Source organism: Halichoerus grypus, chromosome 3 (genome assembly GCF_964656455.1).
Source record: "Halichoerus grypus chromosome 3, mHalGry1.hap1.1, whole genome shotgun sequence".
In the NCBI taxonomy this organism is placed as follows: Eukaryota; Metazoa; Chordata; class Mammalia; order Carnivora; family Phocidae; genus Halichoerus; species Halichoerus grypus.
The window spans coordinates 174176592-174236448 of record NC_135714.1 but is presented as its reverse complement, the minus strand read 5'-3'; the positions used below and the strand labels follow the sequence as shown (position 1 = coordinate 174236448).

General features: G+C 55.6%; 2 protein-coding genes and 1 long non-coding RNA gene across 3 annotated transcripts; 2 read left to right on the top strand and 1 right to left on the bottom strand.

The window, feature by feature from the left end:
* The first annotated feature begins 14879 nt into the window (after nt 1-14879).
* ADGRA2 (adhesion G protein-coupled receptor A2) lies at nt 14880-49453 on the top strand. Its single transcript, XM_036109879.2, has 19 exons — nt 14880-15577; nt 28046-28117; nt 37756-37827; nt 38104-38175; nt 38341-38412; nt 38693-38856; nt 39056-39269; nt 39833-39997; nt 40586-40784; nt 41295-41444; nt 41570-41731; nt 42469-42693; nt 42886-43102; nt 43686-43894; nt 44625-44752; nt 45064-45187; nt 45649-45794; nt 46290-46379; nt 46609-49453. The coding sequence occupies exons 1-19, from the start codon at nt 15315-15317 to the stop codon at nt 47861-47863; spliced, it is 3999 nt and encodes a 1332-aa protein (XP_035965772.2). The 5' UTR covers nt 14880-15314; the 3' UTR covers nt 47864-49453.
* Nucleotides 49454-49915: 462 nt separating this feature from the next.
* BRF2 (BRF2 general transcription factor IIIB subunit) lies at nt 49916-53305 on the bottom strand. The gene is made up of 4 exons (XM_036109930.2): nt 53152-53305; nt 52339-52398; nt 51570-51891; nt 49916-50735 (listed from the first exon to the last, which is right to left on the bottom strand). Exons 1-4 carry the CDS (start codon nt 53303-53305, stop codon nt 50006-50008), a joined length of 1266 nt encoding a protein of 421 aa, XP_035965823.2. The 3' UTR covers nt 49916-50005.
* Nucleotides 53306-53455: 150 nt separating this feature from the next.
* Nucleotides 53456-55492, top strand: LOC144381415 (uncharacterized). Its single transcript, XR_013446633.1, has 2 exons — nt 53456-53569; nt 55212-55492. It is a non-coding gene; the product is annotated as an uncharacterized LOC144381415 (long non-coding RNA).
* The last annotated feature ends 4365 nt before the right edge of the window (nt 55493-59857 follow it).

Here is a 59857-nt window from a genome sequence, read left to right as displayed (position 1 = left end):
GCAGCAGGTCCGAATCCTCCCAGATTTCCATCAGATCGGTGATAGCATCCACAGCAAGTTTCCTGAGTCACAACAGCATGCTGTTCTGGGACAGACCCACCGTGCGGCCTAGCATTCTCTCCCTGCCCCCAGCCCGGGCCCTTGTCTGCGTGGTGTCAGCCTCAGAAGGTTCTGATGCTCAAAGGCTCCCGGTAATCCAGCAAGGCTTTGTCCTTGCAAACTTCCTCAGAGATTCCAACCATTACATCTCTTAAGTACTCAAATTAACTCTCCCCCCTCCCTTTTTTAAATTACGGGCCCATAAAGCACTCTCCCCTATATTCTCTCATTTTGCCCTCACAAGAGCTGATGGGATAATTTCGGCGACATGGTGTCCCAGAGAGGATCCTGTTCTCCTTTTCTGAGGTCCCAGTGCGTTGGTGGCAGAACGAGAAATAAGCTCAAGGCTCTTCGTTCCTGGTCCAGAGGTTCACTACACCACACAGGTATCTTCTGTTGTCTCGGGCTTATAACAATCGGTAAGTGGCATATTCTTAGATTTATAGGTTTAAAGTTAAGAGAAGCATATTACCATAAAAGAAGTGTATGTTTTTAGTCTATTGTAATTGTTGAGAACTGACACATCTTTAATGCAGAACAAACTTTGAAACCGCAGGCCGTGGGGATGAGCAGGGAGGAGAGAATTAAGCCCAGCCTGAGTAGAATTAGCCTCCCCCTTCTGTCATCCTGTTTCCCTAACACACACATTCCTCCCCCGGATTCAAACTATCCCACAGGCTGTGAGGCCCCGATCATGCAGAGCTGTGCCCTTTTCCCCCCAGAGCCAGACTGACAGACGATTCTCTTCCCCACGGCTACAGGGGAGAAATGAGGTCAAATGGGACGTTCGTAAAACCCAAGACACCCCTGTCTTTCTGAAAGGAAGCGGCCCTGTGCTTTCCCCCAAAGCTCTGGACAGGAAGGACTCGCCCACCAATTTGAAGGGCTGCGCTAAGAGGGGTGTCGCCAGCCGTGCAATTGGAACCGATTTGCTCTGGGAACTGTGACCGTCTTTACCATGAAATCAGTTGAATGCTATTACATCAGCCTCATGACTAAGGGCAAAAGAATCCAAACTGTCCACCGAGAAGCTTTACTAATCTGCCCTCTCCCCTCAAGAAGCACATAGGTGAAGAAAACGGCTTCCAGGACGCCTGGGTGGCCCAGTCGTTAAGCGTCTGCCTTCGGCTCAAGTCATGATCCCAGGGTCCTGGGATCGAGCCCCGCATCGGGCTCCCCGCTCAGCGGGAAGCCTGCTTCTCCCTCTCCCACTCCCCCTGCTTGTGTTCCCTCTCTGGCTGTGTCTCTCTGTCAGATGAATAAATAAAATCTTTAAAAAAAGAGAAAGAAAACGGCTTCCTTTTCCACAGAGTCTGCATCACCGGGCATCCGCCATAGCTGTGTGGGGTTGGGTGGCTAGTCACAGCATAGGGGGCCCCTAACCTTCAGCTCCTCTCCTAAAACCCCTTCAAGGGCCCAAGGGACCTCAGAGCTAACACTCCTGTCCCCGTGAAGTCCAGCACAGATGAGCTGAAATGGAATATGCTAGGGACAAAGGGGAGGGGGCTTTGGGCACCTTTCTTGTATTTAAAAGACGTTTTCCGAGCTCACAAAGGAGCATAAGCCACCCCTTGGGGGCCTGCGTGTCTTCAATCTGGGGCTCCGGGGGCTCCCCACGCACTCCCTGCCACACCCGTGCCCCAGCCCAGCTCCCCGGCTCTCGGGCTCCAGAGCAAAGCCTGACCCAGCTGCCAATCTCCCAAATAAGATCAATGTGTGACCTTACTCACCAGCTGTACCGAAGAAACTAGCATAAACTAGGCCCAACTTTGAAGCCAAGAAGGGAAGATGAGAAGTTGGGAGAGAGAGAGAAAGAGGGGGGATAACTTGGCTGGACTTGAAAGGTGTCTTGTCTGTCTGTTCCCCATTAGGCGCAACTCTCTTGCAATCTGCAGCCTCGACATAATTCTCTTGACCAGAAACTCTCCAGAGAGATAGTGTCAGAAGGAAAAACAAACAGAATAGCATCTCTGACAGCAAAGTCACTTAAAACCCTATTTGGGGGAGGGAGGGGAGAAAAGAGATGTCAGCCCGGGCGGGGGGGGGGGGGGGGGGGAAGGCACTCCACAGTGGGCCACGTGTGGAGACGCACTTACCCTGGGACGGGACAAGGACAGGACAGGGAGCCCAGGCGAGGGCAGCCCAGGAAACAAAGCTCCCAAGTCCTCTGCCCCACGAGCCCCCCTCGCAGCTGAGGTACACTCTGTCTGGCTTTCTCACTGTGCACTCAACACCAAAACCCACAGTGCTGGGCTCTCTACTGAATCCCCCAAGAGGGATTCAGAAGGACTGTCTTAGGAAAAAAAAAAGGGTCCCCTGTCCTCACTTTCCCATTGCTGACCAGCCCCCAGCAGCAGCAGAAGGCCGAGGACCTAGCTCTCCCCGTAAGCTGGCAGCCAGGTCCCCAGGCAGCAAAGACCCTTCTCCCCAAGACCCTTTGAACTGCCTTTGAGCCAAGTCTCCTAGGGTTGGGGAAGGCAGCCCCTCATCCCCCGGGTCTGCAGGAGCCCAGAGGGTAAGGACCAGGGAGCGGGGGATACCGGGGACACAGGCCAGGAGAGGGCACAGTTCTGGGCTCAAGTTTCTGGGGCCGGCGTCCTGTTAGAGGAGAAAACTTTTTTTTAAGGGAAGAAAAACTAATCAGAAGAAAGAAGCAAGAGCTTTCCCCCGCCTTTCGGGCTTGTTTATGACTAGGATATCTGATTGCAGCAGAGGAAGCAGGCACCAAGAGCTAGGTTTTTATTGGCCATGAGCAAGAGGAATTCAGGGTTTGCCTCTGATTTGGCTTCCCCAGAACATGCAGCCCCGAAAGAAGAGTGCTCGCTGCTTTCAGGGAGTAGCTCGGTGCTCCGGGGCCCCCAGAACTCCCACTTTCTGCAGCTTCGACTAGAATTCCCTTTGGAGGATGAGGGCGGAGCAAGGGGCCCCCCGCGTGGAAGGTGGCCTCAGAAACGTTTCGGAGAGCAAAATAGGGGACAAAAGTTAAGAAGTTCAGAGACTGGCTCCAGGGGGGCGCCAGTGAGGCTGTGCTCACCGCCCACCCCCTTTCCGCGTGGGGACCCGGAGGAGGGCAGGCCTGGTTTGGATGAAAGAGCACTGTCTCTAGCTGACAGAGCCAGGCGGGCTGCAGTCGCAGGGCCCGGCCTGATGGTTTCAATGTGTGGGCAAGATAAAGCCACGATGTGCAGAGGCGGCCTCTGCCAGCAGCTTTCCTCAGCTGGGGAGGGGATTACCAGCTGGGCCTCAGGCTCGAGGAGCTGCTGCGGATCCCCCAGGGCTCCCCACGGACACCTCCCCGCACAGTCAGCCCAGCCTCCCTGCCCCCCGCTGGCTTCCAGAGAGGGACACGGAGAAAGGGCGAGGGTGTCCCTCCAACTGGGGGCCTCTGGGGGAGCACAGCCATCTCCCTCTCTTCCTTTTCCCCCCTCTCTCTATCCTCTTTCTATCCACCTTTCCCTCTGAGCCCTCTCACAAGCCTTCCCCCACAAATCACGGGGGACAGGAAGAACCTCGAAGCTGAGATCTCGAGGAGTCCCCCGCAGACTCTAGCCGCAAACGCGGATAAGGACTGTCCTGCTTGACCCACCAGGAGCAGGACCCTGCCGCTGAGGGTATGGGGACTTGGGGGTCTGCACGGGCCGGAGAGGGCAGCCCCTCTGCCCGGCTATGGCTCTCTTCCAGGTTTGAGAGCCACTTTCTTCCCCTGCCTGGGTGTGCGTCTCTGGGACGGGTCACGGGCCCTCTCCAGGGCTGAGTGTGCGCCCGGGCCGTGCTGTCGCCTGTTCCCAGTTGGCTCTGCTCACCTGTGGGGCCCAGGCCCACCTTGGCAGCCACCGTGCCACTGGGAGCTCTGAACTGGGGCCCAGAGCATGGGGGTGGGGGGCTGCGGGATGGATGAACAGGGCTCTCACTGTGTCGGCTTCAAGGGGCCCAGGCATCAAAAGGACTTTATGCAGTCAGTCTGGGAACATGCTCACAGGGAGAGGAGCGGCAGGAGTAGAAGCAGATGGCCACACTAGGGGTGAGGAGCTGCTGCCGCGGGCAGGCACGCACGCGCGCACACGCACACGCACCCGCACAGCCAAAATGCTTGCTCCGAGACTCTGGCGCCAGTCTGTCTGGGTTTGACTCCCCACATCTGTTCCTCACCAGTCAAATCACCCTGGGCCAAAGACTTAAGCTCCTTGGTGCCTCAGTTTCCTCATCGGTAAATAGGGGGTTATCAAGAGTGACTGCCTCCTGGTGTTGCAAAATTTAAATGTGACAAAGCGTGGGGCCCCCAGGCTGGCTCAGTCAGTAAGAGTCCGCAACTCTTGATCTCAGGGTCTCGAGTTCGAGCCCCACGTGATGTGTAGAGATGACTTAAACATTCAAAGTCAAGGACACATTTTCTTTTAATGGGACAAAGCAGGTAAAGCGCTGTGCACAGAAGTGGGCACATAATAGCAGCTCAGTAAACGTTGGTGCCTCTGCGCCGGACCCAGCCTGGTTGGGCTTTGCAGTCTGCTCTCCGTGGAGAAACCGGGTGGAGCTCTGATGGACCGAGCAGATAAGGACTGTCGGGAAAGCTGGGGCCTTCCTTCACAGATGAAACATGATCCTCTGAGGCCGAGGAACAAGGGTGACCGTCCGAGAGGCAGCTCTGAGTGCCCACGACAAGCTCTCCTCGCGGGCACCTCACTGGGCACATAACGAGGCTGGACGCAGAGAGGTGGGAAGGCCCCACGTCCCCTTAACGTGCTGCCCAAATGTGGACGCCCAGGCCTTCCCTTCCTGTCCCCACAGCTTTTAACTAAAGACCTCGCTGGGGACCGGGACATAAAAACAGCGAAATCAGCCCAGAGTGAAACCAAAACTAGACACTCTGGCTCACATACCCTGGACGCCAAGACTCTGGTGACACACCCAAACTCCCCGAGTGCAGTCCCCGGGAGGGAGGCCCAGGGAGGGGGCTCCTGTTTCTGCATTTCTCCCAACCTCCCCATCCATGACCACAGGCCTGCCAGGGCCCCAAGGCAGCCAGCCAGGTCTTAGGTAATAGAACCCAACCTCCTGCCCAGAAGTCTGACCTTGACCCTCCAGTGAGGTTGTCAGGGGAGGGGGGGTTAGGGTACACAAAGTGGACAGGAGAGGAAAGGAGAAAGAAAAGACAGAGAGAGGGAAAGAAGCTGAGGGAGATAAGGGAGACAAAGGCCAAAGGGCCAGCCCAGAAACGCCCCATGGCCAGCTAGGCGTCCAGAGGACAGTGGCTTCAGGGAATTGGGGTTCCACGCAAATTATAAATCCAACTTGCCAGGCTGCTGATCAGCCTCAGCTGTGTGTTAATGAGGCTCCCCGTGACCTGAGGGGCTTCTCAAACGCTCCAAGTGGGCCAGAGTGCCCTGTGGGGACAGGGAGAAGGTAACAGTGACCCAGAGAATCAGGCTTGAAAATCTATGGAGAGCCACTGCCCTGAAGGCCGCACCGGACTGGTGGGGAGCTGGAGGGGGCGCTTCTCAAATTTGGACCTGCAGAGCCGCCCTCAGACAGGGACGTCCTCTCGGTACTAAGGCCCCTTCAGCCGCTGCGTCCACAAATCCACAAAGTACAGAACTAAAAGCAGACCAGGTGAGAGCCGCCTCTGGAGAGCTGGTTCCGGAGGAGAAAGTTGCTTCCATGCTATTTCATTTCTAACCATGTATGTGTACTACTTTGATAAAAATAATATTTCTAAATAGTGGTGAGGGCTGGAAGCAGGCTTAACTCTAGACAAAGTTTGAGGTCGGCCTCGACCTGGGCCCCTTGCCATGTGCCTTGCAAAGGGAGAGCCCAGTCTTCAATCTCACCAGCCCCCAGCTGACCCCGTCTCCCTGCATCGGGGGGACCCCCAACACTCCAGGCTTGTCTGGACCTCTCCTCCTGCCCAGAATAACACGAAAAGCCACTAAGTAGCTTTTTGCTCCTCTTCTGTTTTCTTTAGTGCTGCCTCAGGCCTCCCCTGGGGTGAGAGGGGCCCAGATGTGTGAGGCTCAGCGCTGGGTAGTCAGGGAGACCAGAGATTCACCCTACCCACACTCGCCCCTCATGTGCCAGGTAGCAGGTGGAATGGGAGGGGTGTTGGGAAAGCTGGGGCCCTACCCAGCTGCTCCACTGAGTCACCCTGTCAGAGCACAGAGAGGAGTGAGGCCAAATGAGCCCTCTCCAGCCTCAACCCACATCTGCACACGCACACACACACGTACACATGCATGTCACTTAACCTGTCTGAGGTCCAATGTCCTCTCTGTGAGAGAGGATAGCAACCCAATATGGGGCACTGGTAAGGATTAAATGAAATACAGTTGACCCTTGAACAACATGGGGGGTTAGGGGCACCGAACCCCCTGCATAGTCAGAAATCTGAGTACAACTTTGGATCCCCCAAACCCTTAACCACTACTAGCCTGCTGCTGACCTTCTGGTCACTGATAACGTCAACAGTCACTGAGCATATACTGTGTGTTATATGTAGTATGTACTGTATTCTTACAATAAAGTATGCTAGAAGAGAGAAAAAGTTATTAAGAAAGTCATAAAAAAAAAGCGGGGGCACCTGGGTGGCTCAGTCATTAAGCGTCTGCCTTCGGCTCAGGTCATGGTCCCAGGGTCCTGGGGTCGAGCCTGCTTCTCCCTCTCCCTCTGCTGCTGCTTGTGCTCTTTCTCTCTCTCAAATAAACAAATTCTTAAAAAAAAAAAAAGGCATAAAAAAGAGAAAAGACATTTATCGTACTATAAAAAACCCACAGAGAAGCGGGCCTGCATAGTTCCAACCCGGGTGGTTCAAGGGTCAGCTGTAGGCACATGGCGCCCTCGGGGCCTCAACACCTCAGTTAATGTCACTCTTGTTTTCCTCCTCCCACTTCTTTCTCTACACGCTTGACGCCGCATGTCCACACACCTTCGTAAAACCGTGGCCCCCTGCCACATGCTCTCCCCTCCACGGCCACCTCGGCCCATCCCACCCCCATCCGCACACACTCGCACGCGCTCTTCCGGCCAGTGTTGCTTGTCCTCCTTCTGGGATAGTCCGACCCCAGCAGGGCTCAGGGAGAGAGGGGTGTCACCCTGTCACCGGCCTCATCCTCTCGACGGCCTCTGGGGGGAGAAGGCAATGGATGGAGCAGTTCCTCAGAGTGGGGGGCCTAGAAGAAACAGGTCACAGACCCCCAAGGAGCCACGAAGCCAGATGGGAAGCCAGGCCCTGATGGGCTGGGCTACCTCAGCTCACCAGAAAAGGCCTTCCTTCTGTGACCTGATAAGGCTGTGAATCGAGGGGCGCCTGGGTGGCTCAGTCATTAAGCATCTGCCTTCGTCTCAGGTCATGATCCCAGGGTCCTGGGATCGAGCCCCGCATCGGGCTCCCTGCTCCGCAGGAAGCCTGCTTCTCCCTCTCCCACTCCCCCTGCTTGTGTTCCCTCTCTCGCTGTGTCTCTCTCTCTCAAATAAATAAAATCTTTAAAAAAAAAAAAAAAAGGCTGTGAATTGAGAGGCTTCCTGAGTCCTGATGCATCTGTAGGATCCTGAGCAGGAGAGACACACTCTATCCCCTGAGCTCTGAGGGGCCTAGGAGCCTGCAGAGGTGCCTCAGGGCCCACCGGGGAGAGGAAGGGGGGAGGAGGGGAGCCCTCACCCCTCCGCCACCAGCCCCCTTCACTCCCTCACACAACACGGGTTCCCTCCTAAGGCACCAAGCTTTTCCCTGCCCAGGGTTAGGGAAGCTCCTGGCCTCCTCCTCGCTTGGCTGATGCCTATTTATCCTCCAGGTTAGCCTAGCCAATCTCCCTCCGAGAGGACTTTCTGGTCCCCAGTGGACATTTACAGGCTCTCTGTCCCCCCATTATTCTAACGGCCCCCTTCCCTTCACACACATCACCCATATCACAGTTGGTAATTATGGAATCATTTGTGCCCTTCTCTGTTCAATCACAGCCTCTCCTACTAGACTCTCAACTCCCTGAGGGCGGCAACCATAGCTTTTTTTTGTTTTTTTTTTTAACCATTGGATACCCAGCACCGAGGCCCCCAGTGATGGGCCAAACTCTTGATTTTCTCCCCCAATTTTATCCTTCTCCAGAGTCTTCTCCAGAATGGTGACTCCATTCTTCTCACAGCTGAAGCCAAACACCTAGGGGGCCAATCCTTTTGGGTTTCGGGTGTACAACACAGTGATTTGACAGTTTTATACATTACGTAGTACTAGGGGTCATTCTTGACAAGTGTTTCTCACACCCCACTTTCAGTGTGTCAGGGAATCCTGCTGGACTCGCTTTCTGCCCACACCCAGGATCCAACCTCTTTCCACCTCCTTCACCACCCCCTCTGTCCAAGGTGCCATGGCACCTCCACTGGACAGGCCTCCTAACTGGCCTCCTGCGCCCCACACCTGTCATCCTCCACGCGCCAGATAGACGGGAGATTTAAAAGTCTAATTCAGGTAACACCTTTTTTCAAACCCTCTAGGCTTCTCCTCACATTCAGAATAAAATTCAGCGTCCTGCCCAGGGTCTTCGGTACCGTGGGTGATGGGGACATGAGGTCAAAGGGCACTGTGACCACACCTCTCGCTCTGCTCCAACCGACTGGTCCCCAACTCTTCCTTGAGTGAGCACCGAGAGTGCTCTCCCACCTTGCTGCCGCTGCTGTCTGCGTGGAATGCCCTGTCCCCCCAGATCCATGGGATCTGCTTCCTTCCTAACTCCGCTCGAAGATCACCTTGTCAGAGGGGTCTTCCTCCTTACACTTTATTTCCTTAAGCAGCTTAATTTGGCTTCATTGATCTTATCCCCATCTACTAGATTATATGTATTTGTTTATTTACATATTATCTGTCTCCCTCTGCTATGAGGTTAGTGTCATGAAACCACAGACTTTCTTTTGGTTTATCGCTGCATCTTCAGTGCCAGAAACAGTATCTGGCGTATAGTAGATGCTCCACAAATGTTGCTTAAATGAATGACTAAGACTGCAGTAACACTTTGTTGAACAAATTAAATAAATGTGTCTTCTATTTGTTGGGCACTAGAACAGGCTGGAAATCATAGAAATAAAGAAGAGAATTCCCTCCTCGGGGACGTTATAGGCTAATGGAAGAATCAGATACGTAAACAGTGAACTCTAAGAGAGGACAGAACTGAAAAAAAAAATGAAATTCAACTGACTCCATTTGAGGATCTAATTGGCTTTACTCACTGATTCATGAGTCAGGCCGCATCCCATCTAGCAAGTAGAATGGGGCTCCTTGAAGCTGTACTAAACTGAAGGCTTTTATAGGCAGAAGGGGATGGGAAAAGGAAGTTTCTAGCAAAGAGTAGATTGGTTCAGGCAAGATCTCCTTCCTTTGGGAGAAGGCTTGGGTCTATCGGGCAGATTACCTCACTAGTGCTGACAAGGTAATTCCAGACTGACTGGTTAAAGGTCAGATTTCCAGGAGGGCTAAGACTAAAATTAGGCTAGGTATTAAGTCTTGGTTTGCTGATGTGGGGCTTAGCACAAGTGACTCCATTTTGCATCTGTTGTTTCTTTTTCAACAGTACCAATAAGAAAAACAGCAACAAGCCTAGGGGAGGAGCCTAGCTAACATTTACTGAGTACTTGTGTGTGCCAGGCTGGGGTGTTCTCTGACACCAATCAATCCTCCACTGAGTATCCTACAGTGCAGTTCCACTCAGAGATAGTGCAAACCCCACAGGTTAAGGGCTCAGTCCCCCCACTTCAGATGCGAGTTGGGAGTCTTGGGCCACCCACACTTCTGACTGACTGGCTGTCAATCCGAGCCTCCCACGATCCCTTCTTCGGTTTCGGTAACTTGATAGTATGGCTCACAGGACCCAGGAAAACACTTACTTACACTAGCGGGTTTATTTTTAAGGATTCAACTCAGGAACAGCCAAATGGAAGAGATGCCTAGGACAAGGTATGGGGAGAGGAGACGGAGCTCCCATGCTCTCTGCAGGTGTATGGCCCTCCGAGCACCTTGATGTGCTCACCAGGCAGGAAGCGCTCTGAATCTCACTGTTGGAGTTTTTATAGACCTCAATCTCCTGTGCCCCCATCCCTTTCCCAGAGGCAGAGGCCAGTGGCAACGAAAGTTCCAACCCCCACTAATCACTAGGTCTTTCTGGTGACCAGCCCCATCCTGAGGCTACCTAAGAGTCCCACCCTCAATCATTAGCATAAACTCAGGTGTGATCAAAGAAGCTCCTTATAATTAACAAAAGACACTCCAATCACTCAAGAAATGCCAAGGGTTTGAGGAGCTCCGGGTCAGGAACCAGGACGAACCACACAGGCATCATTTATATACAACTCACACATCAGTACAATTCTCAGAAGTAAATGTTATTTTTTATCCCCCATTTCACAGGTGAGAAAACTGAGACTTTGGTAAATTAAGTGATTTGCCCAAAGTCACACAATCCGTAAGCTAGAGAGCCAGGATTTGAATCCAGCTGCAGAGTCCATGCCCTTAGTCACTAAACTTAAAGTGCAGGAGGTAGTCCAACATCTGAGGGAATGTGAGTAGATTTCACTTTAAGGGTGAGTCCAATTTATTTATTTATTTTTTTAAAGATTTTATTTATTTATTTGAGAGAGAGAATGAGAGAGAGAGAGAGAGAGCATGAGAGGGAGGAGGGTGAGAGGGAGAAGCAGACTCCCTGCTGAGCAGGGAGCCCGACGCGGGACTCAATCCTGGGACTGCAGGATCATGACCTGAGCCGAAGGCAGTCGCTTAACCAACTGAGCCACCCAGGTGCCCAAGGTTGAGTCCAATTTAATAGACACAGAGATCATGACCACTTCCTGTGGGAGTGCCTAAATTATACCCAGGTACCTAACATGTGGTAAAATCTGATCACCAAAGGGAAGCCCTTGCAGGCCCAAATATTTATCTGGGTAGCTTCTCACAATTCTTTTTTTTTTTTTTTTTTAAGGATTTCATTTATCTGAGATATAGAGCAAGAGAGAGTGTGTGTACAAGCAAGGGGAGCGGCAGAGGGAGAGGGAGAAGCAGGATCCCTGCTGAGCAGGGAGCCCCATATGGGGCTCGATCCCAGGACCCTGGGATCATGACCTGAGCCGAAGGCAGACGCTTAACGACTGAGCCACCCAGGCGCCCCAGCTTCTCACAATTCTTCTTCATTCCTTCTGGTTGAGGCACGAGCATTTCTCCCTCATGAATACCCAGTGTGAAGGTTCCAACAGGACAGGCAGCTCAGCATTGACAGGACAGGGAAGAGGACAGAGAGGCTCCCAGGACTGCCCAGCACAGCCGTTCTGGGAGGCAGGTAGGTGAACGGGGCTGGGGCGTGGCGGTGGGTGTCACAAGCTCGGTGCCTCCACAGTGTCTGTCTAAGCTAATGGAGCCCTAGAGAAATGTCATATTTGCTTTACCAACCCAATTATGGGCCATTATCTCCTCTATTGTAGCCCTGGGTCTGTATTAGGATCCTACTTCTGAAAGGCCACAAGGGAGTTAGAAAACCTAAGAATTCATGGGGCGCCTGGGTGGCTCAGTCGATTAAGCATCTGCCTTCAGCTCAGGTCATGATCCCAGGGTCCTGGGATCGAGCCCCACATCGGGCTCCCTGCCCAGCAGGGAGTCTGTGTCTCCTTCTTCCGCTGCCTCTCCCCTTGCTCATGCTCTCTCTTGCTCACTCTCTATCTCTCAAATAAATAAATAAAATCTTAAAAAAAAAGAAAACCTAAGATTTCAAAGGTGAACATCCAGGATGGGGCCCCCTGACAGCTGGGGGGAGAGAGTAGCACGTGGGGCTGGGACTCCTGCCGGCTCAGAGTCTTTAGTCACCCCTTCCTTTCTTCTAGCTGAGCAGCAAGGCTACTTTGGAAAGTTCCTTCCGTCCTCGATTCTATTAGACTAGGGGAGGGGGGCCTGGCTCTGCTAGCAGCTATGGTTTGGGAGTGGACATCTCTAGAGGTTCTGCTCAGAAAGGGCTAGGGAATCAAAATGAGAAAACCTCAAGGAGAAGTAAACTTTGGGGGGAATTGTTGCGAGCCCCTTCTCCTCCCTACAAATTACAGAGCATGGTGGTTAAAAATTTGGACTCTGGAGCCCAGAGTGACTGGGTTCAAATCCTGGTTCTATTACTTACCAGCTTGTGTCCTTGGACTACTAAGGTGCCTCTTCAAGCCTCAGTTCCCAGTCTGCTAAAACAGTCATCCTCATCCTGTTGGGAGGACTCAATGAGCGAATTCTTATGAAATGTAGTCAACAAATGTCTGGCACATAATAAGCATTCAGTAGACGTTAGCTCTCGTGGTCTGCTCCGAGCTCGGAGGGAGGGGACACTGACCACTACCCCCACCTTCCACCCTCAGCCGCTCCTAGTGGAGGGGCTAGTCTACCAGGTGGTAAGAGGCCCCAGTTCCTCCTTGACAAGGAGGACTGGATCAGCATTGAAGCTGGGGACAGAGAGAGGTTGGCTAGCAGCTAGAACCCAGCAAAGGCAAATTTCTTTTGAGAGAGGCAGAGCGGACGTGAGCCCCAGATACTTAAGGGAATAATGATGGTTTAGTAGAGTCAGGTGGCTTACACTTCTGCCCTAAACTGGACTAAAACTTTTGGTAAGCTCCCTCTCTCTTGCTTCAATAGGATCAATTCAGCCTCCGCTCTATTATCATGGTACCTTATCCCTAGTCCGTTAAAAAGCTTATCACACTATCAGGGTGTATGTATTTAATTGGCCAAACTCCCTAGCCAGATTTCTTGAGATTGGGACTAAATTTGAGTTCTCCTTCCGACTCAAACAAACCTCAAAACAAAAAAGATGTTCATGTGGGCCACTCATCCATCCCACCCTGCTCCTCTGAGGACAGATAAGCCAGCTTCCTGTAGGAAAAGCTTTGAGGGGCTCAGAGGAAAGAGCACTTGAAAAGCAACCCGAGGGTGAATCCCCACCCCTGGCTCTTTACTGCTCATGATTCAGTTTCCTCATCCACACTTGTAAGATGGGAAAGTAACTTCTGCCCCATTCACCTCTCTGGGAGGGAGGGTAGAGAAGCCAAACATAATGACATACAGGACAGGACAGCGTTTTATTCGTTTTTTTTTTTTCTTTTTTAAGATTTTTACTTATTTGGCAAAAAGAATTGACAAATAAAAAACCTGTGTGACCTGGACCAGAGGCCTCTCCTCCTCCTCTCGAAGTTTCCCCTGCCCAGGAGCAGGAGAATCGACTGGCATCTCTAGAGGCTCCATCTCGACCCTGCCAAAGGAATGCAGTCTCGGCCTGCCCGCCGCGTGCAGGGCTCCTGCTGGGGAGTCCACTCCCCTTCTCTCTTACTCCATTTGCAATCACTATTTATTTATCTTTGGAAGTCGAAGGGACCAGAGCCTGCAGCCGGGAGAGACTGGTGGAGCCAGAGAGGGAAAGTGAAGAAGCCAGTGTCTGGGCCCAGGGTCTGCCTCTGAAGGGCCAGGGAGGGAAGGCGCTTCCCTGCAGAGGGGGTGGGAGACTGGACGGAAAGGCCACGGGGCTGGAAAAGGTGCCACACACACCAGCAGGGCCAAGACCACAGAAAGGAGGTGGCGGCGACCTTCTTTGGCGATACAGTGAAAAATGAGGAATAGGAGTTCTGACCAGGGATCCCCCAACCCAGGCAGCCTGCCCCTCAGCCGCGAAGGGTCTATTAAGTGTCAGAAAAGGCAGCGTTTGTGGGGAAACTGAGGGAGCAGACACACTAGGCCACACTTCCTTTTCCGTCTGTCCCCAGCCCCATTCCCAGCTTGCATCACAGTCCATCTAGGATCCTCAGGCAACTTTCACTCCCATCCCCCTTTGTCAAGGTCAGACACGACCCAAAGCCACCAGCCCTGTGCCTCTGGAAACTGAGTGCCCCCTCTCTTGCACTCGCTCATTCAAATGCCACAACTGACCTTCATCAACTAGGAGGCACGAAGAGCCCCATGCTGACCCCAGAGATTAGATACTCCAGGACGTTAGAGGCCATATCCAAAGTCACATAGAGCCATCTAGAATGAAGCTCTCCTGACTGGCTCACAGTGCTGTGCTCTTTCCACACCCCCGCCCAGATCCCTGCTTTTCTTCCCATTTCTCTCATTCCTACTGCCACCGGAACACACACACACACACACACACACACACACACACACACACACTGGGATATGGAAAAGGTAGGAGGCCAGATCTAGCCTGTTGCCTTGGCCTTTGACCCCTCCGTGGCCGAGTGACATGCACCCCCCGCTGGGTGAGGTCACTGGCAGCAGAGGAGGGTCTGAGCCTTCCTAAGTCTCCGGTTTGTATCCTGCAGTGGCTGGAGCAGGGCTGCGGGAGGGAGAGCCGGCTTCCAGACTGGCCCATCAGGGCAGGGGCCAAGGGAAGCCGACTGTCAGCAACGCCAGGGCGGTGAACAAAGTTCAATCTCAACCCCAGACAAGGAGCACCAGCCATCTTTGGCCAAACCCGCAGGTCAATGAAAGACCCAGAACAAGGGGGTGCGGGCTGGATGAGCAGGAGCGAGGGAGGGTTTTGTGGAAAGTGATGGTGGTTGGCTTTGAGGGCTGGGATGGGCTGTGGAGAGGAAGAGTCCTGGCCCCGGGGGGAGGGGGGCGGGAGGGAGAAGGAGTCTCGGCCCAGGGCGGTTCGGGGACACGCGCGGCCTCCAGCAGCCTGGCCTGCTCTCGCTCCGAGGAGGGCAGCGGCCGGGCTGCGTAGCGGGAGGCGCTAGGGCCTCGCGGACGGGCGAGCTGGCGAGGGGAGGGCGCCCTCTCGGGAGGGCGGGCGGGGGCTGGCGGCGGCGGGAGCGGCGCCGCGCCGAGCTGCCTCCATCCATGGCACGGAGCGGCGGCGGCGGCGGCGGCAGCAGGAGGAGCCCGGCGCGATCCGCTAGGTCCCAGCCCAGCGCGGAGCGAGCAGGCGACGCGGAGGGGCCCGGCCTCAGGCGGCCCGGGAGCACGGCGCAGAGACTCGGGCCGCGCCGCCGGGGGCCGCCCGCGCCGCGCTGACAGCCGCGCCCGCGTCCTCCCCGCCGGGGCGCTCGCCGGACATGCCCCCGGGGCGCGGCGGCGGGGACCCCGGGGCTTGCCTCCGCCCAGGGCCCCCCGCCCCGCCCTCGGACGCCCCGGGCCCGCGCTGAGCACGCCTCCCGCAAGCCCAGGTCCCTCTGGCCGGCGCGCAGACGGGCCCCAGCGCTGTGGGTCCCCGCGGGGCGATGGGCTGATGGGCGCCGCGGGACGCAGGATGCGGGGGGCGCCAGCGCGCCTGCTGCTGCCGCTGCTGCCGTGGCTACTGCTCCTGGCGCCCGAGACCCGGGGCGCGCCCGGCTGCCCCGTCCCCATTCGCAGCTGCAAATGCTCGGGGGAGCGGCCCAAGGGGCTGAGCGGCGGCGCCCCCAACCCGGCGCGCAGGAGAGTGGTGTGCGGCGGCGGGGACCTCCCGGAGCCTCCCGAGCCCGGCCTTCTGCCTAACGGCACCGTGACCCTGTGAGTACCCTAGTCGGCCCGGCCCGGCGCGAGCCCCGACGAGGGGACGAACGGAGACAGGACGGGAGGGGCGGGAGGAGGGGGACGGGGACGTTGCCGCCACTTCAGAGACTCTGGGACACGCCTGAGTCCGGGCGCCGAGCAGGGAGGCTTGGAGAAGTACGGGGAGGATTAGGGCTCCAGGGGTGTGGAGGGAGGAAGGGACTTGGGGGGGGGGGCGGCTGCGCCCGAGAGAGGGGCACCGCGGGCGCCCACTCACCTGCACAGGTGAAGGGAATGCGCGCTGGCGGGGCGCCCACGCCCCTTGACTTTCCAGCCTGGGCTGGTGTTGCAGACTTCGGGGACGTGAGGTGGGTGGGCTGGGGGAAGGCTCGGGAAAGATCGACGCCCGCCGCCTCAAAGGTGGCTGAGGTCGTTACCCCCGCGGACGCGTCCTTGGCCGGACTGGAGGAGTCTCCCAGGTTCACCCCGCGGGCCCGGCTCCTCCAGTGGGGGGCGCCCCATCCGCGCCCCCACCCCCCCAGCCTGCCAGCCCAGCTTCCAGCGCGTCTCCATAGGGCAGGCGGAGGGCGGAGGGTGTCGGAAAATCTGTACTTGGGATTGCGGCGCTTCTGGCCTGAAGGAGACCCCGGCGTCCGGGTTCGTCTCGGGCCCCTCTCCCTCCGCGCGCGTCTGCGAAGTGAGCCGTGCGCCGGGTCCTGCACCCCGCCCTCTTCTTTGCCTCCCCTGGGTATAACCCGAGCTTTGGCTGTTAATCGATTGACTCCTTCGCTCCAAGACTGCGAAGAAAGAAACCCGGCTGAGGGGGAGGCGGCTGCCTCCCAGCCTCCTTCCGTCCTCCCGTTTCCTTTCTCAGCCAGGGCCCTACCGAGCCCTCACTCTGCCGCCTGCGAGCGCGGCCCGTGGCGGCCGCGCCCCGACCCCAAGCCTCCTCGATGGAGGTCCGAAGCCCCCCCACCTCCGCAGGAGAATTCGCGACCCCAGCCCGCCGCGGCGGTTTCCTGCTCGGACCACGTGCTCCCAGCTCCACGCACGCCGTGGAGTGGAGGGTCCGGCCCGAGCGGCGGCCCGTGCCTTTCCTGTCCCGGACCCAACCTGCGAGCGCTTGCCCTTTCCTGTCTTCCTGACCTCGGTGGCAACCGTTTCCCCGCCGCCCCTTGCCCAGACTTGGGGCTGGCGCACAGTCTATCCTGATTGTGTCCAGAACAATACAGTAGTGCCTTTGGTCGGGTGAGTTCAGAGGCTGCCGGCTTCCTGACAGGACACGACTGGTCAGCCTCTGACGTTGGCCGCCCGGCCTGCATTTTCCCCAGCTGGGGTGTGTGTGCGTGTGTGTGTGTGTGTGTGTGTGTGTGTGTGCTCGAGTGTATGTGTGTGCATGGCGGGGGGAGGCTGGAAGCAGTGTGTCTGCTCTCTCCCACGTCTCAGCAGCAGCTCCGGGATCTGGCCGTGGCCTGGGAAGGCGGCTGGGGCTGCTCATTCCTGGCCTCTTTGTCCACTGGTGTTGAAGGGTCCAGACAGGCCCGGGCATTCCCCAGCCCACTCAGATCTGGAGGAGAAGTATGCTTGCTGTGTGGAATGGTTGGGCCGGTGTCTGGGGGAGCCCCCGCTGGGCAACGGTAACTCAGTTCAGGAGAGCAGGGGTGTGTGTGTGTGTGTGTGTGTGTGTGTGTGTGTGTGTGTCTATTCGATCTTGTGGCTGTACTCACACACATATGTGGGACACTGTCTCTCTGTGTGTCTGCTTGTTGGGATTAAGGAATCCACACATACTGAAGGCAGAAAAGAGGGGGAAAACATTAAAAGGTGGTTTTGCAGTACATCTTAGAATGATTTGGTAACTAATGCTTTCCAGCCATAGCTAATTCCCATCGACGCCACTCCAAGGAGCGAGCGCAGCTGACTCCTGGTGAGAATATATGGTGACAGGGTGGCAGCAAACGTGACTGCTAGCTCACCTTCCCATCCCAAACCATTCCCAGAGGAAGGGCCCCTTCTTTGTCCCAGGCCACTGACCTAGCTGGCTTAAGATACCTTCCAGAGGAACAGCCCCGAGCCTGGCTGGGCATCCCCACAGCGATGACAGGGTAGGCCCTAGAAGCTCCGGAGAGCCCACTGGCCCCTCAGCCTGGAGTGTGGCTGAATCCCAGCCACAGACCTATTTCTTAGGCTCTCCCTCCAGGCTCCACCTAATCCTGACCCTGATTGCTGGGCAGGGGCTCTCTTCCCAGGGCTCAGCCCCTCCAGCGTACCCATCCCTGCCCAGCATGCCTCTTGAGGGAAGAAGGAAGAGAAGTGCCGGGAAGGGGCTTCAGCCTGGCAGCAAAACAGGAGGCCAGGAGCTCAAGAACCTTCTCCACACCCTCCCAGACTCCTCCTGCTTACTCTTTTTGTTTCCACACAGATTTCCCCCGCCATCTTTTTGCCTGTCACCTGGTGCAAACAACAGGACTTTCGTGGATCGATTTTTGCACCTGTGGCTTTATCTCCCTCCTCCTCCCCTTTTTCCTCCAGAACGGGCCACCTTATCTCCCTCCCTCCTCCCCTCTTTTCCTCCAGAATGGGCCACCCGGCCCCAGTCCCCTTCACACCCCACCCTGCTCACTTGGGTCCTCGGGGGACCCAGGACTCCACCTTGGGAAGCCTGGTAGCCACCAGTGCTGGGACTCTTCAGGCGAAGAAAGTGCTAGAAAAGATGCCTGTCTGCAAGGAGCCTCCAGTCTTTGCTCAAAGAAAGCCTCCAGGCAGTTCTGAGGCAATTCTGTGACTAGTCCTGTTTACCTCACTGAAAACCCTTCCACCCTATTATCCTAACTTCTGCATTCTGTTTTGGTGGACTCTGTGCCCCCTCTCCCCCACCCTTTACTGTTTCCCCTTCTAATGGATTTTCATTCGCAGTTTTCCAGGAAAGCAGAACTCTTGGCTTCCTTCCTGATCCATCTGTCCCACCCCTCAGCTCAGTCCGCAGGGCAGCTGCGGACGCCCGACGCCGATGCTCCTATCTAGAGCAGGAGGCTTTATGGCTCTCCCCCAAGGCGAAAGGTCTCATGGGGGGTGGTGAGTTTCAGGGAGAGCCCGGGTATGGGAGGGAGATGGAGACCTCTGTGAACCCCCCACCCATCCCTGGGCAGCAGCTGATGGGCCTGTCCTTCTGCTTCTCCGCTCTGGGAGTGAGAGTAAGGGGGTGGGGGGGATAATAAAGAATTCTAGGAAAGGACTGATAATAGATAACTCCAGAAGGAAATCGCCTACAAGGACCTTCTGGGATATCTGAGCAGCCCCTCAGAGGATTCTAGCCAGTGTCATAAATTCCTAGACCGTCTGCACTGAAAAGGGCCTTATAGATCAGCAAATCCAGCCCCTGCATCTTCATCTTAGAGCTGAGCAAACTGAGGCCAGGAAGGGGGGGGCACCAGGGTCCCTACAGTCACACGCTAGCAGACACGGGGATCAGCTGGTTAGGTTCTCTTACACTTCTCTCGGGTGACAGACTCGCTATTCACCTGGCTGGACTTGGGACCCAATGGACACAAAGCCGCTTTTAAAAACCCAGTTCCTTCCCAGGAGAACCTAGGCCCTTTTGACCTGGGAACATTCCAAGGCTGGGTGAGGAGGGGGCAGGCAAGGTACAGGTCACTCTGGATTCTCCCAGAACCCACAAACCCTTGTCCACTTCGCCTCCCCTTTCTGGGGCAGGGGGTTGTCTACCGCATCAGCAGCCCACAGAGGGGAAAAGGGGCATTTGCCATTCAGATGCCCCTACCGGTGGCCACATCGTTTTGCTGGGGGTTTGGTGGTCTTTAGAGGTAGCATGGGGGAAGGGGAGGCCCCTTCACAGCCCTTGTGTTTGCTCCAGCCTCAGGAAAGTGGTTCTGGAACACAGATCTCCCTCTGAACCTCCAGCTCTGGACTGGTGCCTCCCCTCAGTGCCCCTCACCCCAGCTGCCAGGATCCAGTTAGGGGAGTTTGGGGCAAAGTGTGCCAACTGCCTTGCACATAGCCTGAGGGGAGTGGAAAGATGCTGGCTGGAGGGGCGGGTCCTTGCCATCTTCCCCACCCCCTTCTCTTCCACCCTCTTTCCCCCATATGGTTCTCATAAGGTCTGGGCTCAGAGACAGCAGTCAGAGGAAGTGGCTGTGTACAGAGAGCTTTTGTGAGGGGAGGAGGGGGAGGGGCAGAGAGCAGGGAGAGAGAAGGAAAGAAAAGAGGGAAGAGGCTGGGAACAGAAGGTGGGAGCAAGCTGGGAGACTCCAGCACACTACCTTACCGTCCCAGTGCAGGGTCTCAGCTGCAGCATGCCCAGTGTGGGCTCTTGACCCCGCCTGCCTGAAACGAGGGGCCCCGAAAAAATCCAGGTTCCCCTCTAACTTCGCAACTACCTGCAGGAGAAGCTGGAGGAGCCCCTTCCTGGAGTTCTTGGGGACTCTTTGGGCTCCCTCATGTGCAGGATGTCAGGGTCCATGGTCCCATCTGAGGGCAAGCACTGGACAGAGAACAGAGCCCTCTGGGGGTTACTGGTTGAGTCCTCGCTGCGCCAAAGAGACTAGAGAGGCCACCACACTGAACCCCAAAGACAACCCCTATAATTCATCATCCCAGTGGTTCCAGGACCCAGAATGGGTAATTTGGCCTGAATTATTCAGAACATGTGCATGATCCTGATCCCCAGGATGGTCCTTTCCCACCAGCTACCATGGATCACCCTTCCGTGATGGGGGCGGGGGTGGTGGGCAATCCCTTGCCCTGGGGGTATGAGTCTGAGAATCTCCCCCAAAGGCACAGGCAAACCAGCATAATTTGAACCTGACCATAAATTGACCCTTAAATTGGGGGTCATGTTTTTAAAGGGAGAGAGTTTCCAAGTTTATGCCACATGAGAATCATTGGGGTAAGAACACTTTCCTGAAGGAGAAAAAGTTCCAACCACCTCTGAGTTGATCCATGTCCATCCATTCAGTGGGCTCTCCTCACCAAAGCCCAGAGAGGGGAGGGGAGGTCCCCAGCACCTCACAGCCTGGACCAGTACTCCTCACTCCCTCATGATCCTGAGATAGAGACACCCCCCCCCCTCCCTGGGACCTGACGGGGAGCAGGGGAGAAGAGAGGAGGGAAATGGCCCTGGGCTGAGGAACTAGAAGGAAAGTCCGGTAACTGCTCGGAAGGGGCTGCTTGGAGGGGCTGTTTATTTTCATTCCCCCAGCCCGGCGCTCTGTTCTATTTAGAGCTCAGACACTGACAGGACAAAGCTGCCTCCTCCCCTTCCTCCCTCCTCTGGCGGGCCCCCATCCTTCCCAAACTCCAGAACATTCCTTTGCTTTTAGGACTGGGTAATGGGGGTGGGGGAGCAGAGAAACTGTGGAGTGTAGCTAACTCCAGCAACCTCCCAGGACCCAGTTTCCCTAGCCCTGGGAGAGGGGAGAGGCCGGATGGGGGAGCAAAGGGGTGTGCAAGATGGATGGAGCCAGGTGAGGGCAGGGAACGGGGCGGAGAGAGGCCTGAGGAGGGAGTTCCAGCCTGAACTTGAGGGGCCAGACATCTCCCAGCTGGAAAGGGAAGGGAAAGTCTGAGAGAAGCTCCCCCACTCCCACCCACCCACCTAGGGCTCTTTGCCTGCTGGGAACTGTGTGGTGAGGCAGAAACTTTAGACTTCAGGCTCCAGGAGACCCAGTATCCAGGATGAGAAAAGCCATTAAATATAAGGAGTGGGAGTCTTCAGTCCAGACCCTTCTTTTACTGAGAAGAAACCTCCAGAGAGGGGCTGACCTGCCCAAGATCACACAGCAACTAGCCAGACCCCAAGGCTCCTGGTCCTGGGTCAGCCTCTTTGCATGGGGGCCTCATCCCTGGGGACAGAGCAGGGGAGATAGACATGAGCCAGGGAAAAGGGGCAGATAACCTAATAAACACTTGTGTACTTAGGGGACCTCTGTACAAAATCTCTGCACAGAGTACTGGAAATCAGATGGACCCAGGGCAAGTGGTCTCTAAAGCATCCTTCCTGGTGTTTCTCTCCCTCTCTCGCACCACGCACAGCTTCGGGACTACACACCCAGGTGGCAGGCGAAGTCTCAGGAGGGCTGTACTGTGGAGCCGAGGGATGGGTGCTGTCTCCAAGCTGTCAGGACTGAGCTCTGCTAAGACTGACTGGGTGGGGGGCAGAGGAGGGGGAGCGAGTGGAGGTAGGAGGAAACTGCTCCATGACTTGAGAAAACGAGGGTTCAGCATGAACGCTGTCCGTCGACCACCCCTACCTTGCCCAGAGCTCTGTGCCTCCAGGTACCGGTCCCTTCGTTCAGCCAGTGCCTGCCGTGTCCAGCCCCACGCCAGTGCCAGGAGGTGAGAGATCTGGCGTCCGACCTCAGGGGCCATCCGGTCTCGTCGTGGAGACTGGATACAGGCTCACAAAGCAGCACAAGATCAGGGCCTCTGGGCTCCCAAGGAGAACTTCTGGGGTAGAAAGATTAAAGGACTAATTTATACTTGAGTGTAAAAGACTGACAACAGGGTGCCTGGGTGGCTCAGTCGGTTAAGCCTCTGCTTTTCCCTCTGCCCTTCTCCCCTGCCTGTGATCTCTCTCTCTCTCTCTCAAAAAAAAAACAAAACAAAACAACAACAACAAAAACAAAACAAACAAACAAAAAAACCAAGACTGATAACAAATTGATCCTTTCAGGTTTATTTGTATTTGAAAAGAAATCCACTTTCTTCACCCAAAATCGTGGCTTCCCCTGGGCTGAGATTTTAGGCCATGTTTGGAGAAGCACTTAAGGCCGACTGGGAGTAATTTCCCAGCTTCCTTGAATCGAGTGGACACATATACACACAAGCATTCCATCCGGTCTGACACATGTCCCTCCGCCTTCCATGAATGGAAGATTGTAGACCCCACGTCTCATTGATGTTTGTAGTACTATTGTGTTACACAGGGCCGGGCACGCAAAAGGCGTCAGTGTAGACTTGAAGATTGAATGAGTACCTAGGCATGAATGATCACAGCAAACTTGATTCCATGCACTCAAGCTAGGGTGCTGGGGCCCCAAACCCCCAGCAAGGCGCACCGACCACCTACCATAAACACCCCAAGCCCCTTTTCTCAGGCTGCGGACTCCCTCAGATTAGTCCTCCCCATCTCAGCCCCAATTTCTTGGCCCTGCCCGCTCACCACCAAGCTGGGGTGCCCTTGTAGAGAGGGTAGGTTAGAGAAAAGGAGACAAGAAGGCCCCATGCATGGAGCCATTCCAAGACTATTTTCTTTCCTGACCTTGACCTCAGGCGCTGCCTGGACAGTTGAGCTTCAAGGCTGAGGTCAGAGGCCATATCCAGACACAACCCCCTACAGCCTGGGGAAGGAAGGTCCTACCTGGGTCTCCTTCTAATCAGGTATTCCGGGCTGTGCGGACAGGCTTCCAGCCGGGGGAAGGGATGGCGAGGAAGTTCGGGAGTGCTGTGTGTCCTCTCCCCCAGTTAAGTCCCCTGCAGTGAGGCTAAATGGACGTGAAGGGCAGACTGGAAGGGAAGGGAGGCCACAGGAGGGCAGTCTTTAGCCTGAGGCTGTTTGCCAGGGCAGGGCCTGTGGACCAGAGGCAGTTTCGATTTTGGAGACCTTGTCATCACATCAAGCCTACTGTAATGCACCCCCCTCCTTCGTGAAACATAGTAATTCTTGCCAATCAACGTGGTATGACATTTGGTTGTTATTTAGGTAAGTGTTAATTGCAATTTTATAGCATTTATATTTCAGAGGCGGTGATTATTTTTGTAGGTTTCAGACATCTTTGTGGGCCCTGGAACTGCTCAGAGGCCTTGCGCACTACGCCTGCAGGAAGGGCTGGGAGTCCATTTTCACTTGCTGGTTCAGAGTGGCTATGGGCCTGAGACCCCCTCACTGACGGTCTCCCTAAGACACTCACTGCTAAGGTGCGGATGTTGGAGACAGGTCCTTCTGAGCCCAGAGGGCCCTGGTGATGCCCTGAACTCCAGGCTCAGACTCCCTGGAGAAGCTAGATTCCCCAAGTGTCCAGGCCTGTGGTCCTTGCATCTGTTACAAGTGGAGGGGGAGGGGCGCTGACATGTATGGGTCTTCCAGCACGTGAGAGAACAATTTGGTTCGGACATGCGTTGGTCCCATGTCCCACGGAGTGGTGCCCACATGACCCCTACAGGGTCATCTCTGATGTGGGGCTGGGATCTGGTGAGTTCCTGTGGCTGCCCAAAGGCCACATGGCCGCTCTGTAGACGCCAGCCGCTCCTTTGGCTTCCAGCCTCATTAGTGGTAACTCCGCTTGCTTGCTTCTCTTCCCTAAAATAGGACCCTAGCTGGGAGACAGTTCTGGAATGGACTCAGTGTGCCTCCTCTCCTTAACCAGATTTCAGACTCTAGGCTAAGAGAACAGGGGACTCCAGGGACCGGCCCCCCTGCCTGTGAAATCTGATGATGTTGGAGTGGTAGGCAGGGAGAGAGGGAAGAAAGCTGCAGATGCTGGGTTGGGTGAGCCAGAGGTCTGAGAGGCGGGTTGGCGTGGCTGGGAAGGAAATCCACCTGGCAGGCTCCTTGCGCTGTTGCAGGGCGAGGGGTTGATGCAGCCTGAGGAAGTAGCTGTCCGGTGGGGGTGGCAGGGCGGTGAAGAGGGGGCCGAGCTGACACTGTGTCTACGAAGCTGGACAGAACCATAGGGCCAAGTCTTCCTCCTTCCCGGCCCGATGGTTGGGGCCACCCTGCCTGCTTCCGTCCCATGTGACAATCTAGTGTGGTGGGAACATTTTCCTTCCCATTGGACGAGGCTGCTGTGTGTTTTCCTCTACTCGCAGTAACTGCCAGCTTCCTACCTGCCCCGAACAACGCCAGACCCAAGCACTTTCTGCCCCAATCACTGCCCTCCCCACCCCCCAGACCCATAAGGGGCAGCTCCCAGAGCTGAACCACTGAACCCATAGGCACAATTGAAGCCCTTCTCTGGACAATCTGGGTCTCAAGCAAAATTTCCTCAGCCCCATCTAGGTTGTAAAGGCCAAAAGATCCAATTCTGGGTATTTGGGGACTGGGATCACAGAGATATCTGCCTGAAGTTTGTCCAAGAGCTGGAAATGCGGCAAGAAGGGGGGCCATTGGAGGAGAAGGACAAACCACCGTTTGCCTGGCATCCCTGCTTTTGCGAATGGCTTATGGAGAGTTGGGGATCAGGGACATGTTGTGGTCCCAGAGAAATATCTCCTTTCCAGACTTTCTGGGCCAGGGTTTGCACCAGGCTAGTCAAGCTGGAAACGTGGGCTGCAGCTGACCTCCTACTCCTTCCCAGCACAACAGTGGCTACCTCAGATTGGGGGAGAGGGCTGCCAGAGGGGGTTAGGACACCAAGGGATGAGTTGTGCCTTGTTCTGGACCACCGTCTCATCTTCACCTGCATCAGGGGCTGCTCCCCAATTCTGTGCTCTGCTCCCACACCACTCACACACACACACACACACACACACACACACACACACACACACACACCACCCCACCCCAATTGCCTCCTATCTCACAAGCAACCCAGACTTCCTCCTGGGGAGGCGCAGGCCACGAGGAAACCAGATAAGGGTTAAGCCACCAGCCACACGTGGCCCCGGAGCTCCTGTAACGTGGCTGGTCTGACCTGAGATGTGCGAGAACAGTAGAACACACACGGCTTCCAAAGGCTCCGTACAAAAAAAAAAAAAAAAGGAAAATATCTCGTTAATAATTTTGCATATTGATTACATATTGAAATGATAACTTTAATACATTGGGTTAACTAAAATACATGATTAGAATTAACTTTAAAAAATATGGCTACTAGAACATTTGAAATTACATACTCAGTTCACATCGTCATACTTCCACTGACCAGCTCTGGGTAAAAGAATTTGGGGTATGCAAAAGGTGTTCAAGGGTTAAATGCTGAAGAGTCTGAAGAATGTGGGGTGTACCCCAATACCACTTCTAGACCTGTCTGGACAGGATTCTTAAATTAGGATCCCAGATTTTAATCTCAGGGAGTTGGAGGATTTTTTTAAATTTCCTGTTTTCAATTCAATGATCTTTATTTTTTCTTTATTAAAGATTTTATTTATTTGAGAGAGGGAGACAGAGTGAGAGAAAAAAAGCACGCACGCATGCACGAGCATGAGTGGGGGGTGGGGCAGAGGGAGAAGGAGAAGCAGACCCCCCCCATTGATCAGGGAGCCCGATGTGGGGTTCCATCCCAGGACCCCAGGATCGTGACCTGAGCCGAAGGCAGACGCTTAACTGACTAAGCCACCCAGGCGCCCCTCAATTCAATGATCTTTAAACAAAAATCATCTGCAGATAATTTTGAGATAATTATTTATTAGAAGGTATTTTCCTAGTGTAAGATTTTCATTTCGAAAGTCAATGTTTCTCACACTAGAATCCTCAGACGTATTCTCAGGAAATAAGATACTTTTCCCCTCCCTTTAACAGGTCTCTACTCAAGTTTGAGGACTAATATTCTCGGACTTCCTCCTTCATGAATGGGGCTGTGCTAATCCGGCAGCCCTGTCCCTGTCTCCTTCCATACCTCCTCCCTCCCCTGCCTGCACCAGCCTCATCAGCATCCTCATCCCCACAAACCCAGGAGGGGGCAGTCCCTGGGAGAGACCCTTGGGACTGCGGGACGGGGGAGGTTGAAACACATGCCTTTTGTCCACCCTTCTTCCTGACACTTCAGAACCCCTCTCTGATATTACTAAAAGTACTGTGGGGTCCTCTCACCCTCTTTGACATTTAATGCAACCTCTGAGCCTCAAACTCTGGGGGCATATGAAGGGGATGAAGCAGAGATGAGGTGAGGCGAGCTTTGGTTTATAAGTCACACTGTCAAGAGTCTGTCACCACTGAGGGGGCCACCACCAGGGCCTGAATGAGACCATTAGAAGCCCTAAGAACTGACACGATTATTTATGATTTACCACCACCATGGATAATGCCAATTAAAATGAGAATAAAGGGGGCCATGTGAGTTCTAATTATTCATATGACAACTATGATGAACTTTTTGAAATGTCAAGATGTGTGTGTGTGTGTGTGTGTGTGAGAGAGAGAGAGAGAGAGAGAGCGCCATTTGGAAACCCAACACCCCCCCGCACCCATGACCCCTTCACACAACCACTCCTCAGGAGCTGCTAGGAAGTGTCAGCGTTGGAGGACAGTTAGGTGGGGACTAGAAGGGTAGGAGGGGGTCTATCTGGAAAGCAGAGAAGGGAGGAAGCCCCCTTCCACTCTTGCCTCCATCCTGGCCATTGTCTGTTCTCCATGAGCCTCCTGAAGATGGACTGGCTGGAACGTCAGAGGTCTGGGGTCCTCTCCCCGCCTGTCTTGATATATTCACCTAGTATTCACCAGTAAGCTTGGGGGCAGAACTCTAGACAGCTGCCCGCATGCCTTGTCCCCACCCCCCACCTGAGAGCTGAAGTCCATCCCAGAGGCTGCCCACTCAAGAGAAGTTTCCAGACTTGTACCTCTGGCCTTCCCATGTCCACCAATAAGAGCAAAGAAGTGAAACCCTTTGTCTCGGCCCAGAGCAGGCAAGAGTTTAGGCTGTGAGGCTCATTAAAGCGTTTTAATAACCAATTAACTCAAAGGATGAGCCCTTTGGCTGGTCTGGAACTTCCTCCTCCCAGGGAGGGAGTCTGGCAGAGAAAGGCTAAGTGGGTGGGCAGAGTGGGTTTAGTCAGTAGCTTGGGGCCTCTTTCCTCCCCCTCTAAATACAAATAAATAAACAGAACCTCTGAGTGGGCAGAGGCAAAGGCTGAGGCCTGGGCCTCCACCAGGCAGGCCCCAGGGCTCTATCAGTTTTCTGTCGAGGCCGCAGACAGGCTTGGGGAGGAAGGCAAGGGTGCGCGGTGCCTCTGAACCGGGGGCCTTTGAGGGCTGGGAAGAGTCCCCTTGTGGGAAGCCCTCCGCTCACAGAGTGGGGCCCAAGGAAGGGCAGCTCCTCGCACCTGCCTCCCTGCCTGCCTGGCCTCCCGTTCCACCCGCCAGAGCCCTGACCCAATTCGGGCCATTCTCCCTCCCACTCTCCTCGGGATGTGGGGCTGAAGGCCTGCGAAGGACAGAGCCCCGGGGGGCAGGAGGAGAGCTCTGTGGCTCAGGCCTGTGGTTCCAAGGTGTAAATGGGGGCATCGCAACTTGACGCCCGCTCAACCCACTGCCTACAGAGCCCTAAGTCAGATCCAGGCCATGGGGGAACCAAGGGCAGGTGAAACGTCTGATTTGGAGCTCAGTGGGCTAACCGGTCTGCCTGAACCATTCACTGGCTCTTTCCTATAATCTGGAGCAGAGGGTGGGGCTCCTGCCCTGCACAACTTCAGGGGGCGCCATTGATACAGAAAGCAACATGGTTATACCAGGGAAACCTTATCCCCTCTCCATCCACACTTTCTGGCTTGTAACAGCACGTTCTCCTGCCTGTGTTCTCCCTGTTCCTTCAGGCTCTTGAGCAACAACAAGATTACTGGGCTCCGGAATGGATCCTTCTTGGGACTGTCCCTGCTGGAGAAGCTGTAAGTGCTGGGGCAAAGTGGGGCAGAGCTGGGGGCCGGTGGTCATGGGCAAGAAGTCAATCCAGGCAGGATGAGGACCCCTGGGTGCCGAGGGACCCCTCAACCCCAGAACCTGCTGGCTAAGTGGGGCCCAGAGTCAGACCCACGGGAACCCTGCCCAGGACTTGACCACCAGGTGGAGGGTACGGAGAGAGGGACCAGCTCCTTCCCCAGTGACAGCAGTGAGAAGTAGGGAAAGCTCGCTGGTCTAGGGAAGGATGGGGCTCAGGGAAGTTCATTAACGCTCTTAAATGAGCAATTAGCTGTGAGGGCTGAGCCCCTTAGCTGGCCAGATGCCACTTCCCCGCTCCAGCTGGGGCCCAGCATAAAGGGCTGAGGAGGATTTAGTGGGACTGAGGCCTCTTTCCTCCCCCCCACCAAACAAATCAACAAACAAAGCCCCATGGGGCTAGTGCCCTGGGCTGAGGGTGGGGAGAGTGGATCCCATCCAAAGGGCCCCCACCCCACCTGCCCTGGTTTGGAGCTGCATCCTCCGGGCTGCCCTACGGGCCCAGGCAGCCTGGCACTGGGCTCAGGACTACAGGGGCCCTGCTGGCCAGAAGGGACTTTTTTCCCAGAGTTGGGGGCCTGACTCAGTTGAGGGCAAGTCACTTAACCTGCCACATTGGGGACTGAACCAGCCCCTCAATTCCCTGCTCAGCTGGCCTGCTCCAGGAACCACAGCCTGTGCGACAGCTTTGGGTCCCGTCTCCTCCACAGGAGACCTGGGCCTCCGTCCCTGCTGGAGCCGGATCCTTGCATTCTCCCCGCCTCCGGCACCCGGTCTCCTACCTCCGCTCCCACCCTGCGGGGCATTCCCAAATCCTTCAACAGGGCCCCTGCCCCTTGACTTCCACTTTTCCCGCCAGGCGTGGATCAGTCTGATGGAGGATACAGAGAAATAAGGTGGAAGCCTGCCCTCAAAGAGCCCGAGATTACGGTCTAGTGGAGACCGCCAGTGCCATGTGTGTTAGAATTCAGTAGGTTGGGGTTTCCATAAAACCCAAAGGAGAGACGTCACTGACCAGTGAAGGCTGGAAAATTCGAGGGTAACTGGGATGCAATCTCTCCATGACATGGAGTGTAGATCTTCAACCATGACAACAATTACGAGGTCATCTCTACGACAGCCCACTTCACAGGGGAAGGGAAAAGCTGTCTCGCAAACTCCCCAGCCTGTGAGGAAGGCGCAGTGGCCTGGCTGGCTTCGTGGCGGTGGGAAGGGGCAACCCCATGTTTGGGGTGGAAGGCCGAGCATGTTCTGTCTGGTCTGGGGCGTGCCGGGGTGGGAGGGGGTGTCGGGTTGTTGACGGTGGCGCGTGCACACAGCGCCGTGACCAGAGCCCTCCACCATCTGCTCTGTCGCTCACAGACCGGGTGTCCAGACGAGGAGAAAGGGCTGCCACCGAGCGGCTAGTAAAAAGTGTCCTGGGTACCGACAGATCGGGAACGTTTTGCTCTCCCACAGGCAGTCAGGCGTGCGGGAGCTCTGATTCCTGCGCTCAGCCCAAGCTTGGTCTCCGAAGGCTGAGTGGCAGGAAACCGCTCGCTCCTTCCAGGGATCTTTGGGAGGATGACAAACTGCAGCTGCCTCCAGCCCGTCGCCACCCAGAGGCGCTGTCGCTTCTCCTTGCCGTGAGCCAGACGGCTCTGAGCCTCTCGTGGCCCCACTGGCATCTTCCCATCTTTACCCCTCTCACTTTATCAAAGACCCACCGGGTCTCCCTGCTTCTCCTCCTTTAGTCTCACGAGGGTCAACTTCCTGATGAAGAGAAGAGGGTCCTTTCCTTCCCACCCCTGCCCACGTACTGAATCTCCCCAGCACCGGGGACCCGGGTGACTGTGCAGCAGGTGCTTTCAAAGCATGGGAAGCAGAGAGAAATGAGAGCGTGGTCAAGGAACAATGACGAAAAACTGAATCTCATGGTGGGGCAGGAGCGCGGGGCAGGAGACAGATGAGAGTTCAGAATCCCGAGTGTGAGCCCTGCTCTGTTAGGAATCACCCAAGGCCTTCATTCTAGAGATATGTACTGAGCCCCCTTTGTGTGCCAAGCTCTGTTCTAGGCATTGGGAGTGAACACAATAGACCCAGCGCCTGCCCTCAGGGAACTTACCCTCTACGGGACACAGAAAATAGCAAATAAATGTATAATGTATCGGGTGATAGGTCTACAAAGAAAAACAAAGCAGGGGAAGGGGGAAGGAAAGCAGTGACGGTAGGGGGAGGCTGCTGTTTGGTGTAGCGAGGTCAAGGAAGGCCTCGCTGACAAGGTGACTGAGCCCGAGGTCTAAGGGAGGGAGGAATCTGGAGGGGAAGGCCCTTGGGTCCACCCTATGCCTGGTGGGTCTGAGGAGCAGAAGGACCTGTCGATGGGAAGTGGTAGGAGAGGAGGTCAGAGTGATGCTGCCGTGGGTGCAGGTCTGGGATCTCGGTTTCCTCATCTGTACAAAAGAGGGGGACAGGGTGATTTGTAAGCTACATTATGGATTTTAAATTCTATGATCCTTGGATGTGTATGTCTGTGATACCCACAAGTGCTGCTTGAGAAGGAAAAAAATCAAAGCAACCAAGGCTGCAGCTAGGCTTTCCAGAAGAGGGGAAGCCTCTGGGCAGAGGCGTGTGCCGTGCTCAGCAGGTATGCATGCTTCCCAGGGATGGAAAGGCCGGGCAGGGCCGGTAGGAGCCCAGGATCTCCAGCCTGGCTGATCACCACTGTTTCAGTCGGGTTCTCCAGAGGAAGAAAACCAATAGGAGATGTGTGTGTGTGTGTATCTTTATATAAATATATAAAGAAATTATATTAGTTCTTTATAAAGAAATGTATTTTAAGGAAATGGGTCATGTTGATTGTGGGGGCTGGCAAATCCAAAATCTGTAGGGCAGGCCAGCAGGCTGGGAAGTCAGGCAGGAGTTGATGCTTTAGTCTCCAGACAGAATTTCTTCTCCAGGAAACCTCAGTGTTTTGCTCTTACACCCTTCAACTGATTAGATGAGGCCCACCCATGCTATCCAAGGTAATCTTTATTTAAAGTCAACTGCTCGTAGATGTCCACCGCATCTACAAATTACCTTCACAGTAACGCCTCCATTAGTGTTTGAATAAGCCACAAGGTGCTATCACCTGGCCAAGTGGACACATAAAACTAGTCCTCAAAACCACTGTCCCACCATCCCAGGGATGGGGAGAGATCCTATGCCCTACTCCCAGAGATGCTAATTCATCAGGTCGGAAGGGGCCTGGGAATTTTTTACAAGGTATGCAGACGATTCTCATGCTCATCCGGGGTTGGGAACCAGTGGACCAGATGACCCCGAGACTGTGGGCCTATTCATCACAAATGAGACGCCGTGGCCTGGCGTGCAGTTGGTGCCAGGAAACACTGATCTCTCTGTCCTGTCAAGCTCAGACATCCAGGCTTGGGCAGCTGAGTCCATGGCAGCTTAACATCCCACAGTCTGTGAGCTGCAAGTCCCGTGGGAGGGTTGGGGCCTCGCCTAATAACTGAAATGGTAGGTCTGGGCTGCAGAGAATGCCAGCATTGCCTCCTTGTGCTGAGCGCCTCTCTGGCCTTTGAAAATGGGTCAAGTACAAGCATATGGGGGGAGGAGGTCCGCCTGGTCCCTGTTAATGGCAGGCGCTTGAGGCTGGGAGGGGATACAGAAAGGGCGCCACATGGGGATGTGCCTTCGATGATCTCAGGGGAGGACAGGTGCTCCAGAGAGGCTGGGGGGAGAGTGGGGGACATACCTTGTGGGGCTCTATCAGCCAAGCAGGATGGACAAGCAGAGAGGCTGGGGGGAGAGTGGGGGACTTACCTTGTGGGGCTCTATCAGCCAAGCAGGATGGACAAGCAGAGAGGCTGGGGGGAGAGTGGGGGACTTACCTTGTGGGGCTCTATCAGCCAAGCAGGATGGACAAGCAGAGAGGCTGGGGGGAGAATGGGGGACTTACCTTGTGGGGCTCTATCAGCCAAGCAGGATGGACAAGAAAAGCTGAAACAGGGTCCAGCAGAGCAGTTCACCGCCAGCCCATGGCATGTACAGAATCGTCCAGATGGGCGCTGAGGCCCTGTCTCTGAGCCCTCCCCTCTGTATCCCCCCAGCCCTCGGCATGGACAAGCCTGTTACCCAGAGGAAAGACTTCTGGGGTGGAGGAGACCGGGCGGGCCAGGAAGGGCACGGAACTCCATTCTGGAGTCAAAGAGGCCTGGGATTGAGTCCTGCCTCTGTCATTTACTTTCTGGGTGCCTCTCCAAGCCTGGTGTTTCTCCCCTGGGAAAGGGGGCAATACGGGACTCCTAGACTGGCTGTCGTGGGGACGGCATGGGCTTTCAGTAAATGCCTGTTCCCTTCCCTTCTCGGGAGAGTTTGAAGTTGCAAGATGTCGTGTCGGCAGCCCCCCGTTGCATGGGATTTGCCCAGAGCTCGCAGCCTTGGCGGGCAGTCCTGGAGCTGAAACGAGCGTGCGTGCCGAAAGTACTCACGGCTGGCCCACCCGTCTGGTCCCTGGCATCTCCGCCCACATCCCCCACCACGCGCCTTCAACAGGGAGCAGGCCACCAGAAGACCTTCCCGGGCTCCCAGGGTGCCCCGGCCACAGTGAGAAGCCCCCCAGACTGGGGACCAAGTGGGCCGCAGGACAGCCAGCCCCCAGAAGAGGCCAAGGGAGAGAGCCTGGGCATGCACGCGAGCAAGGGGCTCTGTGTGGACACACGGCCCCAGAGGCCTGTGCATGCCTGGAAGAGAGGACGTGGTGAGGGGAGCCTGGTCAGCCCCAGGATGATTTGTCATTGCCTAATGAGATTAATGAGCCCAGGGGGCTGGTATGCGGCGGTGCTGGGGCACTCATTAGAAGCAGATGCTCATGGGAATGGGGGGGGTTCTGGGGGTGGAGTGGTTCTCACCCGCCAGGTGGTTTCCATTAATCTGTGGGCGGGGCCACGAGCAAGGCCGCCCGGCCCGCGTCCTCCTCCCCTTCCCATCCCCACTCACACTGGGGAGGAATGCAGAAGAGAGGCTGCTGACGCTGGGAACAGCTGAGGGCTGGGAAGGGAGGCTTGTGGGCTTGGGGACATCCCTCGTGCCTGCTCTCGTAGCCCCAGTGCCTGGCAGAGTGTACATGCTGAATAAATACCTGTTGGATGATCTCAGAGACAAGAGGGGCCCGGCCCGGGGTGGGCCCATCTCGGTTTTCTCCCGCCAGATGCTCTCCCTGCCCTGCCCCCCACGCCCTCCATACCTGCGCGGGGGTCTGGCCGGCTTCTCGGCCAGCCCCCGCTTTCGAAAGAACCTTGGAAGTCCTGGAGGGCCCAGGGAAAGCTGCTCTGCGGCCTCCGAACCTATAATTTGGTTTCTAAACCCACAAGCAGGGAGGTCTGTGGGGGCCGGAGGGAGCCATCTTGGGGCCACCCCACCCCGTCCAAACGTGGGACACGGCTCGCCCTCACACGTGCGCGCTCTGGCGTGCAAACTCACTCGAGATAGAATTAACATCCCAGAACGTTCGCCCACTTAAAGTGTGCCATCCGATGGCTCGGAGCGTATTTACACAGTTGTGCAGCCATCACCGTCTAATTTTAGAACATTGTCATCATCTCCAAAAGCAGCCGTGCATCATTAGCAGCCACTCCCCACTCCCCTTCCTACTCCCAGCCCTAAGTAACCACTAATCTCTCTGCCTCTATAGATCTGCCTGTTCTGGACATTTCATCTAAATGGAATCATATCATATGTAATCTTTCATAACTGGGCTTTTTTCACTTAGCATAATGGTCTCAGGCTTCATCCAGATTATAGCATATATCAGTTCATTCCATAAAATACGGCCGAACAGTATTCTGTTGTGCGAATAGAGCACAGAAGCTTTATCCGGTGACGGGCACTTGGGATGTTTCCACTCTGGGGCGGTGACCATTCCTGTTCAGGTTTTTGTGCGGATGTACCCTTGTTTCTCCTGCATATGTACCTGGGAGTGCAATTGCTGGGTCCCTTGGTAACTCTGCCGAACTGGTTTTCACGGTGGCTGCACCATTTTACACCAGTAATGTATAAGGGGTCCAGTCTTTCCACACCCACATCAACTCTTGCTATGGCCCGTTTTTTCTATTGTCACCATCTTAGCGCGTATGAGGTGATATCTCACTGTGGGTTTGCTTTGCATTTCCCTACTGACTAACAGTGTCGAATCTCTCTTCGTGCGTTATTTGGTCATTTGTATGTAAGTCCTTTGCCCATTTTTTTCAGCTGGTTTGTCTTTTTATTATAGAGTTGGAAGAGTTCTTTGTATATTCTAGATAGGAGTCCCTTATCAGATATATGATTTGCAAACATTTTCTCTCATTCCCTGGGTTGCCTTTCACTTTCTTGATGGTGTCCTTCAGAGAGCAGAAGTTTTAAGTTTTTATTAAGTCCACTTTATTAATCTGCTCTTTTGTTGCTTCTGCTCCCACACTCGGTCTTACACTCAGCTTCCTGAGCTCCAGCTTTCCCAAGAAGGGTATAGGGTATGATTTGCTCCCAGGAACAGCCCCCTCTGCCACAGAGTCCTTCTCCATTCTGGCATAGATACAGGGAGAGGAGTATGCCTTGAGTCAGGGTACCCTGCTCTGGGTTGGGCGAGGGGTGGTTGGGAGCGGAGGCGCCGTCCACACACCACACCTTTCCCAGCTTCCAAGACCTGGGCTCTATGGAGGCAGGGAGAAGATGAGAGATTCCACATCATAGTAACATCTGTTCACCCTCATGACCTCACCTAAGAAATGAAGGGATCTTGGGGTGCCTGGAGGGCTCAGTCGGTGGAGTGTGCAACTCTTGATCTTGGGGCTGTGAGTTTGAGCCCCACACTGGGTGTAGGAATTCCTTAAAATTTTTTTAAAATCTTAAGAAAAAAAAAGGAAAGAAAGAAATGAAGGATCAGATTAGACAATCCAGGGCAGGGGTTCATCACCTAGGTTCCACAAGCCCCCTAAAATCATGGACAGTGTTGGGTAGAGTGCATTTTTCTGAGGCAGGAGTCCATAGCAAGAAGCACCAACCTATAGGGACCTTGCTGGTCCAAAAAAAAAAAAAAAAAATCCCAGTTCTAGGATAGCATTTCCTCCTGCTGCTAGGGAGGGTAGAGCCCCGACCTGCTTCCCCTACCTTAGGGACCAGGACCCCATCGGGCTGTCAGAGCTCAGCCCAGTGAGCAGCCGTGGGCCTGCACCCCTCAGGAGAAGACCCAGGCCTGGCCCGTCTGGGCAGTCGAGGGGCTGCCTGGGTCACCCCTGAAACCACTCTGTGGGCGTGAGGCAAGGGGGCAGGAATGCCAGCGCTTGGTGGAAGCTCCCCTCTCAGAGGGCCCCGGCGTGGCTCTGGGCGGCAGGAAATCCAGGGCAGGAAGGGGCTGGGGCCCAAGTGGCCGCCTTGCTCCCATCTGCAGAGCATCAGTGGGGCAGGCGGGGTGGGGGCTCTCAAGGGGGGCCGGGGAGGAAATGAGAATAAACACAGCGAGCGGAGAGGGAAGGGGCGGGGGGCTGCAGCCTCAGCCCCTTGGCAGCCCATGAAGGGAAGTGACACAATGAGGAATGTGTTTCCCTCTGCCCGTCCCCTGCGTGGGGGTGGGAGGCAGAGCCCTGAGAATGGCCAGACCCCAACCGGGGCCAGGGGGCACATGCTGGAACAGCACCAGAGGGGGGTGCTTTGAGAGTGGGGAACCAAAAGGGGGGTGCTGGCAGGAGGGGCAACCCAGGGCAGGCGGGGCGCTCCCCCCCAACCCCGGCCATCTCCAGTCTCCATGCTGCGTGAGCATCCAGGGTCTGCGTTCTTGCACGTTCCCTGCTGGGGTACCACCAGCCACCTGGGTATGGAAGCCATCCCTTCTTTAGGAAGCTGGCCCCTTCTGGTGGCTTTCCCTTCTTTCTCAAGGGGCTTAGGGTTAAGGAGGCCAAGTCCTTGGTATGAGGGTGTTTCATTTCTCTCTCTCTCTCTCTCTCTCTGGGTGTTTTTGTCCCCAGCTGGGACTGGCTATGCGAAAACAGGCCCCCTGGTGGGATGGCACCTCCCCATCCTGGACACCCATTTCCTCTCCCAGAGCTGGGAGTGGCTGGTTAACCCCCTCCTGCCCATAATCCAGACATGTCCCTGAGACTTTGGCAGGCAGGGCCAAGTGCCCCGTGTGTCAGCCTGGGCTGGAGGGTCACAGGGCCTTGGAAAACAGGTTGACCCCAGATATCTCTGTCAATCTTCTCCTTCCTGTGCAGGCTCTTTCCAACAGGTTGATTGTTCCGGGAATCCCCCACCCCAGCCCTCTGGCTCATAAGCACCCTCTGCCTGGGTGGAGAGCAGATAGCTAGCAAGGAGGCCGCAGCCCCCATCCCAGGGTCCCAGGAGGGCAGGCAGGCTGGCTGAGCAGGGAGGCTTCCTGCTACATTGCTCCGTGGGGCTGCAGACGTGCTGCTTGGGCTCAGGAAAGACTCAGGTGGTCCTTGAGTAGTTGGGTGAATGGCCAGTTGGTGGTCTAAGCACCTCTTCTGGTGGCTGTGCTCAGGAAGCGCAGGATGGGAGGGTAGCCAGTGGGCCAGCACTCACCTTGGTCCTTAGTGGCCCCAGAGAGCTGCCAGTCTGGTTTTGAGCTGGGGCCAGGTGGGCACCGGTGGGTCCCCAGGGGGGCAGGAACTGCCCCTTCAGCTCTGTCCCTGCCACCACTGGGGGAGGGCATGTAAGGGAGGAGGGTTGCTGTCTGGTCATGTGGTTGCCTTTGAGCAACCAGATCCTGGGACAGAAGCTGCTCGGATGACTGACCTGCACTTCACTCCCCTGAGTGGGTGGCCCTTGGCCCCATGGAGCCCTGGGGGGGGGGGGGCACCACCTTCTACTGTCTGGACCTGCTGGAGCTCAGCCCAGAGATGGCGTTTCCCTTGCCACCTTTCCTCAGCACTGTGGGCTCCTAGGAGACCCTGGCGGGGGCGGGGGGAGGCAGGTGAGCAAGCCTTTACCCCCTCAGCCTTGCCTTCCTCTTCTGAGGAATGAGGGGCTGCCATGGGGGTTTATAATTCTGCCTGGGAGTCAGAGACCCGGGTCAGCCTGCAGGTGGTCATCAGCTGCCTGACCTGTTTCCTCACCTGTCAGGTGGAGAGATCAACATGGACAGAACAGCTATGGAAGTACCTCCCCCAGCGCCAGGCTCCAGAAGATCTTACCTTTGTATAGCAATTTACAAAAGACTTTACCCCCCATTTTCAAATGGTTCTCATAGCAGCCCCTGTGAGATCCTTGGCAGCTCAGATGGGAGCGACCTGGGCGAGGCCTCCCGGCTCCTAGTTCAGTGCTGGCTCCATTCCTTGTTTCCACCCAAGGGGACCCCATCCCATCTCTTGGCTTCTATATTCTTCCTGACATCTTTCTGACCAGCACCCCTTGATGGTAGCCGGGGTGGGGGACAGCAAGGAGACCTATCTGAGAGTTGGGGTCCTTCGTCCAACCTCCCCACCAGGGCTGAGGAGATTAGAAGAAAATCCAGTTCCCAACACTGCTGGTAAAAATGGGGCTTCCCCAGCCCAGGGGAATGTGTGGCCCCCAGAGTGGGAGAGGGCTGAAGGCTCCCACTTGCCTCCCACAGGGACCTGAGGAATAATGTCATCAGCACGGTGCAGCCTGGTGCCTTCCTGGGCCTGGGGGAGCTGAAGCGTTTGTGAGTGGCATGTCCTGCTCCCCAAGCCCTCCCAGCCCTCCCCCTCCCTGGAGATGGTCCCCTGGATCCCATGACCAACTATCCCTTCTTGTCTCCCCACTCACAGCGCCTCTCTCCCCACACAGTGCATGGGGGGGTAGATGGGGGAGACACTTCAAGCCCATCTCCTTGTTCCTCCTGCTCCCACACAAGCCCCGGCCACACACGTGTGTCCCTCACAAGCGGATCCGTGTGGACCGTGTGGCCGGCTTGCTGAGGTTGTGTGTGTCCCCCTAGAGATCTCTCCAACAACCGGATTGGCTGTCTCACGTCTGAGACCTTCCAAGGCCTCCCCAGGCTTCTCCGACTGTGAGTGACGGGCAGTTGGGGCGGGGGGGAAGGCTCGCCTCAAAGGAAGGGTTGGGAGGAAGGAGGCAGCAGCAGACCCTCATAGGCCCCCCGCATTCCCTTCACTTGCTCCTCCCTCCTCCGGCCCAGGGAGACCCTAAGATCCTGGCTCCCTGTTCCCTGCAGAAACATATCTGGAAACATCTTCTCCAATCTGCAACCTGGGGTCTTTGATGAGCTGCCAGCCCTTAAGGTTGTGTGAGTATCTGTTCCCAGCCCAAGGACTCAGAGCCCTGCTGCCTTTCTCTGCCCAGGAAGGACACACATAAGCATCATGACCACGGTGGCCGGCCTTATGAGTAGGCAGGACGGGCAATGGCTGAAACCGCCGTATTTGCCTTCCCACCATCGCCAGGCTGGGGGTGCGCGCGTACCCCCGTGTGCCCCTTCCAGCCACAGTCTCTCCCAGGGCTCCATCACCACCCTGGAGCCCACACTCGCTGTGCTCTAGTCGGTGGCCCCTCTCCCCGTTCTGCAGGGATCTGGGCACCGAGTACCTGACATGTGACTGCCGCCTGCGCTGGCTACTGTCCTGGGCCCGCAATCGCTCCCTGCAGCTGTCCGAGCACACGCTCTGTGCCTACCCCAGCGCCCTGCACGCCCAGGCCCTGGGGGGCCTCCAGGAGGCCCAGCTGCGCTGCGGTGAGCACATCCCCCCCTGCACACCTGCCCCTTGGTGCAGACGCTCCAGAAGGGCCCCCCACTGGCTCCACGCTCCCTCTGCCTTAAGGGTGATTGGGTGGTGGGCGCCTTCTCCAGGGCGTGCGTCCTCTCCCTCAGATCCCGCTGGGGGTCCCACCCTGGTGCATGAAGGCCTCCCCGCCCGTGTCTCCTCCCACAGAAGGGGCCCTGGAGCTGCACACGCACCACCTCATCCCGTCGCTGCGCCAAGTCGTGTTCCAGGGTGACCGGCTGCCCTTCCAGTGCTCCGCCAGCTACCTGGGCAATGACACCCGCATCCGCTGGTACCACAACCGGGCCCCCCTAGAGGGCGACGAGCAGGCGGGCATCCTCCTGGCCGAGAGCCTCATCCACGACTGCACCTTCATCACCAGGTACAGGCCCTGCTGCCCCTTCCCAGCCCGAGGCATGGGGTGGGGGAGGCTACAGTGCCCATCAGCCGCCCCCCGAAGGAGCCCTGCTCAGTCAGACATGTTCTGGAGAGTACGGTCCTGTGCGTGAGAGCGCACGTGTGTGTTTATGGAAATCCAGGACTGAGTCATAAATGGTCTTGGCTAGGCGATAGAAAGTCAACGCCTGGTAGAAAAAAAAAAAAAAGATTACAACTGACGGTTCTTTAGCGCTTTTACAATGTATAGAGTGACTCTCACCAAATTATGGGACTGAATCTCTCCAAGAGACTTGCAAGGGAGGTCTTATTAGCTCCATGCTAAGGGTGGGGAAATGGAAGCTCAGGAAAACCATACCAGAGGGCCAGTCGGAGTTAAAGGAGTATGTCCTTGTATCCCTCGCTCCGTCAAAGAGAAGAACCCCGAAGCGCCTGCCCCGCACGCCCTCAGTCAGGGGCTGCGTGCGGGTGGACGGGGCCAGGGCGCTTAGGGAGGGTGGCGCGGCCACCGAGAGTGCCTCGCGCAGCCAGCCCTCCGCCCGCCCGCAGCGAGCTGACCCTGTCTCACATCGGCGTGTGGGCGTCAGGGGAGTGGGAGTGCTCCGTGTCCACGGCCCAGGGCAACGCCAGCAAGAAGGTGGAGATCGTGGTGCTGGAGACCTCAGCCTCCTACTGCCCCGCTGAGCGAGTCGCCAACAACCGCGGGGACTTCAGGTGCGGTGCCCTCTGCCACCCCGGCCCCGCCCCCACCCCGTCCCAGCTCCCGCGTCTTCGTCGGAGAACACGCCCCCCTCCCCCCCCCCGCCCCGCCCGCCCGGGCTGCCCATCTTCTGTAAGTCCCCGGCCCCAAGTCCCACTGTCTTGCTGTTGTTTTTACAGAGACCTTATCTTTTTGTATAAAGTCCCCATCTGACATATGCTGTGCAGAACAAAAAGTTTGGGTGGGTTTTTTTGTTTCTTTGTCTTCTTTGCATTAATAGTTTACAAAACTTTCCCACAATGGATATCAGATTTTAATACCCCTATGGGCATCTCTGTGAGGAAGGGCAGGTATTATCCTCCCCATGGACAGCTGAGAACACTCAAGCCCAGAAAGGGTAAGGGGCTTGAAGTCAGGGCTCCAAGTCTGAACAAACACGGACTCAGAGAGAAGGTGGAGCTCGGGAGCCCCGCCAGTCCGAACCCTCTCTCTGAATCCCTCCCCCAGGTCCCAAGGGGTTCAGCATCCCAGGTCTAAGGGCAGAGCAGGGACCCTTGCTCTGAGGAGCTGGGGCATCAGCAACCTCCCGCCTCTGCCCCCAGGTGGCCTCGGACTCTGGCTGGCATCACAGCCTACCAGTCCTGCCTACAGTACCCCTTCACCTCGGTGCCCCTGAGCGGGGGGGCCCCAGGCACCCGAGCCTCCCGCCGGTGTGACCGAGCTGGCCGCTGGGAGCCAGGGGACTACTCCCACTGTCTGTACACCAACGACATCACCCGGGTGCTCTACACCTTCGTGCTGGTGAGGCCAGGAGAGGAGAGGGGCGGGGGGGGGGGGGGTGGCATCCCATCAGCTCTGGTTCTGGGGAATGGGGAGGGGAGCCCCCTCATGGCTGTGGGCTCTGCTGCTCCTCCGGTCTGTGGGCGTGAGCAGTGAGGGGCTCTTGCTCTTCTCTTCTAGCTTTTCTCCTTCTAGGGCATTCAGATCCCTCCTCCTCCCCCTCCAGGGCCACTCCAAGCATCTTTATTCCCAAACACAGCAAGGGCAGCCTGAAGGGGGAAAACAAGGACAGTGTGAGGTCGTCCCATTATCCTTAGGCCAGTGGTGTTAGAAGTGGGCGGCCCTGAGTCCTGATGAGTTCATTCCTTCCATGTGCCTCCTGTCTTGATTAGACCCAGCTGGTGGGCTAGACCCCTCTCCCCAGGCCTTGTCGCCCTGAGCGTCGGCACAGACAAGGGGGCCCCCTAGGGGCAGTTCTTGGGGAGAAGGGGCAGAACTGGACCATCTCCTTTCTTCCTTCAATTCTCCCAGATGCCCATCAACGCCTCCAATGCGCTGACCCTGGCTCACCAGCTGCGCGTGTACACGGCGGAGGCAGCCAGCTTCTCAGACATGATGGATGTTGTCTACGTGGCTCAAATGATCCAGAAATTTTTGGGTTATGTCGACCAGATCAAAGAGGTGAGATTCAACCTGGCCTCTGGGGCCCTTGAAAACCGCCCCCCATTTGCTCAAGCCTCTTGTGCCCCCAGCCCCTGGGCCCCACACCCCACTCCTGCCCTCAGTGACTCCCCCCCCCCCGCCAGCTGGTGGAGGTGATGGTGGACATGGCCAGCAACCTGATGCTGGTGGATGAGCACCTGCTGTGGCTGGCCCAGCGCGAGGACAAGGCCTGCAGTGGCATCGTGGGCGCCCTGGAGCGCATCGGGGGGGCTGCCCTCAGCCCCCACGCCCAGCACATCTCTGTGGTAATATGGGTCAGCTGGGAGGGAGCTCCTTGGGGAGCCCAGCCCTGGGAGGGACCTTAGAGTCAACTGGGGCCGGCCCTTGCCTGCCAGGAGGAAAACACTCCTGTCTCCGGGCAGCAGGTCCTCCAAGTATGCACCTGCCATGCGCCCAGCTAGCAAGAACCCCCGCGCATGACTCAGTTGTGCGGAATCTGCCCCCGAGTCGTCAGGGGCAGTGGAGAGGGAGGGGGCCAGTGACAGGGAGAAGTTACACAAGGCTTCATGGTGGGGAACCGAGTTGTAACGCTAGCCCAACGGAAATAAACTGGAGGAAGGGTAAAAGGAGCCGAAGGGATGAATATAAGAGGAGACTTGGAAGCAGGGCGACAGCACTGTGCTGGAATGAGGAGTCACGGAGACTCCTGCTCCCTAAGAAGAGGGTGACATTGCCAATGGTGGGTTGTGAACCAATGAACAACCACCACAGAGCATCTTCTACGTGCAAGATACTGTGCTAGGCACCCCGGGTGGTGTAAGGAGGTTGGACGTGGACCCTGCTCCATGGCTTGGCTGGGGTGGCAGAACTAGTATCTGCTAAGAGGTGAGCCAGATACAAGGTAGGGTGCAGTCAGGAATAACGTGTAGGGGGGGCACAGCCTGAGCGAACCTGCAGGGAGGGACTGGGCAGTGGCGGGCAGGAAGCCAAGAGAGAGCCGCCGTATCTCAGATGGGGGGGGTGACAAGCTCCCTGTCCCTAGAACTCAAGGAACGTGGCATTGGAGGCCTACCTCATCAAGCCCCACAGCTACGTGGGGCTGACCTGCACAGCCTTCCAGAGAAGGGAGGCAGGAGTGCCAGGCGTGCGGCCCGGGGGCCCTGGCCAGAACCCCTCACCAGAGCCCGAGCCCCTGGCTGATCAGCAGCTCCGCTTCCGCTGTACCACAGGGAGGCCCAGCATCTCTCTGTCCTCTTTCCACATCAAGGTGGGCACCGGGGGAGGGCCGTGGGGGCGGACGCGCCTAGACGCAGGTGCCTGGGGCGGGGGGGGGGGGTGGTGTGTGTGAGTGGAAGCGGATCCAGAAAAGGGGTTCAGGGGAGGTGGGAGGAGGGGACCGGAAGGCCTCAGAATCCTAGGGGTTCCCAGATGTCTCTGAGGAACTCCAATGTCCCCCCAGAACAGCGTGGCCCTGGCCTCCATCCAGCTGCCGCCCAGTCTGTTCTCGTCCCTTCCGGCTGCCCTGGCTCCCCCTGTCCCCCCAGACTGCACCCTGCAACTGCTGGTCTTCCGAAATGGCCGCCTCTTCCGCAGCCACGGCAACACCTCTCGCCCTGGAGCCGCTGGGCCTGGCAAGAGACGCGGTGTGGCCACCCCCGTCATCTTTGCTGGAACCAGTAAGGGACTGAGCTCCCCGTGCTGCACGGAGTGCTCCCAAGTGTCTGCCCAGTGCCCCTTCCCCCTGCCCTCCCCTCACCCACAGCCCCCCTAACGCCCTGGGAGAGGGGGCCAAGGAGAGTGGCCCCTCAGCATTTCCCAGGGGGATAAGGGACAGGGACGTCCTCTCAAGGAAGGGACTGCTGGAGAAAAGGCTCTGGAAGACATTGGAATTTATATCCCAGATCTGTCAAATTTCAAAAGGGTTACAAACACCCCCCCCCCACCCCGAGTCCTCTCATCACCTTCCTGTCCCTCAGAATTACCTTCTCCCTTCCTTTCCCTGAGCCCAGCCATCACTCATTTGGCATTTAGAATGGGCCACCTCCCAGTGCTTTTTGATTCATCCTTGGGTCTCCCTGGTGAGACGGACAACCTGGAAGGCAGGGCCCGGACTGGCATCCAACTGCATCTGGAAGCCCAGCGCACGCCCTGCCCCGGGGGGCCTTGCTGTCTTGCTGCTGCTTAGCTCTGTAGGGCAAGCCTCCCTGCAGCCTGGTTCTACCCTGGTTCTACCCCTGTGGACCTCCCTCTCCCCTGCAGGTGGCTGTGGTGTGGGCAACCTGACCGAGCCAGTGGCCATTTCGCTTCGGCACTGGGCTGAGGGGGCTGAACCTGTGGCAGCTTGGTGGAGCCAGGACGGGCCGGGGGGCCCCGGGGGTTGGAGCTCCGAGGGCTGCCAGCTCCACTCTAGCCAGCCCAATGTCAGCTCCCTGCACTGCCGGCACTTGGGCAACGTGGCCGTGCTCGTGGTGAGTGGGATGGCGGTGGGAGCTCGGGAGGACCAGGGACCAGGGAACGGGGGTGAGGTGGGGGTGAGGGTAGGGGTATTCTGATCCCCTGGAGCCACATTGAACTACAGAAAGGACAGCGGCCTCATCAGGCCTCGTGACTGTAGGATTCATGGGGAAATGTCCCTCTGGTCTTCCCCACACCTTTTCATCTTTCAGGAGACAGGGAGGTCCTGCCTCCACTCATCGAGACAGATGGATCTGGAACTACCCAGCCCGGTCTTCACATCCTGCACTCTCTGAGACCCAGATTGTTAAAGTGGGGGGAAAAAAATCTGGGACCATTTCTCCTTTCTGGTCACCCTCCTCACTCACTCCTGTCCGGCTCCCCCTCCCTCACATTTTGCAGCCCCCTTTCCCAGATCCTGAGCAGACGTGCACCTGGATTATAGACAGAAACCTCCCCCTCTTTCGTCATCTCTGATTTTTAGGCTGAGAAAAGTCCCCAGAGGGGCAAGAGACGAGGAGGGAGGGACTGGTAGATCATTAACACTACCTGGGACTGACTTTCTATGAGTGGCTGTCTCAGCACTTATGTCTTCGCCCACCTGGATGGACGAGGGGCCGAAGCTGAGGACCAAAGCTGACCGGGCTTGGGAAGAGGAAGAATGGTGTGGGGGACTGGCCAGGACTCCATGGGGTAGCCTCTACCCCTGGCTTCCTACTACTTCCTCCTTCCTACTCTTTCCAGGAGCTGAGTGCCTTCCCCAGGGAGGCGGGGGGCTCCGGGGCAGGGCTGCATCCTGTCGTGTACCCCTGCACGGGCCTGCTGCTGCTCTGCCTCTTCTCCACCATCATCACCTATATCCTCAACCACAGGTGGGGGCCCCTGTGGGGGGGAGGGCGTGGAGGGAAGGCTGTGGGTCTCCCTGAGTACTGGCCAAGGGTTCCTTTCCCAAGTGGGCCCACATGCCGTTCCCAGGCTTGCCTAGCATTTTACTGGAAGGCTCTAGGGCTGGAAAACACATTTTGGGGGTTAAGCCCTCCCTGCCCTGGGGCCTCTCTCACATTCACACACATGCATGTGCACAGATATCTGCCTTCCCCCCTTGCTCTCCCAATGGCCTTAAGACCCCATGGGCCTGACCTTGGGTGGGTGGCCCATTAATTAAAGACTGTTTCTGGGGCAGCTCCATCCATGTGTCCCGGAAGGGCTGGCACATGCTGCTGAACCTGTGCTTCCACATGGCCATGACCTCCGCCGTCTTTGCAGGAGGAATCACACTCACCAACTACCACATGGTCTGCCAGGCAGTAAGCAGGAGAAGGGGCCGGGGGGCGCTCCAAGATGAGTGATGGCAGCCTAGGCACAGAGTCGGGAGGTGCAGGGGAAAAAACGGGGGCTCATGCTAATAGGCCCCAGCTGCACGGTTGTGTCCAGCCTTGCTGGGGTGGGGGCTGTGGGAGTCGGGGTGGTAAGAAGTAGAGAGACTACGAGATGGGTCTTCAAAGTGGAGATTGGGGATCTTCAATGGAGGAGAGGTCAGGGACAAGGCAGACAGCAACGGCAGGGTTGTGAAAAGTCCCCCAAGTGGGAGAGAAGCGTGGGGTGGAAGGAGAGAGGGTGACAGCAGGGACAGAACCCTGAGGAGGCTCAGGGTAGAGCTGGGGGTGGGACAGTGGGAGGAGGGGGAGAGTAACACTGCGGACTGGGGCCCTGGGGTGCTCCAGTAGTAGCAGCCTGGCCCCCCAGCCTCTGTGGCTTGACCCCGCAGGTGGGCATCACTCTGCACTACTCTTCGTTGTCCACACTGCTCTGGATGGGTGTGAAGGCCCGAGTCCTCCACAAGGAGCTCACCTGGAGAGCGCCCCCTCCACAAGAAGGGGACTCGGCCCCGCCTGCACCCCGCCCCATGCTCCGGTACTCGCCTCCACCTGTCAGCTTTGCAAGGGTGAAGGGCTCCCAGGCGGTCAAGGACACCACCATCTGTTTTCCCAGGGTGGAGGCAGGGCGGGTCCGAAGTCCTGGGTGAGCACTCTCCAAAGAGAGAAGAGGCAAAGCCCTAGGTGGCACCAGGTTGCCCAAGGCCATGGAGTGGGTGCGTCCTTAGGGCTTTTCAGGGCTGACAAGGCCAGGGAAGGAAGTGACTCCAAAGGGCATTGGGTAGGGATCCTGGCAACCCGAGTGGCACCCTGACTTCTATACTGTTTCAAGTGAGAGAACAATTCTGGCCTCTGTCCCTTAGAACAGTCATGGCCAAGTCCCCTAGGAACCTACTGAGCCTGCAAAAAAAATCTGAGAGAATTTAAAGGGGAAAGAGGATGGGACAGAGACCCCGAGTCAAGGCTTCTGAGCATCTCTTTCCAACCCACTTGGTTCCCCACATCTCTGACCCCAAACCCCATTCCTCTCCAGGTTCTATCTGATCGCCGGAGGGATCCCACTCATTATCTGCGGCATCACGGCTGCGGTCAGCATCCACAACTACCGGGACCACAGCCCCTAGTGAGCGCCGCCGCCTGCCTGCCCCATACCTACCCGCCCCTACACCGGATGCCTTCTTCTTCACTGGCGGGGGCACCTGCAGGCCCACCCGGCCAGTGACCCAACCCAAACCCACGCATGTTGCCTAAGCCAGTCTCTGCCTTGCCACTCACCATGTCCTATGTCCCCAACCACCCAGCCACCTCAGACATGCTCCCTGTCCTCACCCACTGCCTGTGTCTCCCCTCAGCTGCTGGCTGGTGTGGCGTCCAAGCCTAGGAGCCTTCTACATCCCGGTGGCTTTGATTCTGCTGATCACCTGGATCTATTTCCTGTGTGCGGGGCTGCGCTTAAGGGGTCCTCTGGCACAGAGCCCAAAGGGGGGCACCAGCAGGGTCTCCCTGGAGACAGGGGAGGAGCTGAGGGGTTCCACCAGGCTCAGGAGCAGCGGCCCCCTCCTGAATGACTCAGGTTCCCTTCTGGCTACTGGGAGCGCTGGGGTGGTGACACCCGGGCCCCCGGAGGATGGTGACGGCCTCTATTCTCCGGGAGTCCAACTGGGGGCGCTGGTGACCACGCATTTCCTGTACCTGGCCATGTGGGCCTGTGGGGCTCTGGCCGTGTCGCAGCGCTGGCTGCCCCGGGTGGTGTGCAGCTGCCTATATGGGGCGGCGGCCGCCGCCCTGGGACTCTTCGTCTTCACCCACCACTGCGCCCGGCGCCGGGACGTTAGGGCCTCCTGGCGTGCCTGCGGCCCCCGGGCCTCGGCCTCCCGCGCCTCACCCCGGGCCGAGCCCGCCGCCCCAGAGGACGGTTCCCCCGTACTCGGAGAGGGCGCCCCCTCCCTCAAGTCCTCCCCGAGCGGCAGCAGCGGCCACGCGCCGCCCCTGGGCCCCTGCAAGCTCACCAACCTGCAGCTGGCCCAGAGTCAGGTGTGCGAGGCGGGGGCCCGCGGGGAAGGGGAGCCGGAGCCCGCGGGCTCCCGGGGCGGCCTCGCTGCCCGCCACCCCAACAACGTGCACCACGGGCGCCGCGCGCACAAGAGTCGGGCCAAGGGGCACCGCGCGGGGGAGGCCGGCGCCAAGAACCGGCTCAAGGCGCTGCGCGGGGGCGCGGCGGCCGGGGCGCCCGAGCTGCTGTCCAGCGAGAGCGGCAGCCTGCACAACAGCCCGTCCGACAGCTACCCGGGCAGCAGCCGCAACAGCCCGGGCCTGCAGCTCGAGGGCGAGCCCATGCTCACGCCGTCGGAGGGCAGCGACACGAGCGCCGCGCCGCCCCCCGAGGCCGGCCGGCCGGGCCAGCGCCGCAGCGCCAGTCGCGACAACCTCAAGGGCGGCGGGGCCGGCGCGCCCGAGCGGGACAGCAAGCGGCGCTCGTACCCGCTCAACGCCGCCAGTCTCAACGGCGCGCCCAAGGGGGCCAAGTACGACGACCTCGGCGGGGCGGCCGCGGCCGCGGGCGCCTGCATGAAGACGGGCCTCTGGAAGAGCGAGACCACCGTCTAGGGCGGGGGCGGGCGACCCTGTGGGACACGCGGCTTCCCTGGGGCCCTAAAGACGTCCACCGGTGCGTCAGCAGGTTTGAGGGAGACACACCGGCGTTAGTCCCGGAGGCTGGGGAAAAGGACAGGCGGAAGGCCTGCCACCGCCCTGAGCGCCGTCCCTCCGGGGTAGCGACGATCCCAGGACCGCGAGCGGGATACATTTCCGTCCCAGCGCAGGCTAGTTTGGGCAGTCGACTCGGTGCCGTCCAGGGTAGTGGGGGAAGGTGCTGTCGGCCCCCAGGTGGGCCCCTCCCTAGGTACTCCCCACATCTCATCCACCCTGCCTCCCTGGTGGCCGTCCGCCGCATCAGGAAAACACAGATGCCGGGAGCTTGAGAACCGTGTTCTCTCCTCACTGCCCTCCTCTGCAGTCGGCCATCTGTGCCTAGATCCTAGGGCCTCTCCCCCACCCAGCTTTCAGCCAACTAGGCGGCCAGCCTAGCAGATGCGCCAGGTGGCCACGACCCATAGGTGCTGCTTTTAAGATAAACTATGCAAGAGAAGGTGGAACAGTGTGCAAGGCAGCCCTGGAGATGGCCTTCTAGGGAAAGGGTGCACGATCCAGGACGGACACGTCCCACAGGAGTGGTGCACAAACCATACAGCAGGGCTTTAGAGGTGGTGCCTCAGGACAAAGCCAAGGCCCTGCGCCTAAGAAGCTGCCTCTGCCAGATACCCAGGAAAGATCTGAGGCAAGTAGAGTAGTGCTTAGATTTGGAGTTGATCGCAGTCCTGCCCTAAACCTGACCCTATAAACAGTGCTCTGAAGAGAGGCGCCACCACAAGGCCGCAGGCGGGGCTGGAGAAGCACTTACTGTTCCATGACAAGACCCACATCCCCAGTCTCCACCTGCCAACACCGAGGTACTGGGGAAGAGCACTTCCCTGCCTCCATGAGGCCATATGCAAGGACCATTCCAAGAATTTGATCTCTAGCTCCGTATTAGGGAGAAACCTCCCCAACATTGAACCGGCTTTCTGCCTCACAGAAGCCCAAGCTGAATCCCCCAGGGCAGCAGGTAGGGTCCCTGCGGCTCACGTGGAGCCTGTGCCTTCACTACTTTCAAACACCAGCACCCATATTTCCCCCAACCTAAAAGCAACCACCAGCCTTTTACTACAGGACCCAGTGAAAAGTGGAGGGAAAGCTGAGCCCGGGGAAGAGGAACAGGAAAACCAGACCTGGTCCAGGTCCCCTCTCAGTGTCCATATTCCCGCAGTCTGATCACCAAGGCAAAAGACAAAAGGGAGGGGAGAAAACCCACACACCTTGGGATGAATCCTGTTATTTATGCTTGCTGCACAGACAATATTAGACCAAAAAAAAAAAAAAAAAAAAAAAGCTTCGTATTATTCTTCCACGTACGCTGGCTGTTTACATACCCTGCCAATGCCTTAGCACTGGAGAGCTTTTTGCAATACGCTGGGGAAAAGGGAGGGAGGGGATGAAAAGTGCCAAAGAAAACATGTTTTTAAAAGCTCGGGTTTTATACAATAGAATGTTTTCTAGCAGATGCCTCTTGTTTTAATATATTAAAATTTTGCAAAGCCCTTTGAGCTATATAACTTTAGTCCACCCACGGTCCTTTTGTTATGAGGTAGAGGATTTTGTGACCCCTGTACATGAGAACCCACCCATGCCTGTAGACGGACGCAGGATCAAGAGGTGCCTAGTTTCCCTCCTCTGAGGGCTGATAGCATTCGCAACGCCAACCGCTCCACGCCAGCAGGGAGGGCCCATGAGGCCTGCAGCAGCAGTGTACCCAAAGCCAAACCAGGAGAAAGCCTGACATTCTCCAGCCAGTCTAGGAGGGAAGCCATCCCTCATAATATGAATGTGTGCACCTTCCCCTCTGGGACCATCCCTCTGAGGGATGGGATTCTCTCCAACCCAGTTGTCCCTGCCTCGCTCCTGACTTCTACTCCAGGACCCAGGGTCCAATTAACTGCAGAGTCCCTTGGTTCCTTTAAACAAGGAAAACAAAACAAAACAAAACAAAACAACAAGCCTGCCTCAGGACTCATATACACTTATTTCTCCAGATAGGACAGGCCTATGATCAAGCTGCTGTCCAAATGGTGGGAGTGCTCCCTCAGATGCACATCAGGGAGGGTTAGAAACCCCCGTGGCAGCCTGTCTTGCAGCTTGAGCTTTCTGAAAGTCCCTAACTTCCTGAGGGGTACGCAAATACTGCTCTATTTCACTGTCAGAAATATCCTCGTCTCCGGTGGCCGTGGAGATAGGGGGTGGGGGACAGACCCGCTTTGGGGGCTTCAGCATGCAAGGTGGGAGGAGAAGGGCAGGACTGGCTGGCCGCTTGCCCTTGGGCACATCTAAGGAACTACTGGCCACCTCCTCTTCTCCCTGCCCTGGCCCCTGGCCCCGCCCCTGCCGCTCCCCCTCCCCGGCTTCCGGCTCTGCCGGTCCGTGTCGGAAGGCCTTGCGGACCAAGGTGTGGCGGTGCTGCAGGAGGTCGCCGACGTGCTTCACCACGGAGCGTCTGTCGAGCCTGAGCACCTGCAGCCAGGCCAGCTGCTCAGCCATCCGCAGCAGCACAGCCAGCAGCTCCTGCAGGCGGGAGGAGGCAGGGCACGGCAGGTCCACGTTGGCCAACTTACAAAACCGGGCGAGGGAGCACGTCAGACGCTCCGAAGGCTGCAGCGACTGCCAAGCCACGAAGGTAGCCGCAGTGATGACGGGCAAGGGATGCCGCCCGGTCACCAGCCACGTCTCATCCGCCAGCTCCACCAGCTGCAGTGTGCGCGACAGCATCTTCTCTTTGTCTTCCACGTATTTGGCTGGTACGGATGGGGAAGCTTGGAACAGTCTGAAGCTGAAAGAACCAAAACGAGAGTCTGGGCTCCGTGCCTATGGGGGGGGGGGCTGCTCTGCCAAAGTGAGGAAAAGCAGTCTACTCACGACGGGCAAGCTAGTCTCTCCCCTCGGAACACTCAAGCTCGCTGGGCAGCGAGTTCCTACAGGTGCTGAGAGAAGACGGGGAGTGTTCTACTTGTGCGGTGAAGGGCAGGAGGACCCACAAGGAAGCGCACGTTTGTCAGCACCCCCGTCAGCCATTATTCTGAGCGCTTTCCAAATGTTCTCCTTTCATCTCCTCTACACCCCATTATATGCATTTATAGTTAAAAAAAAACAGGCCCATAGTCATCCAGCTAGGAAGTAACCGAGCAAACCAAAACCAACACCACTTGACACTGACAGCCTTTGTTTTCTACGGTATTTTTCAGAGAAAAAGGAAACACAGCTACTTAGGAGGAAAAAAAAAAAAGGCCCAAGCTTCTGCCTCCAGCCCCATCACTAACATCGTCTCACCTGCATTCGCAGATGATCCTGCTGAGGCAGGGCTGTTACACACAGCCAAGCGGGCCACGCACAACAGGAGAGCTGCAACTCAGCAGCCCCGTGCCAAGGCTAACACCCACTTTGCCTACAACATTAGGCTGCAGTAAGGCCAAAGGGATTTGGAAATGGCAGCAGTTTAGAACTGTAAAACGGAATTAACCTTATTAATACTAGACACGAGGGAGGGAGAATACATTTTTCTCCCAAATCCCTTTCGAGGGGCTTTGGTGAAAAAGAGCCAGCCACAGGTCAAAGGACACAGGTCTAAGGAGCCAGCCCATCCCAGGGTTTCCCAGCGGGCGAGTACCTGCTGCAGTAAGTCTTCACCAGGTCTGCCAAGCACAGAGATGGCACATCCAGCCCCAGGAGCTTCACTATCTGCATGTAGGTGCCAGAAAACACATCCAGATCTGCATACAACAGGGTGCAGATGGTTCCCATGGTGAGGGGCCAATTATGCTGCCGGCAGGTGATTAAGACACAGCACCCAACTAACACCTCCTTCTTCTGCAGCCTGGCAGCACGGATTCCAGAGTGCTGGTAGGCCTGCTGGTAGTAGGCAACTGCTGTGTCCTCAAATGTCGATGGCAACTGCAGGACTCGGCAGAGGTCTCTCACTCGGCGGAGACCTAAGAAAGCCCACCGCAGGAGTTAAGAGGGGTCGAAGGCGCTACTGTGCAGCTCCTAGCAATTTTTGCTAAACTTGCCTCCAACACCAGATGCAAGAATAATGCACCTTTCTACGATGACAAGAGTGACATTTGGTGAGGTCATTCTAAAGACAAATCTGTGGAAAGAGTCAAGTTTAACCCACCATTCTTTGGAGGCTGGCTTGATTCAGAGCCAAGCCAATGTATGATCTGGGATGCGCGGCTCTACCTCTAACATGGCCCGGCAAACCCAAACTGTACACTGAATTAGAACTGTATGCTCTTAGAACCACCTCCATTCCTTATTTCTATTTACCATTCTCTTCTACTCTACCGTACACAATAATGCTGAAAAGCAAGAGGATGGGCTGGGCCATCAGGAGAATTTTCTTTAAGGTCACCACATCACAAAAGGTTGAATCTCACCTCGTTGCTGGCTGCGACTAACTTGTTCGTTTTCCCCTGTGCTTCGGGAATAGGTTACTTCTGAAAGATAATGGACAAGAAACAGCTTGTTTAGCCTTTATTCACCAGACCCCTGGCCTCCCACCACACAAAACCAGAGAGAAATCATATCATTAGGCTCTGCTCCCTGTCTCACAGAAGGTACCCATTTTTGCGCGTTAAAAGTCTATCCAGTCTTCTATGTCCACAAGCGGTATCAAATACAGAGACTGAGGAAGGTTAGGAGTGCACTAAAGTGGCTCTGAGTGTTCCAAATTTTCAGCCCTCCCTCCTGCATATCCAATCCAGGCAATCTTCCTGACTGTTGATTTTGAGGGCTGTACTGGCCAGGGACTCAGAAAGCAAAGAAAAAAAAGGATGTTTTTGCCAATTAGTACTAAAGACTACTTCGGGGGTAATGATTTGTCCGTATTTGTAAAGAACTGACCCACAATCCTTCCATCACACCCAGACTAGGTAAATTGAGTGGAACTTTGTTTCTCTTTGTTTCACTTGGTCAACGTTTACTATTCTCTCTCACTCTCTCTCTCTCTCTCTCTATACACACACACACACACACACACACACACACACCTGGATGCCAGATACCGCACTAGGTGCTAGAAAAACACAGATGAAGGGCAGTCCCTGAGCTCCTGCAGCTCACTCGGTCACTTTCTCCCGTAGTTTAACGCACACGTGACGAGAGGGCGCGAGAGGAATCAGAGGAGTCTGACGTCAATCCCTCACCACCCCAGGCTATACCCACGGCCCGGGAAGGGCCGGCACAGATACCTCGGAGGTTGCCTTCGTCGCTGAAGGTGGTAGTAAGGACCCCCTCGGTGACCACGCAGCCACAGTCTGAGCACACCAGCTGGCTCTGCGAATAGTGCGAGTCTTCCACGAGCTCAGTGGACCCGCAATCGGGGCAGTGGCCGCCGCCCGGCATCTCACAACCCAGAGCCGCGGAAGCCTTCAGGTATGCACTCCTACGTCCGCGACAGCAACAGTGGAGACGCAGGAACTAGGAGGGGAGCCTTCTAAGCGCTGCACCTTTCTCTTCCGGCCAGAGCAATCGCGGTATACGTAGGTAGTTCTGTCTGCCGACTACGCGTCACTTCCGGTCCATATCTCTGCGGGCTCGGGTAGAAACGTGAGCGAGGAAAGAAGGTTCCTGGTGCGGACCCCGTCTTCGCGTTGCCTGGTATCTGCGGTCAGTTTGACTGGGGGTTGAATTTGGGTGAAATATCTATCTACGTGGACACACTTAACAGACAAGAAATTGTTGCCGTTCCCACAACTCTCCTTTCTGAAACTCTAGGAGAGTCGTAGATTCTCCGTTTCTCTTTGGTAACAAATGTTGATTTTGGCCATAGTACTGTTTGCCTAAACGGCAGAATATTATAGTGAGAGAGCAGGAAATTGTGTTCCACTCTCCAGAGCGGCTTTTCCCAGGCAAGTTGTTTCCTCTCTTGGCAGTCTGTTTTTCTAGAATGAGGGAGTTGAATGAAAATCCAGAGTGGCAAACACAATGCTTTCAGAGGCTAGGCAAGGAATATTTAAGGAGTTGGGAGTGGAAGAAAATGGGGGTGGTGAGGCTTTGGGCAAACTGGCGGCTTCAAGCAGATTTAGGTGTTTTTAAAAGCTGAGCTTTAAGATACTCCAAGATTCTGACTCAAAGTTCCTAACTTGGTACAGTATAGATCAAAGAATCTTGAGCAAAATTGTGCCTCTAGTTACGCTATCACAGAAACAAAGCTTACACATTTAAATTCTGTCTGTTATGTTTGAATATAAATTAAAAGTCACCAAAAGAGAGTATTTTCTAAGTAAATCCTAATTGCACTCATGAAGAATAAAGATTTTAATGCTTAAAAGTTTTAGAATCAGCTATGTCTGAACAACAAGAACATTGAGTTAAATGACAAGTACCACCAGAAGCCTGTCCCTTATGACTCCAAGAAAGCAGATGGGAGTCAGCACAGCAAGTGCCTAAAGTGTATGTGGAGAATTTGTTTCTTGGGCTGACAGTAAAGAATTTCAGGTAGGCTCTTGGCATTAGCAGATTTTAGGAACTGTTGTGGGCTCAATTTCAACCTTACATTGGGGGTTGAGGATGGAAATGTAAGATCAGCACTTTCCACTGAGAACAGAAAATGAATGGACAGCTCTATGCAGAATGAATTGAGGAATAAGGATGTTTTGTCAGACCTTAACAAAATGGGATACTCCCATGAGGAATAAGATACAGGTTACAGCTGCCTTCCTTAGAAGACTAATAAATTATGCATTCTAGAGAATTTTCATAAACTAATAAACTAATAAAACTAGTTATCAATCCCTCACCACCCCAGGCTATACCCACGGCCTGGGAAACTAGATAAAACTAATAAAAAATGGAGCTTATTAGTCTGAAGAGACAGGTGACATAATGACCGTATACCCAGAGAGTCCTCAGAGGATTTGGGCCTCAAAAAGAAGGGGATCTGATCAGACAGGGCTGTAGGTTCTTTTGAAAGAGCTATGATCAGTGGTCAGGTACACAGGATTCCCTGTATGCCTGAGGAGACAGTGAGTTCCCTGGACCACAGTGGGGAACAAGGGCACTTCTGACACAAAGATTGCATTTTATCTACAATCCAAGCATCAGGTTTCTTTGCTTTTTTTTTTTTTTTTTTTGAGGGCTGCACTGGCCAGGGACTCAGAAAGCAAAGAAGGTCACTTATCTTTAGTATAAATTGGGAAGGAGGTGCTGTGCCTTACAAGAATTGTCCATTCAACAGAAGCCCCCCTGGCTCATAAGTTCCTTCTCTCTGCCCATAGCTATTCCCTAAACCTCCCCTGCTTTGTTACAGGCACAACAGAATTTCCTGCACCTTGGACCTCAGTGGGCTGGCAGGATGCCTTTCCACTGACCAGCTGTTAGTTGACCTGTGAACACAAAGCAGCCAGATTTCCATTTTCTCATTTTCCACACCAGCATCACGAGACTGTTAATGTACCTTGCTGAAGGGTTGGGGAACTGAAGGTATTGTAATAGAAATGAAAAATATATTTGTAAAATGGGAAATTTCATAAGACTCTCCTCACAGTTCAAGAGGAATGCATTAAAAAAAACAAACAAACCAAACCAAAATACCTTCAAAAGTTGTCAGCCCCTTCTTTTCCAGTTTCTTTCCTTGATATCCAGACCTAAAGACACCACTCCATTCCCAAGAGATTTCCTTCTCACAGCATAGAACCTCTTCTCCTTTCTAGAGAAGTCCCACCTACTACCACAGGACTTGATCGTGCTGGAACATTCACCCCCTCCCCCCAACCAAGGGATGCAGTAATCCCCAACAGTCCACACCCTTACATTTGAATTACTCACTCTAGCCCCACACCACAAGGGAGATCAGCACAATAGCTTTGGGTGGGCACTGGCATTCCAAGTCCCCTTTCTTCTAGACTTGCCCACTAGAGTGAGGTATGTGATAAGGATTTACTTCTGGCTATCCAGCAGATTAATATTGAGACACACTTGCATGCTTATGTATGCACACACACACTTGTCAGAGACATCCATTAGTTTTAGACAATACCATCGACATCCTGATTGGAGTGGAGAAATATGTCTCCAGAAGCAACGTAACTGCATTGGGAGTGCTTCTTCACATTATCATACAGAACAGCATCGGACTCCTCTCATCCCCAATTTTGTGCAGATCTTGACCCTAATTGCATTTAAAAAAAAAAAAGTGGGATTTTATTAGAATCCTCTACCCATGATAGAAGCCTCAAAATTCTGCTTTCCCCAACATTACTCATCATAAAGTGGAAGAGTGATTTTGTGATCCTCCAACCAGCACCTCTAAGGGGTAGAGAGGAGTGATTCTGTTTTCCAGTCACAAATGTGTGATACCATAAGAGAGCCTGGCCCTCAGATGCAAACAGGCTGGGAGGTAGGCAGGACCCAGGCCAGAAGGTGGCGCACTCTATTAAGACGTGTAAGTCGAGGGGACCCTGGTTGGCTCAGTCACCTGGCTGGCTCAGTCCATAGAGTATATGACTCTGGATCTTGGGGTCATGAGTTGGGGCCCCATGTTGGGGGGGTAGATTGTACTTAAAATTTTTTTTTAAAAGACTTGTAAGTCTGGGGTTCTCTACTTTCTTAGGAAGAAAGTGATTTATTTAGGAAATGGATTTGCCTTCCCCTGGAAATCAGGACAGACACAACATCCTTGGTGCCCTTCCTGCCGCTACAGACTCTTCTAAGAATTACCATCGTTCAGTGATAGTGATGATCTGTTTACCAGATGCTCCTCAAGCCCCTCTCCACCACGCCACCCCCCAGCTTGTGAAACTGGAATCATGTTTCTCGTCTCTGTATCACCAGTGCCCACATGGTGCCGGGCACATAGGCTTTTGGAATGCTGAGTGCCCAGAATGTGGGGGATTTGTGTAGAAAGCTCCTGGGGAGGGGAGGCTGTTGGAAGGGCTGCCCCAGCCACGTCCCGATGTGAAATACTGACCTTAAGGCCACAGTTCTTTCCAGAAAGGTAGAGGAAGAGGGTTTTCTGATGGACAAGGAAGGCACTGACAGTGTGGGATGGAAGGAAGCTCTCACCGGTCCTCCCTCCGAAGAGGGATGTGTGTATTCTAGTTAGTTGTTTGCCTGTCTGGCTCTCCCTCTGCTTGCAAGTCTTTGTGGGAATGATGCGGCTCTCTCGGCCCCGTGTCCAGGGAGCCCCTCCTACGGTGAGGGCCGGCATTCGGCAAAGAGCTTGTCAACTCCTGTGACTACCCGTCCCCACGTCCCCACGCTGGGCGGGTCAGGAGCAACAAATAGACTAAATTTCTCAGAGGCAAGACGATTCTAATTTAAAATAAGTAACCGGGGAGAGTTGGGCCGCCTCCAGTCCTTAATCTGGCCTCACCCCTGGGCTCCTCCCAGCTCAGCTGACTGAAACGTTGTCACTCTAAGCCAGTTTCGCTCTGAGCCCAGGACACTCTCTCACTGTCACCCTAAGCCAGGCTGCGGCTCAGGCCGTGCAGTCTTTCTGACTGGATTTCCTTCCCATCACCTCAGCTCTTTGGTGGATACTCCTTCTTCTCTACCACTCATGGTGACACTGCCATGGCATATAGACCTAAATCCTGGCGCCAGCTAACTTCCCTTGCTCATATCCGCTTTCCTCTTTTGGGTTGTTTATTCCATCCCCACTACCCACTTTGCCTTTTCCGGGCGGAGGATTAATGTGTTCAGTTTCTTTCACTCCTAGGAACAAAGGCACCTGAAAACTCTAAGAAGGTGGTCACAGGCCACCACTCGCTGCCCAGACTGGGAGCATGAATACCAGTCAGCTTACTTACCTGGAACTTCCCTCCTCAGGGCAGCTGTGGCTTCGTTGGCCTCATCTGGAGGGGAAATTGAGTCACACCTGCCTGCTCCAATCCTCTAGGATTCCAAGAGAATCAGAACATTCTCTCTCTGACCCCCAAAGTGATCCTAGACTAGGGGTGAGCAAACTCTGTAAAGGGCCAGACAGCAAATATTTAGGTTTGGCAGATGGTAAGGTCTCTGTTACAACTACTCAGGTCTGCTTTTATAATGTGGGAACAGCCATAGACCATGACGTAAACGAATGGACATGGCTGTATTCCAATAAAACTTGGTGGGCACTGACATTGGAATTTCACGTCATTTTCATGTGTCATGAAATATTAATTTTTTTGTTAAAAAATGTAAAAATTCCAGTATTCAGTGTGGTGGTGTTGACAGGTGGTCATCATTCCGTACATTAGATCCCCAGACTCATTCATTTGACGTTAAAAAAAAAAAAGTAAAAATCATTCTTGCCTCGAGGGCCATACAAAACCAGGAGGCAGGCTGTACTTGCTGACCTCTGTTCTCCATCTCCAGGTCAGACAGATGAGGAGTTCAAATCCGTTCTGAAGTACTCACTGTGTGACCCTAGGGGAACTAAAGTTCTGATGCCCAAGACTCAGTTTCCTCATCTGCATAATGGACATACTGTCTACCTTGATGAGAATTAGAAATAGGACATGTCGGTGCTTAGGGAACAGTAATAATGCAGTAAACGAGCCTTCCTTTTGCAGTCAGGGCTCCGCCTGAAGTGCACTTGCTAGGCAAAGTCAGGAGCAACTTTCACCTCTGTGAGGGCTTATCAGAGGCACCAGGGTGACTATTTCCAGGGCACCAAGACAGGTTTCTGCGTAAAAGAGTCGAGAGGCTGAGGACACTCCCTCGGGAGTGTTTGGGGCTTTGGAGTACGCTGGCCCCACAGAGCTGAAGGAAGCCTGTTTTGAATGCGAAGTAAAAGCTCCTGCCTTGCCAGGAGGGCGAAACTGCAGAGTCCCCAAGGTGACACCTGAAGAGAAGCCGAGGGAACAGGGTCCATCTGCTTAGAGACTGGGTTCCGGGGCTAAGGGAGCCTGTGATGTTTGGGCCACAGCTGAAGAGTCCTACCCACGCCCTGTTAGTGGCTGTTTTCCCTGGGGCGGGGGGGGGCGGGGCCTGGCTGGAAGTAACCTGGATAGCGTCTGCAGCCACCACGGCTCTTCTGTGGGTGTCTGGGGGGGGGGGGCAGGGGGAGAGGGTAGTTGGCTGGGGCACCTTCTCCCCCGGAATCACTCTCTGTCCTTGTTGCAGAACAGTATCCAAAGGCGTGCAGAAATGTTCAAAGCTATCCGTACTGTACTGCGTACTGCATGTTCCCATCTTCATTTTAAAGTGTATCTAAATACATAAGCTCCCCCCTCCCACCCAGGGAGCTTCATAAGCACTGCCTGCCTCTGTCTCTCTATAGTGTGACTTTTATCACGGAGCAAGAAAAAGTGTCTCCTCCCTTTCAAGAGGTTGGGGTCCTTGGAGCATGGACTATGGGTGGGAGGCAGGCAGACCTCGCATCTCATCAGGAAAGGCTCCGAGTCCTGGGAGAGCTGAGCTCAGGAGAAGATTCTCGGTGCTTCCCTAATACCCTCTACTCAGAAATGAATAAACAGAGTTGACTGAACCAGGGATTTGGCTCCCAGGTCTGGGGCAGTCTGAAGCCAATCTGAATTTAAATCATGTCCCCACAGTGAAACTTTTACTCTCTAGGAAATCAGGGGTGGGGTGGAGGGATCAAGGAAGGGACCTCATTCATATGCTCAGCCAAAAGTGCCCGGTGCCAAGGAAGAGGTAGCAGTTCTTTGCAGTGGGGGCAGAGAATTCAAATGATGTTCTTCTGGTAAATGCCATGGTCCCTGCAGGCCAAGATGAGGGGCGTGTCATAGGGATCAGAGATGTCCCATCCTCTGCTGGAGAAAGGACACTGGGACCTCTGGACCCCAGGCAAGGTGGCAGCCACAGGAATCCAGATGAGGGAAGCTCATGGGGTAAGAAACACTGGTCACTCCCTAAGAGAGGTTTTCTTTTTTTTTTTTTTTAAAGATTTTATTTATTTATTTGACAGAGAGAGACACAGCGAGAGAGGGAACACAAGCAGGGGGGAGT

Coding starts and splice junctions, on each gene's coding strand:
- ADGRA2 (XM_036109879.2), top strand. CDS start 15,315: ATGGGCGCCGCGGGACGCAGGATGCGGGGGGCGCCAGCGCGCCTGCTG. Junction 40,785..41,294: donor TGCTCTACACCTTCGTGCTG/GTGAGGCCAGGA, acceptor CAATTCTCCCAG/ATGCCCATCAACGCCTCCAA. Junction 45,795..46,289: donor GCACCCCGCCCCATGCTCCG/GTACTCGCCTCC, acceptor ATTCCTCTCCAG/GTTCTATCTGATCGCCGGAG.
- BRF2 (XM_036109930.2), bottom strand. CDS start 53,305: ATGCCGGGCGGCGGCCACTGCCCCGATTGCGGGTCCACTGAGCTCGTG. Junction 51,892..52,338: donor TAGTCGCAGCCAGCAACGAG/GTGAGATTCAAC, acceptor GGGCTTTCTTAG/GTCTCCGCCGAGTGAGAGAC. Junction 50,736..51,569: donor GTGAAGACTTACTGCAGCAG/GTACTCGCCCGC, acceptor TGGTTCTTTCAG/CTTCAGACTGTTCCAAGCTT.